At 35.7% G+C, this 72,089-nt stretch overlaps 2 protein-coding genes and 2 pseudogenes across 2 annotated transcripts in view; 3 read left to right on the forward strand and 1 right to left on the reverse strand.

Moving 5' to 3' along the window:
• The first annotated feature begins 5,317 nt into the window (after positions 1-5,317).
• Positions 5,318-24,398, forward strand: LOC102419145 (transmembrane protease serine 11B-like protein). Its single transcript, XM_006103574.3, has 10 exons — positions 5,318-5,407; positions 12,668-12,783; positions 16,849-16,967; positions 17,060-17,127; positions 19,393-19,553; positions 20,221-20,259; positions 20,769-20,943; positions 21,675-21,934; positions 22,411-22,553; positions 24,170-24,398. The coding sequence occupies exons 1-10, from the start codon at positions 5,400-5,402 to the stop codon at positions 24,329-24,331; spliced, it is 1,251 nt and encodes a 416-aa protein (XP_006103636.2). The 5' UTR covers positions 5,318-5,399; the 3' UTR covers positions 24,332-24,398.
• Positions 9,493-10,115, forward strand: LOC102416927 (annotated as a pseudogene).
• Positions 24,399-25,295: 897 nt separating the features above from the next.
• LOC102419450 lies at positions 25,296-28,802 on the reverse strand (annotated as a pseudogene).
• Positions 28,803-49,422: 20,620 nt separating this feature from the next.
• LOC102419762 (transmembrane protease serine 11F) overlaps positions 49,423-72,089 on the forward strand; it is a 63,116-nt gene continuing 40,449 nt past the window's right edge. The window contains exons 1-2 of the mRNA XM_023744851.1: positions 49,423-49,485; positions 69,768-69,922. Coding sequence (XP_023600619.1) covers positions 49,475-49,485; positions 69,768-69,922 — 166 coding nt within the window. The 5' untranslated portion in view covers positions 49,423-49,474. The remainder of the gene's footprint in view (positions 49,486-69,767; positions 69,923-72,089) is intronic.

A 72,089-nucleotide genomic window follows, 5' to 3' on the forward strand; every position in this document is an offset into this window, starting at 1 on the left:
AAATCAAGAATACTAAATATCCCAAACTCATCATATTTTACTAATTTTACTACATATTACTAGTGTTTATGGTCTTGAGATTATTTACATCTATTATATCTTTATAGTAAAGATACATATAATAGAGCGCTACTGCTCACGTCTTCCCAAATCCATGCTTGGCAATATCATGTGGGTATCTTGAATTGGTTCTTGTGTATTTACACCATGGAAATTTAGTGAATGCTACTACTTCCTCTGGGAGCAGGATGTCAAATACTTACAGCATACCACTGAATTTAAGTATTTCCCATTAATCTTCATCAAATGACGCACTGGAGCACAATTTTTATTCCATGACATTACAAACTAGCTTTTGGTCATCATCATCATGCCAGATTCTTTTTGTTAAATGCCTGCTAGTGACTGAGGTAAGAAGATTTTTACTTGTTTTCATAATTTCAATGCAAGCAAAAGTTTCAGAAGAAGCTCTTTTGGAAACATTTTTCATGATGTGTCAAGTGCATTTCTAATTTGCAGTTTACAGTAGTTAATTAAAGGATTCTAGAAAAGGCGATTATGTTATTTTAATATGTTGTATTCTATATTTTGTTTAATTCTGAAAATAAAATAATTATATCATGCTTCTTTTTGTTGTTTCCTAAAAAATTAAATTATCTTCATTTAAAATTTGTTACAGTTGCAAGAGCTCTTCTTTTGCCTGTGACTTTATAAACTTTCTCTTATAATTAATCAATCAGTCAATCAATCAATCAAGATGTAGTTTGTCACAATTGACATTCATGGTTGAATAAATAAAATTTTATTTTTACTAAGTATAGGGGTACAAATTACACAAGAATTCCATTAAATAACTCTCTATAGTCTTATGAGCTTACATTAATACTTTTTAAAGTCAGGTTTTCTCACTTACAAAAAATAAATCAACAATGCAAAAATCACTAGCCAGGGTAATGAGAGATTGTCTCCACATTTTCCTTCCAGTCATTTGATAAAAGATAAAGGATTAGAGTACTTTATCTAAGCCATTATCAGAGCAGGGATGAGGGAGTAATAATCAGGGAGACTTAGTCTATCAGCACCTCTATCTTTTGCTTAAAATCCTATTCCATTCCTGGTCTCAACACTCATTGAGGACAAAACCAAAATTCTTTATTATGACTTGCTGGTGCTCCAGATTGTACCAGGCCTACACCTGTCATTTCACTGCCCACAAGATATAAAAATGATCTGTTTATGCATCTGAATATCTTACTAGACACTGATCTTCTCAAGGTCCCCTTTCCATCTATGAGTTCCTGGACCTGTGGCTACTTCAAAAGAGGTTATCATTGTGTTCGATTGAATAAAACTGAAATGTACTATCAAGATCTTGCTGCTACACATACGTCTCTTTTATCTTCCATGATGCCCTTGCATCTAACCTGTGACCCAATCACACTATTGAGATTTCTGAAACATGCTATATTGGGCCTTTCCAAATAGTGTACTCCTTGTCTAGAATGTCCTTCAATGACTTTTTTTTCCTCGTATACTCTTATCATTTTTTAAAAATTAGCTCACAGCTTTGTGAAACTTTATCTAATGTGTTCTCATGGATATTATGCTTATTGTCATTAAGCCATCATCTCATCATGAAAGGTTATATAAAGCCAACAAATACAATTTATTTTTAGTCAACATTAACTTGGCCCTAACTCCCTGAGAAACTGTATTTTATTGCCAATTCCAACTTATTTTTTATTCAGATCCACATCAAGGATAAGCTTATATGTCATAAGTATATCTAAATTTTTAAAATTATGTAACTAATATCAATACATTATCTTTGTAAAAAAATTAACCCATGATAAATCAAACTAAACTTATTTTTAATCATCATTTTCACTTCTGGTCTCTTTCCTTCCCCTCCAGGATAATCACTGTTTTGTGAATTCTTCCATATCTTTTCATATATTTATTTATCTTTTCATTTACAGCACATTAATTTTAGTACATATATCAGTACCCATTAAAGATGTAAAGTATTATTTACTATTTTTTAAGTATTAATGGTATATTGAATTACCATTCTGCATCCCATATTTTTACATAGTTTTTCTTGAAATCTTTCTATATAGGTCAACAACATATCAGTCAGGGTTTAGAGGAGGAAGATATTTTTAAACAGAAAAGAATTTGAAATAGGATATCAGGTACTTCAAAAACTGTTGGAAGAGCTGGAGGACCAGGCTCTAGCTTCAAGAATGATCTACAGAGCACTAGAGAACTGATACCCACAGGTATCATTAAATTAAATACCTAAGATCTAGGGATCAGAAAGACACCAGCACCAATGATATTACCACTTCAATCTCCTTACACCCACAAGTTTCTCAGGTCTCTGCTTACTCAAAAATTGTTTCTTGGCCCCCAGGAAGCTGGACAATGGACAGTAGAATGTTGCTGTAGGAAATATCCTATATCAATGACCTTTCACTAACATAAATCCATAAGGCCTCATTTATGCCTTAGAAGGCCTCTAATTTGCTTCTCCCTTCCAAGTTTCATGTAAGTGCATCTAGCTGGCAGGATCTAATTTGCATACAGAATCCTAGCTGCAGGGAAATCTGGGAAATGTCATTTTTAGCTTTCTAATATCTGTGCCATTAAAAGAAAATGTAGAATGGAGGATGAATGAGTCAACCACTCTATTAATAATCTCATTCCTTTTTAACATTTTATTTATTATTATTTTTTGTTAATCCTCACCTGAGGATATTTTTCCATTGATCTTTAGAGAGTGTAGAAGGGAGGAGGAGAGACACACAGAGAGAAACATCAATGTGGGAGGGACACATCTATTGGTTGCCTCCTGTACGTGCCCCAACAAGGGTCAGGGATTGAGCCTGCAACCAAGGTACCAGTCGTTGACCAGAATTGAACCCGGGACCCTTCAGGTCTAACCTAATTCCTTTTAACATCGAATTAACATTCCATAATATTGAAACACCATAGTTTATTTAACCATTACTTTATCAATTAATAATTTGTTTCCAATTTTTTTGCTTCTGCAAACATTGTAATAAAACATTTTCCTATATTTTTATCTGATTACTTGTGCCAAGATAGATATCTAGATAGATACCTAGATGTGAAACTAATTGGTAATGGGAAATGTGGTTTTAAAATTAAATAGATGCTGCCAATTGCTCTTTAAAAGTTCTTACCTCACTTTAATTCCTACTATCAACATATGAGAGCCCATTTCTCCACATGCTTACCAAATATTGAAATAATATTTTTAATTTTAGTGTGATTTATTATTGCTTTAATGTACACTTCTATAATTATTAATGGATGATATTGAGTATCATTTTATATGCCAATTGAACACCCATATTTCTTCTGTGAATACTGCAAATCCTATTTACATTTAATATTGAGTTATTAAATGTTTTATTAACTTTTAGAATGTCTACATATAGTTTGGTTGTTCATCATTTATTTCAAAGATATAATTTTTTTACTAAACATATATTGGATACTAAGCACTCTGATGATTATGAAGAAAGACAGATATGTAAGATACAGTCCATGCCTTCAAAGTTCAAGCAGCTTACACTTTCATATGGGTGATAGAACCACCCCAAGGACAAATTTAAATAGGAAACAGTATAACATAGCAGATGATTAAATCCAAAATGAGTACTGACAATGGTACTTAGAGGCCAGAAAAAGGAAGTGGCAATTAGGTTGGACTGTGAAGCAGGAATAAACATTGGGTGGGTAGAAATGGCAATCCTGAGAGTACTAAACAGCACAAATAAGAGGATGGAGGGTGGAAAGCACTTCTTTTTAAGAAATGGAACTGTAAGAAATGGCTCAAGTAAAGTCAATCTGTAGGTAAAATCATTGTTAAGATAATACAATGTCCTGGGCATTGTGCCAAGCACTTGGTATATTAGTAAATGGTGTCTATCGATGCAACAACTTTACAGGTATGCTACTGTTAGATGTCAGTTTTACCCATGAGCAAGCTGAAGCTCAGAGATACACATATCCGACACAGCTAGTTACTAGAGGAACTGGAATTGGAATAGAGATCAAGCCCTTTCTGTTACACCTAACTACTATGGAACAACATGGATAAAAAAGATGCCGTTCTAAAGAGACTTGAACATCAACTGAAGAAGTTTATATTTAATCCTAAAAGCAATTTAGAGTTTTGAAGATAGAGAAATGTCATGACAATTAGTATCATCATTCAGGTGTCTGTTCAAAAGCTTCCTCTTCAGAGAGGCCTTTCTAGACCTCACCCCCGTGTCTCCCCCCCCCCCCCCATACACACATACATGACTTTCAAACCAATTACTCTGCTTTGTTTTCTTTATAGCATGTATAAATATCTTGTACTAAATTATATATTTTCTCTTTTCTTGAGTGTTTGTACTTCCCATTCAAGTGTTAGCTTCATGAAGCCAGGAACTTTATTATATCCAGCGTTGTATTTCCATTACTAGGAACAATGTGCAGCCTCAGGAAGTACATGACAAATAGTTGTTAAATTGTCAAATAAATGAATGGAGCGAGTGAATGGTTAATATGAAAGATGGTGCTAAGAATCTAGATATTTGTATCCAAAATATCTAAATTACCTCCTAATGTTTTGTTTTTATAAAAATTTTGTTACTCGAAAACTTACTCCATATTTACTTAATAACATAACTCTTGACTAGGTCAATTAGTTCCATTTCTTATAAAGAATTAAAAAAAGGAGACATATGTAATACTCTTTGTAATACTTTAAGCAATAAAAAAAAGAATTACCAAAATAGAACTGATGTTTCTTACACCAAAAACTACTTCTATCTGTAAATCTATTTCTATATAGTTATGTGCAGAGTCCCAGAGAGAGTTTTTAGATTAAGCATGTTATAAATGAGTAATGCTTGCTGAATTATTGTATTAAAAACACACAAAAACAACAACAACAATGCATATTTAAGTCATTTGTCAAAGACTGCTCTGGTGAGTAGAGTTGGTTTCACTGAGGAAGAGCTCTGCATCATAAAAGGAATGGATGGAATCTGAGTCAGAGCACTGATTCACCAATATGTGGTGGCATTTCTTGGGCGGACCTCTCAGGCAACCAATCCAAATGATGTCTACTGTCTTTTTCTAAGTATACAACTCAAAGAGTGATTTTCAGTTCTTCCTTTAACCACAGATACACAGCTGTCACCAACACTTGTTAAACAAGTTTCTTTTTAATTACCCTCTGCTATTTCACCCAACCCTTAAAATCCCAGGTATCATTGTGGTTAGCACATTTACCTGAGAACCACTGATCAGGACAAAAGAAGTGCAGAAGTTTCCTTTATTGCTATTGACATCAACAGCTAATATATCGGCACATTATGTATAGGTAAGTGGAGATTTGCTCACCTAAAATTCCGACAAAAATAAAACTAAACTATTTCCTCAATATGACCCCCACCCAAGGACTGTATTAAAATAACTGAGTTTAGGAGGAGTTTGTAATTTTTCCACAGATTTTTAAAGTTCCTGCCTGGAGACAACCCTATCACACACACATATTTGTTTTAGAATCTGTAGTTTTGTGCAGTGATTCAGGGAGTGCTTCAGAAAGGTGACATGCAGCTTAACAGATGTGTGACTTGTTGTAAAATGGAAAAGAGGAAACAAAGAGAATTTTTTTCTCATAAATCAAATGTTAAATTGTTATTGGTGGTGATCATGATTATGAGTTAATTGTTTTTTAACATTTTGTGCTTTCTAAAGTGCTATCATAAATATTGTCTTGAATCTTATTGCTTCATAGCTGGTTTTTTTTTGTAGAATCATATATAAAACCTGAAAAGTCTGTCACTTTTAAGCAGCTATTTAATCATGTATTTTTATCTGTAAAATGATCATGAATTAGAATGGTTTAATTATGTATAAATATGTGCTTTTTATTTTTATCGCGTATCTAACTAGATAATTATTATGTGAAGTAAACAATGATAATTAATGTCATTTTAAAAGTTTACTTTTAATTCACAAAACATTTTCATAAAAATGCAGGCAAAATAGCAAAATTAAGTAAAACTAATTATAAAATATTTAATGTTCAGGTAACTGTAATATGAATGCATACCTTATACAAATATTTCTCTAAAAATGTTCATCTTGAGCCAATAGTTGAGCCCTTTAAGACACACACACACACACACACACACATTTATTTATTTTTACAACATCAGTATTCACATAAAATGTTATTAGAAAGATTATACTCACTGTAATAAGATATAGTAAGAATATTTTTTCTTGAACTAAAGTAAATATTTTTAATTAAAGATGTTATATTACTCCTACCCTGATGTTTTCTTATTAATCTCAGCTCTGATATATCAGAAAAAAAAAGTAATCATACACATTTAGCAGTAGAGAGGAAACACAATTGCTTTGTTTTGTTTTGCCTATAATACAGTCATCACTTTTATGCTGGGTGGGTGATTTTCTTTTTACTCATAGGCCACCTCCTTCATCTCCTTCAACATTTTGATACTTGTGTGAACTCCCAACCTAAAAGATTTCAAAGGATTAACCCATTGTTCCTAAGCATTCCTAGTTACCTAGGAAAGCTTTAAACCCCAATTCAGTGGTTAGCTACTCAGAGTGAGCCATTAATCTGATTATCAGGAAGAGCTTGAGTGGATTTGGCAACATGGTTGATTCTGCAGGTGCATTTGAAGAGACCTTAGTCAAGCCTGTGGTTGCACTTGGCTGCCAGAATGATGAACAACAAGAGAAGAAAAGGAACACTGGGAGTAGAAATCAAGACTTCAAAACCACATTTTATCAATTCCATTTTTTAAAATTACAGTTAGTCTTACAGGATAAAATGGGAAAAATCTCAAAAGAAAGCTGTGTTCTAGATGCTTGCCAAGGTAGCTTGCCAAAGTAGTTCATGGTCAGAAGTTTTTAATAACAAGATATAATTAATATTCTGTATGCTCTTTCAGTAAGTTCTCTTATGTGATTTTTTTCCAGAAGAATTTGTAGTATGAACTAACAGAAAGATTGGCTAAGTAGCTGAGAGATTTTTCTGCCTGGGAAGTCTGTCACTTTTAAGCAGCTATTTAATCTGTGTAATAGTTTGTAATATCTTTAGGTTAAGAGCTAAAGATTGCTACAACCCAGAGGAGCATCTGAGCTAGTAACAAGCAATAATCAAAGTGGACAAAGAGGAGAGGAAGTGTAAATATATAATTCTAGACTGTTTTCAATGAAGGACAGTTGAAAATGAGGATGTTATTTTAGTTCTTTTTCAAACGATTGTGTCTAAATGAATTCTAAGACATTTTATTTGATTAAATTTTAATAGATTTAAATTTACTTATGTTCTTATATGATACAAGTTCTTAAACTGTAGAAATAAGAGAAAAAATTTCACAAATCTATATGAAGGTAAATATTTAAAGATAAAACTAGTCAATATAAGAAATGTATAAATATAATCCCCAGTTAAGACACTATTAAGGAAAAAAAAAAGAGTAAGAGTTCATGGGAGAAAGAAAAGTAAAGAAAGGGTGTGGACTAAGGGTGTAGAGAACCAAGCAGTGAGCAAAGCAGTTTTGGTGGAGCTGAATGCTTATGTTATGAAGTAAGTGCTAACGTATCAATGAAGGGTGAACAATATTTTGAATTTGACACTTAAGAAACAAGCTGACAATTTAAAGTCTTTTGAGAGACATCAAACAATATGCAATTCAAGAAATGTCTGAAAAATCAAGAAATTAGTTGTAGTTAGAATGGAAACAAATTTTTGTCTTAAAAAGAGAAATATCAGTTTTGCATAATATTTCATACAGCATGCACTAAAACACACTAATCTAGCTTCACAGCTTTGTTTCTTTCCTATTTTTGGATGACTCCTCAGTTGATATCCACAACTATGTTAACTATCGATCTGATATCTCTAGTTGTATACTGGAAATTTAAATGTCTCTCAAACTCAAGATATAAAATACTTATCATTTTTATCCTCAAGTTACCTCTTCTAGGCTTCATTTACTCTCCTTTAATTCTTGAGATAAAGACTTATGTCATCTTTAACATATTCTCATCCTTTACCAATATAGCGAACTAATTACAAAGTTCTGACAAATATTATATTGTAATCTTTCTCAAATTAATCACTTTCTTTCCTTGCTACCATCATCCAGGACTCCATCGCTTCGTTCCCATAGATTACAGTAGTCTCTTTACTCATTGGTCCTCTCATTTTTCTCTCTCCTTTAAACTATCATCATGCAGACTACTTGCAGATTCGTCTTCTTAAGCACCACATGTCTTCATGATAGTTATGGCTCTTCTGATTAGTACTGAAGGCTTTCCACAAACTGTATTCTGCTGATCTATCTATCTATCCTTTATGATCTAGTTGTCCTTAATATCCCTTGCCTTCATGCATTCACTTCTTCAAAAGTATTATCTATAATGTGCTAGACACCACCCTATTCCCTAAGTATAAAACAACAAATAATGACATGGCCCCAGACAACAACATGGTCACAACTATAAGTAAAATGATTTCCATATAAAAATAAAACTACTTTCAATGTAGACACATAATAGGCTGGGCCATGGAAGGTGTCAGTGAAGAGGGGATGACAGAGTTGAGTAATAAAGTTTGAGTGTAATCTCACTAGGTAGACTTGAGGTGGACATTTTAGGTAGAAGATCAGAATGTGCAAGGATATGGAAACGTGAAAGAGTTGGGTTGTCCATGGAACTCGGAGTAGTTTGAAATGACTGGCACATAGATTAGAAACAGGTGGAAACACAGGTTTAAAAGTGAAATGAGATGGTGGAGAGGTTGGCATATGACAGGGGCATAGTTATTTATAGAACTATGAAGAAAAAGCAGAGTGTAGGGTACAGATAAAGAGTTCAAAAATATAACAATGGAGTTGTAAATATTCTCCTCTGATGCCCGGTCTTTTCTCAGTAGCCTAGGAAATAAGGCTAGCAGCTAACACTGAGGATGGACCAGATAGTGCTGGAGGTTTGAGGAAAAATAAATGTGAAATAGTTTCAAAGAGAGTAAAAAAAAATTGTGAGGATTAAAATTTTTTTCTCTTGAAAACATCAACCCAATTAATTTTGATCTGAAATCCAATATATCATAAACACTGCCCCTGATGTTTACATGGTTAAGTGAGAATCTGCAGCACCAGGAGTATTAAAGTGCAAATTCTCAGGCCCTTTTAAGAATCTGAATTCATTAGATCTGAGGTAGGATATGCTAATCTGCATAGTTAATAAACACTCCCAGGTTGTCTGGCTAAGGTCATCCTCCAATCACACTTGGAGGAGACCCACCATATAAGACAAAATATCAATACCTTTGTTTGACATCAAAGGTGGTTCTTGTTGTTGCCTCTTTGTTGATGTCAGGATTCTCTAAAGAAACACAACCTAGTTTTGCAGCTAGGAATTATGAGCAGCAAAGACTCCTGAAACACCGAGGTGGCGTGGGAAGTCCTGTACAGGAACCAGCACAAGCGTTGGAAGTTTTTGGAGACTGCAGATCAGTTTGAAGAACTATGACCCTCAGAAGGACAAACACTTCTTGGGCACTGTTAGTCATAAGTCCACTCCCCACCCCAAATTCTCTGTATGTGTTCCAGGGGAGCAGCAGCACTGTAATGAGGCCAAGGCATTGGATATCCCCCACATGGACATCAAGGTGCTGAAGAAACTCAATGAGAATAAGAAACTGGTCAAGTTGTACCATGACTTTTTGGCTTCAGTCTCTGATCAAGCAGATCCAACGAATCTGGGGCCCAGGACTGAATAAGGTTGGCAAGTTCCCTTCCTTGTTGACCCACAATAAGAACATGGTGGCCAAAGTCGATGAGGTGAAATTCACAATCAAGTTCCAGATGAAGAAGATGCTGTGTCTGGTAGTGGCTATTGGCCACATGAAGATGACAGATGAGCTTGTGTACAACATCCATTTAGTTGTCAATTTCCTGGTGTCATTGCTCAAAAAGAACTGGCAGAATGTCCCGGCTTTGTATATTAATAGCACCATGGGCTAGCCCCAGCGCCTGTACTAAGGCCCAGCTTAACAAACCATATTGCTATTGTTAAAAAAAAATTTAAAAAGAAACAGAACCTATAGGACAGGGGTGGGCAACCTTTTTGTGAGTGCGTGCCAAAACCAGCAAAATTTCTGACTCACAGTTCTTCTGTGTGCCAACCCTAATTTTTTGAGAACATGTTACGCTTACTTGATATCTCTTAAGGTGTACATATGTGAAGAACCTTGAAGAAATGATAAAATTCATTCGAGCGACAAAAACACAGTATATGATACTGAAAAATACATTTATTTTTTTAATGTATACATGTACACTGATAGTCCGACAGAAAACTTTATGACTCCGTTTGATATTATCAGTGGGACTTTTGCTGCTGCATCACTGATGACAGATTTTAATCAGGTTTATATTTCGTGACCTTCAGAGATATGCACAAGCTACTACTTTCATCCGTCAGGCTACTCCTATTACGAGACTTAACAAAATTCATCACTGAGAACAAAGATTCACAAGCGTATGTCGATGAAGCCAAAACACTGGTCGGATCTAGGAAGGCAGGGAGAGTTAAGGCAGAGGCATAGAAATTGCTCTTCCCCTCTCTCGTCAATCCATGTCTATGGTCTTTAAGATAACTTGTTATGTAAAATTATTTATTTATCTAAGATGCACCTACACTGAATTTATCTGAAAAATAAAAAAGTAGATGTTAAGAAAAAAATTTTAAATGGAAGATTATAAGAGAGGGTTTCGCGTGCCAGCAAAAGTTACTGGCATGCCATGTTTGGCATGCGTGCCAGGGGTTGCCCACCCCTGCTATAGGCTATCTCTTTTTCTAGATAGATAGATAGATAGATAGATAGATAGATAGATAGATAGATTATAGATAGGTAGATCCTATTGGATATAATATATTATATATATCTATATGCCCATAAATTTATATTTATCTATCTATATAGCACTCATCATATCTATCTAATCTATCATCTATCTAGCTAGCTAACTATCATCTGGAGAGTGAGAGATTTTATTTTAAGGAATTACTTAACAAAGTTGTGAAATTGGAAAATATGAAATTCATAGGACAAGTTGGCAGGCTGCAAACTCAAGTAGGATTTCCACGTTACACTCCCAGGGCAGAATTCCTTCTTCTTCCAGAAACCTCAGCTTTAGCTGGGCCATGGTAAACTTTATCTGATTGGATGAGGCTGAATTATCTCCTTTATTATTGAGAGTAATATTTTTGTAAAGTCAACTGATCATAAAAGTTTATCACAGACTATCTTCACAGCAAAATGTAGACTAGTGATTGACCAAACAACTTGGGACCAAGCCTAGCCAAAGTTGACATAAAATTGATCATCATGCCTCACAGTTTGCTGCAAGAAAATTGAATTGCTGGCTATTCTTTGAGCACTACATGTTGTTTCCTCTTCTTAGGCATGTTTCCATGCCTCTTTGGAAAGTTCTACACCTATTTCTATTTAAGCAGTGGCTCTCAACACATACCAGTATTTATCCAATATAATAAAATCCTAATATTGACCGAATGGCGGAATGACCGGTCGCTTTGATATGCACAGACCAGCAGGAGGCAGACACTCAACGCAGGAGCTGCCCCCTGGTGGTCAGTGTGCTCCTACAGGGGGTGCACCACTCAGCCAGAAGCTGGGCGCATGGCTGGCGAGCACAGAGGCAGTGGTGGGAGCCTCTCCCGCCTCCACTGCAGGCGGGCAGTAAGGAGTGAGGGGTCCCGGACTGTGAGAGCCCCAGACTGGGAGAAGGATGTCCACCTGCTGGGGATCAGGCCCAAGCAGGTAGGTGGACATTCCCCCGATGGGTCAGGGACTGTGATAAGACACAGGTCGGGCTGAGGGACACCCGCCAGTGCACAAATATCATGCACCAGGTCTCTGGTTGTATAAATGAAACAGTGAAAATATAAAATATCTTATTTGTTGTAGGTTGATTATACCATGCTTGTCTATAAAAAATCATTTTTTGAATTATATTCATAAACAAACTAATAAGAGAGATGAACACTGCTTTGACCCAATATAGCACTTCACATTTGTGTGTGTTTTATATATAATAAGGACATAATAAATAAGATAGGCTTATGATCATACTTGAAGAATTAGGATAGGCTTAGGCATTAAGAACTTCTAAGACATTTCAATTCTCCACCCCTCTTCCCCTGCAACCTGGCAAGCTGGTCACTTACTGATACCAACTTTATTACTATCCACTGATCATGGGAAGGAACTAGATGCTAAGTATAGATAATTTGGCACACCAATCATCAAACTCCTGAGAAATAATTTCATAGCACAGATCCAGAGAGGTTTGATTATAAAGGTAAGCTCATGGACTTTCTTTCTTCCCTCCCTTCCCTCCCCTCTTTATATTCTCTCTCTCTCTCTCTCTCTCTCTCACATCTTAAAATTTTTTTTTGCTATTACTGTGCCTAAATTGTGGAGCTTCTAGATATGAGCAAAAGGAAAAAAAATATTTAGAATGACTGATTTTTTAAATATGTCCTTCATATGTATGTCCTTTTCTTTCAGACCAGTCACAACTTCCCGTACATCTTTGCCATTATGGATAATTGCCCTTATTGTGTTTGGAGTGTTGGCAATCCTGGGAATAACTATTGGTCTCCTGGTTCATTTTCTGGTAGTAGGTTGGTAAAATATACATTTTTACTTATTACAGTTTGTTGTAAACTTTATTTCCATTTCTACAAAAAAAGAGAGACAATTGCAAGCAATGAACTATCTCTATTTAAAATGTTTCTTTCTGGGATCACGGATAGAAGAATATCCTAGATATGAATGCATAGCTACATATTTGATAGGCAGAAAAAGTACTCTACCAAGATGGTATTATATATGTTATTTATAATTAAAGTATTACTTATTTTATGTGAAGAAGATAAAACAAATAATATTGCATTTGACTAATTTTTATTCCTACTAAAATATTAATATAAAAACCCCTTTAACATAGATAAAAGACTTTGAAAACATGAGGATAGTTGGAGTTACTATTAGAAATAATGTTTTGTCTGTAGACAATATTGTATTTATATCCCGCTATGAAAGACAAAAAAAAATCATCATACTTCTCATTTTTCTCCCACACTTCCCTGCAATTTATAAGCAATATTATTATTATTTTACATTTTCATTGTTTATAACACTTTTTTCTGGTCTGTAATCATAATCACTACAGTTTTTTTAGTTTTGAATATGCTTACCATTAACCTTTTTTCCATGACCTTGGCATGATTGGATTTTCCCCCTACAAAGTTATATATACTCATAATTTAGAGTCTAACTGGCAGAACTTTTTATAAAAAATGCAGCTCCTCCTCCCCTATTTCCAGTTTCTCAGAGGCAACCACTTTCAACTCTTTAAGTTGATTCATAATATTGTTATGTCCTAATTTTTCAATTACTGGTTTTATCTATTCACATATGGAATATGAGGATTCTGTACTCATTCACATCCTGGCTACAGAGCAATTCACTTGGGATTTTCCTTCAGTAACATCTTGGGGATTACTTTCAATTGTCTGTTGGACTTAATTTTCTAATGCCTGTATTTCATATTTTCTTTTTATTTACTCAGTTATGGTAGAGTGTATACTATACTCTAGGAGCTTTCTGAGAAGTATATGTTTTTGACAACTTGCATGTCTGAAAATGTCTTAATTCTATTCTGAACCTTAATGAATAGTATAGAAATTTTGTATAAAAATCCTCACCCGAGGATATGTTTATTCATTTTAGAGAGAGGAAGGGAGAGAGAGAAAAACATTGATGTGAGAGAAACATTGATCACCTACCATACCCACTCCCACCAGGGATCAAACCTGCAACCTAGTACATGCCCTGACTGGGAATTGAACTCACAACCTTTTGGTGTACGGGATGATGTTCCAACAAATTTAGCCACCCAGCCAGGGCTCCTCTTCCATTTCTTTACTGAATCCTCCAGATTTTCTTCTTCACTAAATTGTATATTTTGAGCTCTTTATTCTATAATATCTTTAAGACAATGGGAAGTACTAGTAAAAACTTTTCCTTTGTTTCATGATAATTATAAAAAGCTTCTTACTGGATCCTTTTTGTAATTATTATTTACTCTTTTTGATTTGGACAAGACTGTTTTCAAAGGATTATTGTGGGAAGTGAGTCTAGGGGTGGCTCATAGGCTAAGGGAGTTTGAAGCTTATATTTTGGTTTGTCCCCGCAAATGTTCTCTTATTCAGTCTGTTATTTTCCTTTAACACTGGGGCACATTTACCTTCAGTTTTTAACGCTTAAGAAGCCAGGGTTGCCCTGAGGATAGTTCCTTAATTTACACTCTCTGAATTATGGCAGAGTGATTCTGACTTCTCTTCACCCCAGGTTAGCTCCAGCTAGTTGCCTCAGCTGGGAGATTAGACCACATATAATAAAAATGTCACAGTAGTATGGTTTCACTTTTGTTTTCACTGCCGTCATTCTGCAGTGTCAAAATAAGTCTCTACAGAAATATTCCTTATCTCTTTCTAGAATCTGAAGTCTTATTACTAGAATCATAGAATCATTGAGAACTTTTAGAAAAATCTTTATTCATCCCAACTTGTGAGGAGATGAATCTCTGCTCTGTATCCTTTCTCATCTTAGTGTATATTTCAGTTTTTGTCATATTTGCTTCATAGTTTTTATTTGGAGTCATGGCTGTTTTCTTTTTTTCCCTTCAACTTAAGCCCTCCATCTTTTTTTCTTCTCCCCGCCCCACCCTGGAATTTAAAGCAGGAGAATATAGAAGTGTTTATACTCTGACAGCTTCAAATATATATGTTCTCATAATTGATGCTTAAACTATGTTATTAAATAGAGAACTCCTAGTATAAACGAATCCCCCAAAATGACAACATCATGTGTTTGTGTAAGTTTTCCTTATAGAAATAAGTTATAAGCAACCAAGACCTGCAAAAGTTATAAAACATGTTCCTTCTTTCTGCCCCTTTTCCATCTTTCTCAATTCCTATTGGTATTTGAACCAATAGAGATGGGAATGTTAATCATAAAGTCCAAGTAAGCCTTATCAATACCTCATCCCTAAGGGGTTATTTTCATCTCATCAGGTACCAACAGACCACAATGGCTATATGCACAGTGACCCATTAAGGTTGCTGCATAAAATTAAATTAAAAATATGATATTCAAGGGTTGATTTCCTTGTTCCAGAGTATGGTTTCTTAGTCTTAAATGTCTTAGATAATAATATATTCAGTTTATCCACTACACTTGGGGAAAAATGCTCTATGCAGTTGAAATAAAAATTTGCCAACTTATTGTTTTTTACACTGAAAAATATTCATGGCTGCCTAATTGCTGTAACAGGTAATGGATATTTAGGAATCTAATAAAAGAACTGAAGCATTTATTGTGAATAGTAAATTATAAAAAATGAATTTGAATACTTTCAAGGTCTACTTTTGATATTTATGGTAAAACCTAATAAACTACCATTGCAAAAACTTGGTCTCCGTATTAAAGGATCCATGACTTATAGACAAGCTAACTACAATTAATAATTTTCATTCATATATCATTATTTATAACCAACCCATTTTCAGCATTTTATTTAGCACTTTCTGGCTTTTTTTTCTCATTACCTTTCTCACTGTAAAATATTTTCACATTTATGACAGCAAAATAGCTCATATTTTATTTTAAGTATAGTATCTCCCTTCTCTGAATTCATATATAACAATTAACTTTATCACTTAATTATCCTTATGGGTATCTCATTAGTAATGATTTAATCCTCATTGAGCCTGTGTCTTCCACAAAATAGTCTTTAAAGGCAATACTTATATTGCAAAATAAAATTAACATTTGTTTAGAGCTTATTATATGCTAGATACAGTTATACAGTATCTAACATATTCTTAGATGCTTAATATCTATTAAGATTAGAGGTAAGATACATCAGATACCAAACAGCTTAGTGTCTATGAAAATTTAGGAAGGAAATGTAATGGATTAAGTGTGGGCTTTGGACAGACCAAGTTTTGATCCTTGGCTTTCTTACTAGCTATGTGATAAGTTACTGCATATCTCTAAGACTACATTTCTCTGAAAAAATGGGTATACTTCATCTGGCTTTTGTAAAGTATCTTTACATAGTAAGTACTTCATAAATGGTAACTATTTTTTAAAAATATATTTTATTGATTTTTTACAGAGAGGAAGGGAGAGGGATAGAGAGTTAGAAACATCGATGAGAGAGAAACATCGATCAGCTGCCACCTGCACACTCCCTACTGGGGATGTGCCTGCAACCAAGGTACATGCCCTTGACCGGAATCGAACCTGGGACCCTTCAGTCCGCAGGCCGATGCTCTATCCACTGAGCCAAACTGGTTAGGGCAATGGTAACTATTTTTATTGTCTGACAATTGATTATTCTAGACAGAAATTTTATTTATATATGGTCCTACCTGTCGCATCAAGATGTGGCAACTCTTTATGATTTTTGTCTAATATATATCTACTTCATTCTTGGTCTTATAACTAGTTATCACAATGCCCAGGTTATCTAATCAACCATGCCAGAAAGATTCACAGCATTTATCAATATCTAATATGAGCACAGTTCTTACTAGTTGGTATTACTATGTCATCTATATCTGGATTGTAAACCCATTTCACTTAACTAATTCTTGCATCATTTCTTTATCTCACAGAAAACACAGTCTACTACTACCAAGGTAACTTTAAGGTTCTGGATATCCCATATAATAGAAATTATGAAAGAGAGACATCATCAGAAAATAACTATCTTAGCACAATTCTTGAGACTAAGGTAAATTAGTATTTTCCTATATTCGTTAATTCTCTGAAATATAAATATATTATTGGAATTTGATGTTTGACTCTATGTGTTCTCTTTAACAGATGGCTGATGCATTTCAGAGTTCTAGCATTTACAAACAATATCTCAATTCTCAAGTTATCACACTGGTGTAAGTAACTAACAGTAACATAAAAGAGATCAACCCACCATAATATTATTATGCTTATAATTCTCCTATAACAGTCTACTATAAATATGTTACAGTAATTAGCCAATGAGTTACTAATATTCAATATTGTCCTAAGCTAAGTGTCAGATTAATTGTTCAGTATAAAACCAAAGGAAATATCAGGCAATATAACTGAGTTCATTAGACCTATTGAAAATGTTACCAATCCTTAAATTAAAGAAAATATATCCTTCTGGTTTCCTAACTTTTTATGTTCAGACAACATTATTAGATGGTCCCTTAGACTGATGTTTGATGCTCTGGCATTTTTATTTAGCAGTAGCATAAACACAGATCTTGTTTTCTCCTGTCTTCCTCCTCGCAAGTCAGCTAAACACTTAATAGAACTGTTCTAGAGTTCTTAGGGAAAAGAACATATCTATACCATGCTTTGATATTCAGGCATCAAAGCATGGTATGGTCACCACAGCAAGAAGTGAAATACCTGTTCTGTGTTCCCTGCATGTGGGTTTGGAGTAGCATGAAAAAGGAGAGGGAATCCTAGAATAGGAAATAGACAACCTGAGCTCAGCCTTTGCCAATTAGGAGCCCTAGAACCTTGGGAAAGTCACCATACCACTTTGAATCTGCTCCCCTGCATGTGAAATGTTGATAATGACACCTACACTGCATCACCCATAAAACTGTGCTCAGGATCAAAGAAGGTAATATGCATGCAACAATTTGCAAATAAACACATTTCAAATGAAGGGAATCATGCTGCTACCTTCATCAATGCCACCAGACTGCCTACATTTCCCCTACTCCTGGAACTTCCAGAATTGCAAAATAAATCAAGATTTCAACTAGCGTTAACAATGGGGGTCAAGTTTAGTACTGGAAAGAAATAGGAGACTAAAATTAAAGGGCCATGTACCTCTAAGACAAAACTGCAATGACAGAAAGACTTCCTTTTTTGATACCAAGGCAATCTTTCTAGTAACTTCAGCTATCTATACGAAGCGATGGAGAGGTAGTGTCTCATTTGGGCACACCCTGTGACAATAATCAAACTCTCACTCCCATGAGCTGAGTGCTTCCTGGGAATGATTATTGATTTATACGCCAAAAGACGGTAGCTCATTAGGGAGATCCAAAGCATAACAGTGTCACTTCAGACACTACCCTCAAGGATGCTTGACAATTCCATTAGCCAGCCTCTTGGGCTTCCCCTCCTTTTCCCAGTTTCAAACAGATCTGCCCTGAGCACCACAGTCAGGTGATCTTCCTCAAGTATGATTTTACTCAACTTCTCTTCACTGCTGGCCTTTGGCTAGCATTAAAGGCCTTCCTAAGTCCAGTCTTTTAGACACCATTGTCACTAGCTGACTGGGCAGAGGGACACAGAGTCCACATGTAAAGAGCCGGGGTGCAGAGTCAAACGTACTGAATCTGGATCCTAGTTGAGTAGCTGTGCAATCTCGAGCACTTTAGGTAACATCTCAGAACCTCAAGTTTTCCTTTTCTATCAAGTGAAGATAATGACACCTGTGCTGCAAGGTCACTGTGGAGACTAAGTGTGATAATAAATGTGATAAGCAAGTATTCAGAACATAGCACATGGCCAATAAACACCAATTAATGTCATTGCTCTCTAGTTATTCTGGAGTACTATTCCTCCTCTTCTTCGCCTGATGACATTTTCTGCTTGAATGAAGCAGCAATAAAAATGCTTAAGGACCAGTGTGTATGTCACCTCTTCCATGAAAAGTTCTATGATCTTTTAAGTAAAAAAGGACTTATCTTTTTTTATTATTATCAGCAGATAAGATAAATATCTTACCACTTCTGACACATTTATTATAGTCATTTGTATACATATTTTATCTCTCTTAGAAATCTGGACATTTCTTGAAGGTGGGAAATGTGTCCTAGTCACCCTTGCATGGCTCAGTTGTTTGTCTAGCAGTTGCTCAATAAATGATTAATGAATGTTTGAATAAATGATCCCAGTTCTTCTACCCTGTGCCTCAGGCCTTTCCTATTTTTCAGATTTGTAAAACTATTTATCTTCTAAACTGAATAATATAGCTGCATATATACTGTTACCAAGTAAAATGTAGTTAGAAGCATAATCCTGTGATTAAAGTGAAGGTATTGCACAGACCCCTAAAAATCAGAAGAAATCAAGATATGAAAGATCAGGCAAAAAAGAAGGAAATGTAATTTTTTTAGCAACATATGACACCTTTATGTTGTTTCCAGTCCAGATAGCAACAGCGTGACAGCACATATATTGCTGATGTTCAAGGTTCCCAGATCAATGAAGGCAAACACAAGAAGAAGAATTGAAAGCATCTTACAGGAGATGCTCAGTAACAACTCAGGATCCTTGACTACAGATCCTAATTCTCTTAGGCTTGTGGGTAAGCTCATGTATTAGATGACAGCAGTATTGCTTTCTTCTTTTTATCTGGACACATATCACAAGCACCAGAAACAAAGCTGATCCTCAATATTTTTTTAAAATGAATGTCATTGTTTTACATCAGAGCATTCTTCATTACTAAAAACACTCAAATCATAATGTCACACCTTAAAAGTGGTTCTGGTGGGAAAAAAGCTACTTCTTATTCAAAAATGGATAGTAAGCCTTTGAACAGTTCCTAGAAGTAATGGTGTGTCTTGCTATTCTTTTCATGATCTCCTGTAGCTTTCAAAAACTGCATAGGATCTGCTCTTATGACAGCTCACTTTTTAAAAGTTATTTTTGTATGCTAACAGGAATCAGATTCACTTGTGGGGTCTTCCTGTTCTTACAAAGGAAGACACTGGTAGTTTTCCACTCTAGGTGATACACAATACAATTTTAATTAAGTAGAAGGAAATCTCTCACATGGAACTATGAAGATGATACTCATATCACATTCACATACAGTAAAAGAACAATTCAAATAAACCCATGTTCTCTTTTTCCTATCGACATTTTATCCTGAGAGTGTTACTGTACCTACCATCTCACTCCATGGGTTCCAGGGCCAATGGACTAATGCCAGGTATTTCATTTACCATGTCCTTTTTGTTCTATTTCAGAAACCAATAAGGTCGATACTGAAAGGATTATCAACAACCGTAAGTTCAGATACCTTTTACTTTAAATATATGACAATCTAAAACATAAGTCAAGATTTGTTACTTTTGGCCAGGCACAGGTCTAAGTGCTTTACATACAACTTACTTAATCCATTCTAAATCATTCTAAATTAGTTATTATCACCCCATTTTAGAGATGGAGAAACTGAAGCACAAAGAAGTGGTATAATTTGCCTAAGTTCAACCAGCTCATAAAAGGTGGGAACAGAACTCAAACCAGGGAGTATGGTTGCAGAGGCCATGGACTTAACCATGACTTTACATGCCTCCTACAGCTTTTACACTCTTCAAGTGATGAGATGTCTTGGAGGTCCTATGGAGGTGATTCTGAGGTTGCTAGTGATTCCTATAGAGATGATTCTGTTCCTACCAGTGTAAGATACTGTCAGACAGACCATACAAGAATATCTCACTTCACTCTCAGTTTTGTCATCAAATCAACATTATTTTCCTACTCTCAATGGAACAAAACTGACTCCCTCTGACAGGCTGTGGGAGACGAGCAAGGATATCAGCTACATATGATAGAGTCAAGGGAGGTTCCAACGTTCGGGAAGGAGAATGGCCCTGGCAAGCAAGTCTCAAAATAAATGGCCGACACTACTGTGGGGCATCTTTGATCAGTGACAGATACCTGGTGACTGCAGCTCACTGCTTTCAAAAGTAAGTTCATCATGTTGCCCAGGCTAGGGGGACCAAAAGCCCTGGAACATTCCCAGTTGACCTTCGTTATCCCAGTTTAATTATCAGTAGCACACCCTTTCATTCTCAAAAGTGTCTTGGAAGGTTTGGAAGATAAATGATATGGTAAAACAATCTAAGGCTTTCCTACCTTACCAATAAGAATGGGAAGAGTCATTCATTCATAATATGACATATTTATCTCACATGATGCTTATCTCATGTCACTTTATTCTGCAACTACTTGTAGTTGCTAAAACACATCATCCTATTTCATAACTCCCTCCCCCTCTTCATGGGCCTGTCCCCTTGTCATTTTGTAGTCACATGTGACTCAGCTCTATAGTTTCACCCAAAATGCTACTTTCCCCAAGAAATGGTCCATTTCCTAGTGCATGTATATAACTGTGGTCCCACTAATTATATACACAATCATTTAAGCAATCATAACTGCCTGTGTTTATGCCATCTTTCATTAGACTTAAATTTCTTGAAGGCATGGGTTTATTTTTATATATGTATCCTCATAGCCTTACATAGTGTATATTGAAAGGAGTCAAAGAAGGCTTTTAAAATTAATTTAAAAGTCAGGTTCTATCACTATTAATGGATTATCAAGGAAGGAAAAATTAATGTCATGAAAGGAGTATAATAGATGCAGATCGTATTTCTATCACTTTGAAGTAAATACAAAATGATTTTTGTTTCTTTAGGACACTAAATCCAAAAAACTATACTGTCAGCTTTGGCACCAAAGTAACTCCCCCCTATATGCAACATTATGTTCAACAAATTATTATTCATGAAAACTACATCCCAGGCGAACATCATGATGATATTGCAGTTGTACTGCTCACTGAAAAAGTATTATTTAAGAATGATGTCCATCGAGTTTGTCTTCCCGAAGCCACACAGATTTTTCTACCAGGTGAAGGCGTTGTTGTTACAGGATGGGGAGCACTTTCGTATAATGGTAAGTCCAGGGAAATCTTAACATAGTGAGTAAGGTACAAAAGCAACAAGAGAAATTAGTGATTTAGGTACAGAGTCAAAGGCATTGTTTACCTCTGGATGCCCAGTACTCCCAGGCAACTTCTCAGAAAATGCTGCATTTGGAGCCGTGGCTTTGCAAATTGCCTTGCTTTAGAACATTCTAAGGAGACCAACTTGTGAAAACTCTCTAAGCTGGAGAACCTAAGTGAGAAAGTTCTGGTCCAAAGATGTAAAAAGAGAGACAAAGGCATAGGAAGGCAGCACTAGGAGGATGGTTCAAATTGTTCTCTGAACATTTCTTTTTCATTGGTTTTACTGCGAGGGGGCTAAGGGGGCTTTCTCATCCTAAGAATAGCAAGAGTCAAATATAGGTCTTATGCACAAAGGAAAAACCAAATTTTTCATCTTGCTCTGTTTCAGAGCAGCTCTTTTGCTGAGAATATTTACTTCTTTTAGGTAAATACCCAACGATACTTCAGAAAGCACCTGTGAAGATTATCGATACAAACACTTGTAATTCTAGGGAAGCATACAATGGTATGGTGCAGGACACGATGCTATGTGCTGGGTACATGGAAGGACATATTGATGCCTGCCAGGTAAATCTGAACATTATTCACATTGGACATACAAATATAAGTAACTGCTATTATTTTATGAAAATTTTCAACATGAAGAGAATTCTATACTTAAGTTTATCTGTACTTTGACAATCTGTCAAACTCCCTCAGCTGTGGCACTAAAGTGATTCTTCCCTACATGCAACATCTATAATAATAAAAGCATAATATGTTAATTAGACTGGACAGCCTAACGACCTTCCGGACATCATTCCAGATGACCTTCTGGGTGAAGCTGCAGGGGCAGGGGCTGAGGCAGAGGCAGTTAGGGGTGATGAGGCAGGCAGGCAGAATGGTTAAGGGTGATGAGGCAGGCAGGCAGAGTGGTTAGGGGCAATGTGGCAGGTAGGCAGAATGTTTAGGGGCAATGAGGCAGGCAGGCAAGCAGTTAGGGGTGATCAGGCAGCAGGTGAGTGGTTAGGGGTGATGAGGCAGGCAGACAGAGTGGTTAGAGGCAATTAGGCAGGCATGTAGGCGAGTGGTTAGGAGCCAGCAGTCCCAGATTGTGAGAGGGATGTCCAACTGCCAGTTGCGGGATTGGGCCTAAACTGGCAGTTGGATATCTCCCGAGGGGTCCTGGATTGCGAGAGGGTGCAGGCTGGGCTGAGAGACTACCCTCCCCACCCCACCCCCATGCACAAATTTCATGCACCGGGCCTCTAGTGTGTTTATAAGTGTTTAACAAACATTTATGTTGGACTTACTCTGAGCCAAGCACAAACTGAAGTCCTTTACAAATATTAATCCTTTTAATCATGACTTTGTCATGTAGCTACTATCATTATTATAATTTTATAGATACTGAAACAGTGGCAGAAGAAGGTAATGTAATTTGCACAAGGTCACACAGCTATTAAGTGAGAAAGCTGGCATCCAAAACAAGTAGTCTAGCATCACAGTCCATAATCTTGATCATATTTCAATAAAGAATCAGTCTCAGGTCCTAGCCAGTTTGGCTAAGTGAATAGAGTGTCTGCCCATGGACAGAAGAGTCCCAGGTTTGACTCTGGTCAAGTGCACATATCTCGGTTGCAGGCTTCATCCCATACACTGTCAGGGTGCATGTGGAAGGCAATCAATCTCTCTCTCTCTCTCTATCTCTCTTCCCCTCCCTTCCATTCTCTCTAAAAAAATCAATGGAAAAATATCCTCAGGTGAGGATTACCAACAAGAAAAAAGAAAATCCGCCTCAGAAAGTTTTCAATTGTTTTTAGCTCATTTTTTCTTATATTTTTAGCCTCCTCATGGTTAGGGGTCTGGCTACTTTTCTCAGATAGGAAGCCTTCTATTGCAAGTTTATTAATAATATGTCTCCCAAAGCTTTCTCATGGAATTAGACCTTATAACCTATCAGTTCATGCCTTCAAGGTTCAGGTCAACTCCAAAGAGCCCCAGAGAATATATTCTGGATGATTACAGTTACATTCTGGCCAGTCACAGTTACGATTAAGGATGAAGAATGGATTTACACCATGTACCTCCCTATGATCTTTATGAAGCATGAATCACAAACATCATCTTGGCTTTTCATACAGGGTAATTTCAGTATCTGGGAGTAAATTCTCACAATGATAAATATTTTTTGTTTTTTTTAGGGTGACTCTGGAGGACCACTGGTTTATCCCAATTCTCGACATATTTGGTACCTTGTTGGAATAGTGAGCTGGGGTGTAGAATGTGGAAAAATCAACAAGCCAGGTGTCTATATGCGAGTGACTGCCTATCGCAACTGGATTGCCTCCAAGACTGGTATTTAAGAGAAAAGTATCTTGTAGAAACTATCTTAGGTCATTTTAACCTATTACTCCTAAGCCTTATGTAACGTGGATTTCCAATTAGCGTATACAATGATTGTTTAGAAAAAATTGTGGTCCTGAGGGAATATTTATGAACTTTAATTTTAAGCAGACGCCACAAAAGAAGAAATCTCGTGTTTAGTCAAGAAAGGCCTAAGAAAGCACTCTTATCAAAAACTGACAATTACTATTTGTTTTCTATTTCATGCACCCACATCATGAAATACAGCTCTTGGTTTTAGGCATTCAGACTTTGCAGAATTATGAAAGTATGCTTTTGTCTATTGCAAGTTACCAGGCAACACTGTGAGAGTCTGGAACCAACACCTTCTGAGAAGTGGGTTGGAATGTTCTGCATCTGCCCTCAGATCATAGTTTTTGTGGAAGGGGTGTGATTGTGAACTAAATCTTGTCAGAATTTAGGCACTAACTTAGAGTCTCTTAATTGGGTGTAATCAACTCTTTCAGTCAAAGAATTTCACCACCAGCAAAACTGGGTGAAACAACTCACCTTAGATTTACAGATACCAGGTGCACTCATTCTTCAATGTTGATACAGGCTTCTGTAGAAATTCTTTATTTGTAACATATATAAAAAGAAGTAGCTATGAGCCATGGAGATGTCTAATGTATTTTATATTCAACAATAAAGATAAATTTAAAAAAATAAAGGAAAAAAATAAAAGTAGATCATCCTTGTTCAATATGACATTTTTCTTTTCTTTTCGTTTGTTTTCTTATTAGTGTTTTGCAGGTGACTTCCTTCTTTTATTTTTCTGTTATTGCTTCCACTTGGTCAAATACTTGGGAAAGGGCAACAGGGTAGTTAAACAGCTACCAGGAGGCAGGAAGGAGAGGCTGGGCCAGATCAGGAGCATGCAGTGAGCAAGGGAGGCTCCTAGTTACATTTGAGGATGAGGCTGCGTCAGCCAGGGATGGGGCCAGACAGCTTGCGGAGTTTGGTCAGGTGATTGTCTATCCTCTCATGAGTGTCAGCTCTGGGTTTAGGAAGTGTTTCTCCAGGAAGCAAAAGAGTTGGGGGGCATGCAGATAGAGGTCAGGATGTGCCTCGCCTTCCTGGCCAAGGAGGTTTTCATGGCGTGCAGGTTGCCACCTCACTCTTCTCAGGATGGCTTCTGAATTTCATAGAAAAGGGCTCTGTTGCTGCACTGGTTTTACAACTTCAAGAGATGAGGGTGCGCTCTGCTTCTCCTCCTCTAACTCACAGAAGTGGCACAAGTGGACCAGGGTCACGTGATCCCGTGGTTATGGAGACCCAGAGAGAGGCAGGTAAGAGAGGCCCACAGATGCAGGTTGACCAGGCTGTGACGGCAGCCTCCACCTCAGAGGAATTAATTCTGGCTGATTTGAGGGCTCATGGTTCATTGGCGACTCAGAGCCAACCATACACACAAAAATGACATTTGTGGGTCTCAGAAGTGGATGTTTAAATTTTATTTAAGCTTCCACTACTGAGTTTGGATATATAAAAAGAAATGTTTTACCTATTGAATTTTCTCCTCCCAGAAAATATAGATTTTACTCTCTACCTATAACCATTTTCTATATAAGACCTGGAGTAAATATATATTATATACAACCATATAAGTTAGTTATTCCAGAGTTTCATAAATTTGTTTTTAATGGCAGTTATAAGTTATTTTCCATCATCTATAACCCTAGTTTTTTTAAGTGTTCAAAGACCAAAGACTCTTAAAGAAGTCTTGGCATATTAAATTCAGTTATTATTGCCGAAACCGGTTTGGCTCAGTGGATAGAGCGTCGGCCTGCGGACTGAAAGGTCCCAGGTTCGATTCCGGTCAAGGGCATGTACCTGGGTTGTGGGCACATCCCCAGTGGGAGATGTGCAGGAGGCAGCTGATCGATGTTTCTCTCTCATCGATGTTTCTAACTCTCTATCTCTCTCCCTTCCTCTCTGTAAAAAATCAATAAAATATATTTAAAAAAAAAATAAAAAAAAAATAAAAAAAAATAAAAAAAATAAATTCAGTTATTATTTACCTTGTTATTTAACCCATTTGGGTTATTATAACTTTACACTCCAAATATTTTTTTTTATTCATTCCAATTAAAGGAATTCCTTAATAAATTAAATATAATAAAGAGGAATATGTAAATTGACCCTCACTCTGCCACGCTGTCACAAGATGGCTGCACCCACAGTGGAGGCAGGGTTCCCGTAACAAACCATAAAGAATTATCAGCAGGGACCTGAGGCTGTGTGGTGCCGGGCCAGGGCAAGGGACCAGAGGCTGCGCCCCCTGCCTGGTGGGGCTTGATTGGGGACCTCAGGCTGCACCCCCTTCCTGGTGGGGCTTGACAGGGGACCTCAGGTTACACCTCTACCCCAGTGCCGGGCTGGGGACCTCAAGCCACGTCCCCTGCCCTGGCGCCGGGCCAGGAAACCTGACGCCACGCCCCCGGCCCAGCGGGGCTTGACGGGAGACCTGAGGCTGCACCCCTTGCCTGGTGGGGATTGATGGGAGTGGGGCCAACTGGGTCTGGGTCTCACGTGATTTTGAGGTGCACACGAGTGGGAAGGGACTTGAATCTGGATCCCGTGGCATGCCCAAGACTCTGACAGGAGGAAGATTTTCATATACATTTTATTAATTTTCTTTCATCTCTGACACATCTATTATAGAGAAAGGGCAAATAGCAATATTAAAATATTTCCTCTAATTAATTCCCTTTTGATGTGCATGAATTTCATGCACTGGGCCACTAGTTAAACAGTAAAACTTAACATTTAATGAGTTCTTATTATGTGTCAGGAACAATTCTAATAGCTTTACAAGTCTTATCCCAGTTAATCTTTATGTTCTATGAACTATACCACTATTATAGTTCGTATGAAGACATTGAGACATAGATTTTAACAACCTTGGCCAAGGATGCAAAATAACATTTATCCTACATCATTCTTCCTCTTAGTCCATCACAGAAGTCCATGATAAGGAAGGAACTTTGACCTGAAGTGTTAACAGTTCACATTTTTTTCTTTGTTGGGGTTGTTTTGTTTGTTTGCATATTCTGAAAAGAGTAAAACCCTTTATAGCATTGGTTAGTGCCTAACACTAGTACGAAGTTCACAATGGGAAATGATACCAGTAGCACTTTCACAAAACCATTTATATTTGTGGAGTATTTTATATATCTCACTTGATCCTATATAAAAATGCCTTCTGAATCTTGACCTGGTGAATTTGGTTCCCACTGCCGGCCTGAGCCTGGGCCCTTGGCAGCTGCTGCGGCTTTGTCTGGAAGGGTGTTCGAAAGGTCTTCCGGAAGATGTCTGCCCTAATTAGCATATTACCCTTTTATTGGTATAGATTTGGCTTTTGACAATGTCCTCAGTTGATGGCAGGTTCTGTAAATGATTTTTTCTATAAAACCAATATCTAGATCCATTTATGTTTTTTACTGGGCTTTTTTTGGAATCTTATCTTTTTAGTTTATAGTTGCTCATTTTTTTTTCTGTAATCACTCTCAGCTACAAGACTTTCCATATGCCTCTCTAGAACTGCTCATATATTGCTGACTTTGTTACAATTTTTGGCTTACTCATTTTATCAAAAAGTGTTTAAGAAACAAAAACAAAAGCAACAACAACAAAAATACCCTTGAATTTGTGGCATGCTTTCTTTTTAAAAAAAGCTACTCTTCTGGGAAAGAAGATGACCTGAGCCCTCAGCATCCTCTGAAGAAAGTCTTGTGAAGGGTGAGATGGATATTTTTATTGTTGCCCATATTCAGCTGGGCTTTCATTTATTTTTCCCCCTTGATTTTATTTTCCCAACTCTCCTATTTCATGTGGCTATGTAATTTCTTTTACAAATGAGCCTGCTCAGACAGTTTCAAAATAATAGTTGACTTTTTACAGCACTAAGTTAGCCTCTTAGTAATTTGCTTCAACTAAAAATCTACATGCTTTTCTCATGGATTGATGAAACAGGTTGACAGGGTCCTTCCATCACTCTCTATAGTTTCTGGGGTGGGTATCAGGGTGGGAGGCAGTTCCCTTTATACTCGATCACAGCCATCTTAGCCCGATCCTGCTTATTCTGATTTGGGATCTGCAGCATTCTCGTGTAGCCCCCATTCTGACCTTGGTACCGAGGGACCAGCACTTGAAATAGCTTTGGGATCAAGTCCTTCTCTGTGAGCCAGAAGTCAGCCATGTGCAGGGCTCTTTCATTGGCGTCTGCCAGCTTCCCATAGTCGATGAGGTTCTCAGTATAACCCTTCAAGATATCTCGTCCATGCGTGCTCAGGATGCCTTGATGTTTGGATCGCACCAGTCCTGTAAGCAAGCTCCACAACTGGTAGATGAGGGACTCTGGACCAAGGCGCAGGCGCAGGCGCAGAATACGTGGCCATGGGAGATGGTGGCAGGGACCGACAGCTGCATGTTCCCTGCTACTCCCCAAACACCTGGAGCTGGAACTGGAAACCCAGAATTTATTCTTGTATTATATTTATATTTATGATTACTATTATTATTATTAATCTACTTTTACCCACCCCTGTACAGGAAATACTAGTAGACAAAGCAAAACAGGACCAAGTTGGGAAGTGTGCTTTCTGTAAGCTTTCTCAGAAGGTAAGGTCACATAAAGATGGACTAATTGCCCAAGAATGGTCTTGGAAGGCACACTAGAGTAGTAGTGTAAAGCGTGGACATTGGAGTCATCAGACCTGTGCTGGAATCCCTGCCATTGCCCAGGTATATAAACTTAGGCAAGTTTCTTAACTCCCAAGTCCTTGTCTGCAAAGTAGGAATGATAACAGTATCAAGGCTATGTAACGTAATGAATATAAAGCATTTAATACAGTGCCTAGCACATAGTAACCCTCCTCTCCCCTCACCCTACCCAGATGATCTGTTGTTACAAGAGCTAGGTCTTCATGAGAAGGGATAATTTGGGCAGGTAGAGAGTGTGGAAAAAGGCTGGCATTTCAGGTGAGGGGAATAATGAACTTGAACAAAGCAATGAACATGGTACATGTGAACTCACTGAGAGAAGTGCACATGAAGGAGTGGAGGGACAGGACTGGGCATATGGGGTTGATCTGGGGGAGTGGTTCCCAGCTTTGGAGCCCTAAGAGAAGGAGTGGGATGTGTAGTTATCAGAAGGAATCTTCACATCTATTAGTGCTCCAAGCAATACTTTAAACTGAATATATATTACCTACCGCTTTTAAATACATATAGTTGTAGTTGAAATTAACACAACACAATTTAATTTAATGAACCATTAAATTAATAAATACTTGTCAATATATCAAATAATTCTGTTCTTCCTGTCTCAACTTAAATCTCACATCCTCAGAGAGATACTTCCTCCTTTCACTACTTAACATAGTCCCCATGCCCACTTTACTCTCTAGTCCTTAATCTGCTTTAACTTGTTTCATAGCACCAAACACAACCTGGAGTTATGTTATCTATTTGTTTACTCTCTCTCCTCTCTTTGATTATAAACTATCGTGATGGAAAGGACTTTGTGGTATTCAACTACCATCACTCCAGCATCTAGACCAGTATCTCTACATGATGGGCATTCAGTAAATATTTGCTTGAATAAGTAAACACATCTACAAAGTAGTAGTGTCATGTGCAAACAACAGAGCGAATGAATTGATTATGCTACATACAGCCATTTCCATTTTCTCAATGAATAATTTAAATTATAATAGAATCAGAGGACCCTTCACATCCTCTTCATAGTCATCATTAGCTCTTTGCCGAAAAGAGAATTTCTTATTAATAAAAGAGGTGCCACAGAAGAATTGTCCAATTATGAGACACATAAGAGAAAAATGAGTCATTGTTCTAAAAGGCTGTAGCTTAAACCTGTGGGAGAACATTGCTGTTGAGATATAAGTACATGACATAGCTATTCATTTCAGTGCACAAATGATAAAGTCATTAATTAGAGCTTCCCCTAAACCCAGACAGGTTAAACCGCTAACATATTATCCAAAATTAGGTAATGTGTGTCATCACTTGGATACCTAGTCATCCAAGTGACAATACATTTTGAACTCCCACAACCTCGGCCACCATAAGACAAAGAACACGTGTCCTGAGATTGCCCAAAGGTGTAACAAGATTGCTTTAAAAAGCAGGATCTGGCAACAGCATGGATGGAACTGGAGAGCATTATGCTAAGCGAAAGATAAATATCACATAATCTCACTCATTTGTGGAACATAATGAACAACATAAACTGATGAACAAAAATAGATCCAGAGACAGAAAAGCATCAATCAGATGCTCAAACCTCAGAGGGAGGGTAGGGAAGGGTGGGGTTAATGGGGAGAGATCAACCAAAGGATTTGTATGCATACAAATAAGCCTAACCAATGGAAACAGACACCAGGGGGGTGAGGGCATGATTGGGGAGTGGGGGGTAATGGGGGTATATGGACACATATGTAACACCTTAATCAATAAAGGAAAAACATTTAAAAAAAGAGACAAGTTCTGTGATTATATATTAAGCAAGCAGGTCATCAATGGGTAAACTGAACATTTGTTGAGAAATTTGATGTGATCCAAAGTACTTAATATATAGCATGTCAAGAGACATCTGAATTTTTAATATCAATGTCACATTATTTGATCCCCTGTCTTTATCTTTGATTTTTATTCTGACATTTGCAGACAAATACCAATTAAATGATTACTAATTATAGGACAAAAGTTAATAGCTCCACTAAAGTATTTTATGTGTCTGAATTTCTGTCTCCCAAGAGTTGTCTTCGCTTCATTTTCTTCATATGAGAGAAATGGAAATAGTGGTCATGCTGTGCCCTCTTCTTCTCTCAAGTCAAGCTGTTATTTTTTTAAACACAATACATTTGCTCTGGATATTTGTCCACAAATACTATGCATTAATATAAATCATGATAGTAAACAATTACACATGGGATAACCTGTTTATCCATGTACTCACCTATTACTACATCAGAATTATTTCTGATATGTCTGCACCTAAAAAAATCCTAAACTCCACCTCTTGCAAATCAAGCAAGATATTTTCAGAGCTATGACTTGAATAGTTGCATGTATAACTCCCTTCCACCCACCATATCACCTGTTCCCTAAGAAGCACAGGAGTTAGGCAGGAAATATGTCATGGTTCTCCTACTGGGACAACCTCATCTACATTCTTGGAGCCAGGAAATATGATTCTTCTGTTTATCTTTTGTCTCTCAATCAAGTAACTATAAGCAGGTCCACAGAGACTCTGTTTCTACAATTTAAAGCTGTTGCTGATCTTTTTAAATGAGGTGAATAGGTTTTGACTTTAGGAAGGGAGGCTAATGGTAGGGGATTTTAGGATCACCAACTATCTTAGTCTGGATTTTTGAGAAAACAGAGCCTGAAGCACAACCTCACTTTTGAGGGTACGCTATTCTGGAGGAGTTAGGTCCAATAGAGCAGGAAAGGATGGAGAGCAAAGGCAAGGGGTAGATTACAAAACTGGCTGGAGCTTTATAGCAAGCTAGTGGGATATTTCCAGATGTCTGTATGAGGTATTGTGTTTCTGAATAGTCAGATCAAGAAGAGAAAGGAAGACTATCCTACCCTCTCCTATCTGTCAGTGAACAAAATTCAACCTATGGTGAATCAACAGTAACATGCTTTTAGGTTTTATCACCTGGCCTTTCTAGTAGCCCTGGTGATGACTAGATCCAAAGGCAGCAGTGACAGCATCCACAGCAGCAGCAGTCACACTGCTTGGGATGAGCTAGTGAACAGAAGCAAGTCAGTGATACTTCCCATTTGCGCACATATAGACTTCAGTATTGCAGAACCAGCTGGGCAGGTTGGTGCACCTCTAGTGTGTCTCAGAGGCAAATGAAGAGCTCAGGTGGGGAGCAAGAGGGGCAGAATAAAGAGTGAGACAATATATTGTCAGGTCTTGCTTAAGGTCCCATAAGGGACTGGGAGCGGCCACCTCAGTGGGATGGGCTGGCCAAGCAGGTGGAGTACCATGAAAACATGGCCCCCACCGTGAAGATGTCAGCAAGCTTTCCTCCAATGAAGCCTGAAATTCCTACTCTATGGTCTATGCTTAAATGGTAGGTGCCAGAAAAATCTTCTGGAGGATTATCAGGAGCATCCTGCAGAAAATTACAGTCCGAAATCCAAGGGATGAACAACAACAAAAAAACTGGGACCAGTCATGAATCAACAAAGCTGGAAGGGAGTGAGATCCTAATAGAATGCAATCATTGTTAAAGACGAACACCTATTTATGAAAATTCAGCTCGTAAAAGAAGTAGGGAAATAAGCCATTCTTAATTAGCACCTGTTCAAACTAGGTTCACTAAAGATATCCAACCATTCTGCATTCACCAAAGTGAGGAAATGTTAACCAAAGCTAATAGTGCCTGCACCATGGGAATGTGAGACACTATGAGGTAATGAAAAGAAAACTACTTGGAAATAAGAAAATCTGGATTCCAATTCAAATTCTGCTACTTATATTGTGACTTGAGAAGTTTATTCAACCTACCTGATATCTCAGTTTGCTTTCCAGTTTAATGGGAATTATAGTGTACACTTTACAGCATTGTGAGGATTATAGGAAACAGCTGAAAATGCTCAGGACAGAAAATCAGCAATTCTTGGTTAAATTAGAAAATACTTCTGAACTATATTTTGTTATGCCTTTTTTTCTTCTCAAATATTTAATTTCACTTGAAAATATGTGTGCCATTATCTTTCTGCACAACTAGCACATAACACCATTGGTTGGATTCTAACCTAATTTTACTAGGCACTAACAATAACTTTAAAAAAAAATCCTCACTGAGACTGTTTTTATTGATTTTTGAGAGAGAGAGAGAGAGAGAGAGAGAGAGAGAGAGAGAGAGAGAGAGAAAGGGGAAGAGGGAGAGAAAGAGAGAGACAAACAGAGAGAGAGAAGAGAAACAGAGAAAGAGAGACAGAGACAGAGAGAAACATTGATCAGTTGACCACCTTACCACATGCCCTGAAGGGGATAGAACCAGCAACCTAGGTGGTTTTATTCCCTGCATGGGAATAAAACCTGAAACCTTTGCGTGTATGGGATGACATTCCAATTAACAGCCACCTGGCCAGGGCTACTCTTGCATTTATTTATTTATTTATTTATTATGTATTTATTTTTATTCTTGCCATTTTTAGATAAGCAATCTTGGCATCCAGAATTTTAACTGCCATTGTTAAATGAGTTTATTTGTTTTAGATATTTATCAACAGCAATACCTGGAGGTGTGCTTTAACTACAGAATTTTAAAAGACGACAAAAACACTAAATGAGACTATTTAAGAATATTATTATAATAAAATAATTTGTAAAATATACAGTGAATTATATGTAGTGTATTAAAAGTTACCTAGTACAAATAAGCAATGGCCAGACCACATATAAAAATGGAACTTTGACCCATTACCTTTAGCGACCAGTCCAGAAAGGCTACTCTGTCTGCAACAATCAGTTCAAGAGGCCAAACAAAAAGCAATCGGCCCCAATTGACTATGACTTGATTAATAACTTGATTGATGACTGATACTTCTCTATTAGTTTCCCCTGATTCCAATTTAGGACCAGAGAAAGCTAAATATGCACCCTCCAAATCAAGTAGTATGCCATAGTTTTAGCTAGCCCTCCTACAGTTTTCCCATGTGGATAGCTTCCAATCAGGGCATACCTGAAGCCCCCCTCCCTTTTTTTTACTATATAGCTTTCTCCCTACTCTGCCAACCACCTTGCTAAAGCAAACTGTGAATAAATAGCCTTTACTTATTCTCATTTTGTTTGTGTTTATTTATTACTATAATACATATGGAAATTTTATAAACATCTTGTAGTTTAGTTCCAGCATTAAATTCCAGTGGTTTATTATTAAGGAATTGTGTAAACTTTGGTCACCAGATATAGCTAGTAAAACTGTCTCAAAAATTAGACTTTATGTATAATGTTTATGTCAAAGTCCTTATGAATAATTGATTAATTCATTACTTAAAAAAATATTTACAACTGTTGTACATACTAGAGATGCAACAATCCATTGCTATAAATGCTAAAAAGAAGCTATATGTAATTATTAAGAAAAGGAAATAAGCAGAGGTTGAGGATAGAGAGTGATGGGATCAGTACTTTAGACAACATGGTCAGAGAGGCCTCTTTGATGAGGTAACATCTGAGAAGAAATGTGAAAGAAATGAAGGAGCAAAGCTTGAAAGTATCCGCAGAAAACTTTAAAGGAGAGAGCACAGAAGTTACAAAGACTGAGGACAACACTGCTGTAACTGAGAAGAGGTGAGGTTGGAAAGAGCAGAGAAGTAATAGGGCAAGGTTATATATGATCTTGTATGCCACAATAAGACTGAATTTTATTCTGTGTTGAAAGGCACTGAGGATTTTATCCAAGACAGCAACATTATCTGACTAATCTATACTAATAAAAGGATAATATGCTAATTAGACTGGGTTGACCAGACATCTTCCAGACATCTGACTTCCTTCCAGACAAAGCCATGGTGGTGGGGGCCGAGGCAGAGGCAGTTAGGGGCAATCAGGCTGGCAGGGCACCAGTTAGGGCACGACCAGGCCGGCAAGCAGAGGCAGTTAAGGGCAATCAGGCTGGTAGGCAGAGTGGTTAGGGGTGATCAGGCAGGCAGGCAGGCAGACCAGCGGTTAGGAGCCAGAGGTCCTGGATTGCGAGAGGGATGTCCGACTGCCAATTTGGGCCCATCCTGCAGGTATCAGGCCACAACTGGCAGTTGGACATCCCCCAAGGGGTCCCAGATTGGAGAGGGTGCAGGCCCGGCTGAGGGAACCCCCCATCCCCATGCACAAATTCCATCACCAGGCTTCTAGTATTTCAATAAGATCTTTCTGATTTGTATAAAGAATAGACTGAATGGGGTCAATCACAGAAGCGGTGATGCCATTTAGGAGGCAATACAGTATTTCAAATGCTTGATGATCAGATCATTGATTAGGATGGTATTGGTGAAGATGACAATAAGTGGTCAGATCTGAATATACATTTTAAAGATAGAAACTCTAGAATTTCCTAATGGAGTGAATGTAGAGGGGAGTCTAGGATTACTGCAGGATTTTCATCATGGCCAACTTGGTGAAAAATGGTGCCACTTACTGAGTTTGAAGAACAGAAAGAAGCAGTTACAAGGAGTAGGAAGAAAGAATTAAGTTTGGCCTATCTTGAATACAAGTGAGTATGTTGGATAGAGAGTTAGATATGCATGTCTGGAGAGAAGAGCTCAGGACTGGAAGTATAAGTTTAAGAATCATGAACATATAAGTAGTATATTTGAAAAAAGGAAGTGGGTGAGAGCGAATAAATGTGATAGAGAAGATATCCGAAGGCTGAGTCCTGATAATTTGCAAGTTTTAGTGGTTGGAAAGAGGTTGAGAATTCAGCAAACAGTTTCTGAGTTGTTCTGTAATGAGCAGTTTTTAGGGAGTCATGTAATTTTTTCTTGATTCATATTTTAAGTATTAGACACAGTACTGCCAGAGGCACACTAAGAGCATAGTGTAAACTAGCCTGAACATATCTCCTTGGTTAATTTGCAATAAATTAAAGGCAAAAATGTAGCTACAAATTACTGTCTTGGGGTATTTGCTCAATAATCTTCAAAACCTTTGATTAAATCTGTTTAGTCAAACACTAAAGGTACTGTGAATAATTTAATTTATATAATAAAAATGTCTGTTCAATCCTTCAAAAGCTTAGTGCCTGAAAGTGTTTCTTGTAGCAGTCAGAACTGCATAAATAGTAATTCCATGCTGTAATGTTTCATTGGGAAGGTACTTAATAATCACAAAGCAATTTTATGTAGCAAAGAGCACTCTAAAAATTATTACTTTAGGGGATATTTCCCATTCATTTTCTTTAGCAACATAAAGAAACATCAATGAGAAAAAAAGGTATTTCTTGAAATCAAGAACCCATATTCAAGTTCTTTCATCAATATTTTTCACTTCTGACTTACTCTGAGGCTTTAGTCAAAGTGCATAACCTTTGTATAGAGTGAGTATAATGTGTGCTGCCCTCAGAGCTCTCTGGAAGACAGCCAGGGATAATGATAATGGAGATTATAGGTGTGTTAGAAAATGCCTCTTTGACCAGCTGTTGTTTTTAGAATGGCCCTATGATTGGCTAAAGAAAGATGGCATGTGACTAACTTCATATTAGCAAGAACACTTGTGAAACCACGTCCCATGCCTGACACAAATTTAAAGGGTTAAGTCCCCGGAGAAGGAGGTTAACACTCATTGTCTTTCATATGTTTTGGATCTCAGAAAAAAGAGTCCAAAATTTCATTCTAGGACCATTTCCAACGGCTGCCAGCTAAAGAGGTAGATGCTATCTAATGACAGAACCACTTCCAGACTATAAACTACAAGGTATGGAAAACAGTGGTTAAAGGGATTCATGCATATTTTAAAATCCTTTTGTTTTCTTTCTTATGCCCTTTTATAATTTCCTATGATGTGATTTTTTTAGTTTACTTCTTATGCTTACATGTTAAATCTGTCCTGTTCAAATTCTATTCTCTCTCCTGAATCTTCAGTGAATGATTAGGCATTTCAATTTATTGCTTAGAAATGTATCAATTTAAAAACATATTGGGATGTTTATAAAGACATTTGTTTAGTTTGAAAAATTTAACTCAGTTATTTTCAAAGTGTGTAGTATAGTCTCCTATGGAGCCCTGAGTTGTCATGGGCTGCTGACATTCAAACTAAGGTCTCATTTGCAGTTTCACTGCGTTGACATGTGTACTGATGGAGCAAAAGCAATATGGTCAAAACTGCTGGCGCCTTAGTGCGAATCAAGACAGTGGCATCAAACTGTACTAGAGTCATTATGTGTGTGCTTTCAAATACTCCAGAAAAAAAAGAATTCCAGTTTCACTTAAGAATATTCTTGATGAAGCAGTAAAAAATTATTAATTAGATTAAATCTTGATTGTTAGGTACAGATCTTCTTAAATGTGCTAGCCAACAAAATGAAAAGAATGCATAACCACTGCTGCATGCTAAGTACAATGATTGCCTTGAGGAAAGTTCTCAGACATTTGAGTTGAAAGCTGTAATAGCTACTCCTTAACATATATCACCATTTTTACTTGAAAGAGCAACTGATAGACCAATCATGATTATTTAGACTTGGTTCTTTGGCAGATAGTTGTGTTTTTTTTAAATATATCTTTATTGATTTCAGAGAGGAAGGAAGAGGGGAGACAGATAGAAACATCAGTGATGAGAGAGAATCATTGATTGGCTGCCTCCTGCACACCCCACACGGGACTGAGCCCGAAACCCAGGCATGTGCCCTTGACTGGAATCGAACCCGGGACTCTTCAGTCCACAGGCTGACGCTCTATCCACTGAGCCAAACCAGCTAGGGCTGGCAGATAATTTATTTAAAATTAATGAAATGAGCCTGTCACTTTAAAGAAAACAATTAATAATTTGTTGTTTGTGATAAAATTCAAACTCACAAGTGAAAATTACAATTTTGAAAACTTGCATAATTTCCTGTAAATTTGTCAACTTTGCAATACTTAAAGACTTTTTATAATGAGATTGGTGTTGATACTATGGAATATTAAATTTTGATACTGTATAATGAAATGTGTAACTTAATTTTTACACTATCCTGTTATACATAATTATTAATAATGAACTACAACGTTCTCTAATGACTGATTACTATAATCGTGTTGCATTCATTTCCCTTACGCACCTTATGCGCAGGTGCACCATTTCTCTCCACTAATACTAGCAGTGAATATTTTAGCAGCCCATTGGCATGTCATTTGTCTTGGACTGACTCGTTTGGTGTGCACAACAGGAAATATTTTACTTTCAGAGAACAAGAAAAATAGATTCATTTGTGTTATACTTATTAATTTGTGCAGTTATTCAGTGTCTGGTAAGTTAATGTTCAAGAAAAAATATTAATTTTTATTAAAATGATCTATTATTTTACGTTAACGATTACTCATTTATTTCAGCCCTTTGTATTCAGCATGTCTATCGAAATAAACCTACATTTCTGTGAAAATTGAAGCTTTTATTTTTCTTGCGGCCCATAAACCTTGTTTATTTAGCCCGTGTTAGCCTTTGAGTTTGACATGCTTGGTGTAGAGTCAAAGAATATACCCAATTATTTGAAGAGGCTATCAAAATACTCATTCTTTTCAACTATATCTCTCTGTGAGACACAATTTTCCTAAAATATTTTCATTAAACAGCACAATGCAATATAGCGAGTTCCAAAAGCAGATAGACATAAAATGAGTTTCATAATTTTTTAAAAATATAGTTCTTAAAAATAAAAATGTTATTTTAAATGGTTTGTTATTGTTATTTTAAATAAATAAATATTAAAATGTTTATTTTAAATTTCTAATAAAGTAAATATCAGTATATAACTTATATAAACCATAGCTGTTTAGGCTCCTCAACAATTTTTAAGGGTATGAAGTGGTCCTGAAACCAAAATGTCCCCTCTGATTTAATTTTTTATAAGGGAGAAATCAGTCATAACAGAACTATAAATTTATAGGGTATTAATTTATTAGCCTTGAAACTGTATTTTAAAAGTATATAAGCCCACAAAAGGTTATTTGTTTTTTTATCATTCAGTGACTCAGCCCATCACATATTTAACGAAGTGCTAATGCATCTAATGACTGTGCAGATCAGAAGCTTAAAACAGTATAATGTCAGTGCTTCAAATGTTTTTGTGTGTGTTTTAAAGCTTATCTCCTAACCCCAGGCATTTAACACAATTATTTCCACAATCATACTGAGGATCTCTAACAATATATATATTTTGATGATCAGAACTTTATTTTACCCTACTTCAAATAGTCTTAGGTTGGTCATAGTCATGTTATTAAAATCCTGGAAGCATAATTATTTTAGAGGAGAAAAAGAAATGATGTACCTTAGAAATGATGTAGTTCAAGCTTTCTTTTGTCGGAGACAGAAATAGAAGCCCAGAGAGGAGTAGATAACATACACAATTAGAATGTGACTAATTCTAGAATTAAATCTGGTTTCTTAGTCAAATACTCTTTTCAGTATACTGCTATTTATTCTCTACTGATCTCTACCTTCTGACAACGTGAAATCTTTGTTTTTAGTGCAAAATATTGAATTACAATGTTATAGCAATTCCATAGACCTAAGCCAGCGCTTTTTGAAACTTTCACCTAGTCCTTCACTCCACTAGGAGGGCTCGATTTTATCAAGTCAGTGTTTTGAGGTATTAAATTAGAGGCGAAAAGATTGAATACTGTGAATTAAATTTGGAACTTTAACTTAATTTTCTAGTTAGTACTATCCTAGTTGCTGTTTTATACCATATCTGTTTTATACAAAATAATTTTTTATTGTGATTATTCAATAAGATTGCTAAACTGGAGCCTCTGGGTGATATAGATGTTAACATAAGAAGCATTTAAGTCTGTGAAAAATTTTTGTGAGTTTATTTGAGCCAAAACTTTCGACAATTGCCAAGAAGCAAAATCTCAACAGATGTGTCTCTTTTGTAATATTTTATGCATATTTTTACAGTATTTTCCTCTTTTTAAAATATATATAGCTTTCTCTACATGGGTTTTAAAGCTGTCTCTAGTTATAATGTACATTTTTTGCTCTTGAGAAACAAATAATTATATTATTTGCAGTTGGATAATACTAATAAAGTTTGGTATATTAATACTATTGTTTGGCATACTTACTTTTGAAACAAGTCACTTTGAAATCTTTTATTAGTTTAGCAGTTTTCCCCTTAATTAGGTTGGATTTTCTATGTAAAAATAGTATTTTTACCTACCAGTCTTTCAAAAGTTAAATGTCCTCTTACAGTTTCCTGCCATATCAGGAGCATACAAAAAACTGTTAAGTAATATTTAAATCTCTCATTTCAACAATGAGAAAAACCACAGCTCAGAGGAAATAACTTATATTAATACTAGCTAGTTTAAAAAGTATACATATTAATCTGTAACCGATATCTTCTATCCCTATTTAAAGAAGATTACAGTCATCTTCTCATTTGATATAAAGTAACTGAATGATTATTAATGTAGAACAAGAATAAATCATCCTTTTAAATCTTTAAGAGAATTTGATGAGATTTTAGTTCTATATAATAAATTTCTGGAAATTGTATAGTAATGATTAAATCTCTGTTTACAACTGATCTCTATTCTATACCAAAAAGTAGATAGGGGAGAATAACTTGTAATATTTGAGATGTGTCATTAAACTTAAATTTCTCATCTTACTGCTAATTAGGCATCTAACTATAGCTTTCACGAGGAAATCCTGACCAGCCAACATTGCATCATGGCTGATATCATTCATGAATTATAGGAATAAAGAACTCCTCCAGTGAGAATTACTTGAATTATGCATAGATAATGAGAGAGATAAATGCAAAATTAGTACACTCATTCTAGATAAACAAAACAAAACATGAGGTTTAAAAAGGGATGGAGATTGATAAACTTCAGTGTTAAGTAAATTTGGAATGGAATAAGAAATCAAGCTGTATTACAAAGCCCCTCTTCTCAAACCGGCCTGGTACTGGCAAAAGAACAGACATATAGACCAATGGAATAGAATAGAGAACCCAGAAATCGACCCAAACCACTATGCTCAATTAATATTCGACAAAGGAGGCACGAATATACAATGGAGTAAGACAGTCTCTTCAATAAATGGTGTTGGGAAAATTGGACAGATACATGCAAAAAACTGAAACTAGACCACCAACTTACACCATACACAAAAATAAGCTCAAAATGGATAAAGGACTTAAACATAAGATGGGAAACCATAAAAATATTAGAGGAATCTACAGGCAGCGAAATCTCAGACATATACCAAAGCAGTTTCTTCACTGATACTGCTCCTAGGTCAATGGAAACTAAAGAGAAAATAAACAAATGGGACTATATCAAAATAAAAAGCTTTTGCACAGCAAAGGAAACCATCAACAAAACAATAAGAAAGCCCACTGCATGGGAGAACATATTTGCCAATCTTATCACCAATAAGGGTTTAATCTCCAACATTTACAGGGAACTCATACAACTTAACAAAAGGAAGATAAACAATCCAATCAAAATATGGGCAATGAACCTAAATAGATATTTTTTGAAGGAGGACATAAAGAAGGCCAAGAGACATATGAAAACATGCTCAAAGTCACTAATCATCTGAGAGATGCAAATCAAAATGACCATGCGGTACCATCTCACACCTGTCAGAATGGCTATCATCAACAACTCAACAAAAGACAAGTTTTTGCAAGGATGCCGAGAAAAAGGAACCCTCGTGCACTGCTGGTGGGAATGCAGACTGCTGCAGCCACTGTGGAGTTTCCTCAAAAAACTAAAATTGGAACTCTCATTTGACACAGTGATCCCACTTCTAGGAATATATCCCAGGAAATTAGAAACACCAATCAGAAAGGATATATGCACCCCTATGTTCATAGCAGCACAATTTACCATAGCTAAGATTTGGAAACCGCGTAAGTGCCCATCAGCAGATGAGTGGATTAAAAAACTGTGGTACATCTACACAATGGAATACTATGGTGCTGTAAAAAGGAAGGAACTCCTACCATTTGCGACAGCATGGTTGGACCTGGAGAACATTATGCTAAGCGAAATAAGTCAGTCAGAGAAAGATAAATATCACTCATTTATGGACTATAATGAACAACATAAACTGATGAACAAAAACAGATCCAGAGACAGAGAAGCATTGATCAGACTGTCAAACCTCAGAGGGAAGGTAGGGGAGGGTGAAGGGAAGGGGGAGAGATCAACCAAAGGACTTGTATGCATGCATATAAGCATAACCAATGGACACAGACACCAGGGGGGTGAGGGCATGAGTGGGGCGGCAAGGGGAGATAAGGATACATATGTAATACCTTAATCAATAAAGAGAATAAAAAAAAGAGATTTGTCAGAATTCAATGAGAATAATAAGTACATTTAGATGAGGCATATGGTTGGGAGAGAAGAGAGATGGAGCTCAGATCAGGGCCAGACTTGAGAAGAGAAATTCCAAAAAGTAAATGTGGGGCGTCTTTGGGTGACACCTACCCCTCAGCCTGGGTATTGGCTTTGAGATACTTTTTCTATCTCGGTTGTCTATACCTACTAGTGGAAAGGCCAAAGAAAGTAAGTCAGCTCCTCAATTTCTATTTCCCCCCTTCAATATCAGAAGTCCAGTTTAGTTCCTCTTTTTAAATTGTTGTTAATTCATAGGATCCCAGGGGAACTACTTAATATATTTGAGAACAGTTTCTTGGTAGTTCTAATTTGGGTGGCTAAGGATCAAATTAGAGAGATATTTTTCAAAATTAGTGCCATTACCTCTTGGTATTAAAGATGGCTGTTATCCCTAGTATTGACCAGGAAAAATGTAATGCCTGCAAGGATAACTTTAGAGCATGATCTAAGTAGGAGGGTGTGAGTGGGGCATTGATGGGAATAGTCCACCCTCAACAGGGAGGAATATTTTACCACTGATGTTGTTTAGAATTGCTGGTGCATGGTGACAATAATAACTACACTAACTTTAATTAGATTCCTTTTGCTTTGAAAATCTTTACAATGTGCCCCCCTTATTTCTTGCATGCAGAATAGACTACTTATACAATCCCTGATTCCAATCTTAGTGTTCCATTGCTTTGGAATAGTAGTAGTGGTACCAAGTTATTACATATCAAAGTCTCTTTTGTCATTATCAGTAAAGAGAATAAGCCAGTATGAATAAAATATAAGCTGCTGCAAAACTTAGAACAGTCACAAATAAAGAAAGAAAAGTGTTTAGAGGAAATGGCTATCCTGATTTTTTTTCTTAAGTGTAATTCATTAGAAGGTTCCTTTTTCATAGCAACTAAAGCAGACAAAGAGTCCTGGAAAGCTAACAATATAATTGTTATGCATAGAAAAAAATTACTTCTAAAGTGAAAGTAAAAGGAGTGAAAAATCACAGTTTTCACTTTTAGAAGTTACGTATAGGGTAAAAATGAATTATAGTTTGGAATCTAAAAAATATCAATCAATAAATGTTAATTAGCCAGCTGTAGCAGACACTAAAAGACATTTCAGTGGCAAAAGATCCAGTTTTTGGTTTTAAAATTTAAATAAAGTTGAAGAGATGAAACTAGAATACATAAGGCAATAGCAATGAATGTAAATTGCATATCAGTAAGGGATAAATTATGTGTCATAGATTCTAAGTGTTAGTGAGGTCTATCAGAACAGAAGCTAGAGTTCTGGAGTGAATTGCCATTACTGCTACACCATTGATAAGGATATGGGGATGATGTAATGTTTATTGAAATGTTTATTGAGTGATTACTCTTGTTAGATACTTTCCCAGGTCATCTACATTCATTTTTTTCCATTTGCTACTCACAACTACTATGAATGATAGATGTGATTTTCATCTCTCTTTTTTTTAAAAAAAAAACAGATGAATAAATTGAGGCACAGAGATTAAGTGACTTATTTAAAGTCACAAAGTTAGTGGCAGAACAAAAATTTGAATCAAAGCAGTCAGTACCTAGCTACTGCATTTTAAACTGCTATCTTAAACAGTCAGAGGTTTCATTAAGGAAGTGGTAATTGAGTTGGGCTTTTACCAAGTGTCATATTTAAATGAGAGAATGGGGACAACAACCCACTGGGAAGGAGGCTATGATAATAGGAGAGAAATTACAAAGGCAGAATGAATATTAGATGTTTTAGGGATGAGAAGCTGATTAGACTTAAAGTTCATGATGTGATGTATCATGGGAAATAAAGTTGGAATACATATTCTTAGAGTGTTTTGAATTTCATTGAACACATTTTTGATGAAGTATAAAATAGAAAGCCATTCAAAAATTTTTAACAATAGTCACATAATGAAGGCCATGCTTTTGGGCTATTAGTCTTTAATGAAGATGATGATGAATTTGAAGAAAAAGAAAACAAGTCAGTGAGTTCAGATGAAAAGCTGTTATAATAGTCTAAGCTAGGTTAGGAAGAGAAAGGAATATATGAACCAAAAAGACAATATGAAGAAATAATTATTAAGGAATGAAATTGAGGACTGAGTCAAGGATACCTTTCAAATTTTGAGTGTAGGTGTTTGGGACATTGGGTGGTGCTACTGATAAAGGCAGAGAAGGTTGGAGGCACAAAGAGTTGTTGGTTGTGAGATACCTAGCTAGAATGTAAAATTCTTTGAGAGCAGGGTAGTGTCATATTTACCATTTTAGACTTAGCAATGTGATAGGCATAGTGACTGGCAAATAGATGGTCAATAAGACACTTTTAAAAATATATGATTGCATGTGGTCATGAAACAAAAAGTTAGTAGGCATCTATAGGACTACAACTTCAGTGAGGAGTAAAGTGACAATACAGATTTAGGAGTTGTCTGGATAGAAGAGAGTTCTATAAAGTCATGAGAATGGATTAATTCATGAAAGAAAAATTTGTTTTGGAAAAAAAAACCCAGAGTGAACCTAGTATAGGAACCATTTATTTGAGGTCTTAAAGGACTTCCTTCAATTTAAAAATTATGAAAAAAGAAATAAAATATTATTTAGTGTTTGTGTCACAAAAAATCTTTTTGGATTAAATCCTGCCCGAGGAGCTTGTGGTGAGTTGATCAGTTTTGGCACATTTTTTTTTCTTTCAGTCAAAGCCAATGAGATATAGCTAATATACAATAATGTAAAGTGTGTTACTCAGATACAATATCATTTGATAAAGATGACAGCATCTTAATCCACTTGACTCTAAATGAGAATAACCTAATGATTTTTTGAAAGTGTACACTGAAAAATGTTAGATCATATTCATAGTGCGTGCTTTCTCATTTAGAAATGGTGTACACAAAAATGGTGGCAGTGGTTAATTCTGAGTCATATGGAGAGATAGAAGAGACTAGAAGAGTGGGTATTAATCTAAGTAGTAATTAAAATTTAATTATATTTTAAAAGGTGGCTGAATGTATTATAATATTTAAAGGTAGAGAAAGAAAAGTTTATACTTTTTCTCATGCTCCTCTGAAAGAGGTAATGCTTCCCAATAGGTCAAACTTCTGTTTATTTATTACTTATACTCAATCCTTTCTATTTTGTGAAGAGAGTATAACTAAAACCAGATAATTTTATTCATAAATAATGCACCAAAACAAGTGAACATAAATTGCAATGCAACTAGATAGGATGAAAGCAAACCAACAAATATGAGTGTCATTGTCTATTGAATTCTTAGTCTTTCCTTAGGGTATCTGGGATGCCATATGTAACATACAATCTGAGTTCCAAGACTGAATGAAGATTCCAATGTTAATCAAGGTATTAAACATTAGTAATGCTTTGCTTCTTTATTAATATTCTTTACATTAAAAAATACATGTACAGTAAGTTCTAGTATTTTCCTCCCATACCTCTGCTGATGACCTTCTGCCTCACCCCCTCATGGAGTGTAAGCCCTTCTCTTTGAAGACTATGTCAAACTAGTCTAGATTCACTCTAAAGGTTAACAATAGAAGCTAAATTGGCAAAAATAAAAATTTGCTTTTGGGAGTGGTTCTTTAAAATTGTGGCAGCAGAAAATACCCTGGCTGGTATGGCTTAGTTGGTTGGTTTATTCCTGGTCAGGGCACACACCCAGATTGCTGGTTTGATCCCTGGTAAGGGGCATGCAAGAGGAGCCAAACAATGTTACATTCTCACATCGATCTGTCTCTCTTCTCCCTTCCTCTCTCTCTCTCTAAAAATCAATAAACTATTCTTTGAAAACAATCCTTAAAAACACACACACAACTCTAGGATCTATGAATTGAAAATTTAAAAAAAATGCATGTATATTATTTGTTGATTATTTCAATTCTATAACTTAATGAGCACATGTAAATGACCCATGGAAATGAGTTAATCTTACAGGGAATGTCCCAGTTTTTGTTACTTTTATTTTCTGGGCAAATAATATCTGTTAATTCTTATAATATATTAGGGAAAGACCACCTAATTTGGTCTCCTTTTCTTTAGGCCAATGATACATCCATTTTAATCCACAGGACTCATTTTCTCCCTCAAGAGCTGCCACTTTTCTGTGTTATCACCCTTTTAGCAGTGCTCACATGAGTGAAGATGTGATCCGTCATTAAACCCTCTTAGGCTCTTTCTTCAATGGAAAAGATAGTACACTAATTGCCCGAGTAAGTGCAAAGCAGAACATAAGGTCAACCCTCAAAACTTAGGCTATTAGTAAGTATGAGATTAAATTATTTTTTTGCTGATGACTATTTAATTAAGTTCATAAACTTAATTAATTATTATCGTCTGCAATTACAGGGAAATGTACGCAATCCCTTTATAAACTCTGGTTATCTTTTTCTATTCCTTTCTTTTATTTTGGATGCTGAAGAAATGCAATCAATTTGGGAGCATCTTAACTTTCTCCTTAATGTCCTGGTATAATGTCATCTTATCGCTGACTTTTCCTCATTGACATTTTGCATCATCCACTCATTGTCTTTGACTGATAATCAATCACTCAACAATGCAGCAGTAGAAACCACTATGGTGCCTGCCCACATCCGACTGAGGATGCTGAGAACCAATGCAATAAAATTCACATGTAGTAATTTCATTACCATAGTACAAATTACTAATGCCTGCTAACCCTCAGAATTAGCTGATCATTTTTCAGCCTTATAAAGAACATTAATTTAAAAATCTTCATACGTTACATTAATTAGAACATAATACATCAATGTCTTTATCACAAGTAAAGCAAAGGACTAGAGACAATGTGTTGTGGAAAAGAGAGAGAAGAGTTAGAAAAATATCACCTTTGAAGTCTACTGAAAGCAATTAGCAATACAGTGAATCCTGGAAGGAGGGAGGGAGTGAGAGTAGGGAGAGAATAAAATACCTAAGTTTTTGAGGGCTTTATTATTTATTATGGACCAGGAACTATTTTAAGTCTCATTTAAACTAGACACAAGTATTATCCTCATTTTGCAGTGGGAGAAACTGAAATGTAAATAGTTAAGAACATTCTCAGTTCACAGTTAACGGTAACACCTGGAACTGAGCCCAGGAGCAGGTGTATTCCGCCATCCCACTCCACCACAGAGAATAAAAGTAAGTTATCCCACATATTCACTGAAAGTAAAAGTAGGGGAGAAAGCTAAAAACAAACATAGAAATAGAACCTTTAAAACCAAATTGAAGATAATTTGAAAGAATGGTGTAGCAGGAAAGGTTCCTGTGGGAGGCAGTTGAACCTCTATTTTTGAGGTTTTTAAAAATAAAATAGCTTCTACTGTGATATTTCACTAGTTAAATATTACTGTACCTCTGGATGCCTCCACCCCAGTCTTCTGATGTAACATGAAAATGCTGACTTTCTTAACTAGGAGAAGAAATTGTACATACTACATCTCATTCCAGAAGCCTCAAATCTGGTTCTTGTTCTTACTTTGGACATGTTTAGCATAATTTTATTCACTTAAGCCACGGAGCATATTTTCTACTGTATTATTATTTACTAATATAAAGAACTGAGAATATTTTTATGAATTTTAACAAATAAAATGAGAATATTTGTTTATGAATGAGAAACATTTTAATGTAACTACTCAAACCATGTTAAAAGCATATTTGCACAATACTAATTTAAAGTTAGCACAAGTACTACTATATAAAAATCAAAATAATAATGGGTCATAATCATAAACTAATAACTTTTTCATACTTTTTTGTTAGATTTTTATAAGTTTTTACTCTTGAGAAAAATCAAACACCCAAAGAACAAAGTTGCTTTTGCTAAAGTAAGTTATAATTTTCAATTTAATTAAGTGATCTGTTAAGTTTTGTGAAATATTTATTCAGAAATTTATTTTTCGTCTCAAAATGTATGAACAACACAATGTGCGTTTATAGCTTTATTCCCCTTTAACATGTCCTGGCTCAGAGACTTTAAAAGTAGCTCTTAAAATGATCTATTCTGCATGGTTGGCTTGGCTCAGTGGTTGAGCATCAACCTATGAAGTAGGAGGTCACAGTTTGATTCCCGGTCAGGGCATATACCCAGGTTGGGGCTCCATTCCCAGGGCAGGCCATGCAGAAGGCAGCCGATCAATAATTCTCTCTCATCGCTGATGTTTCTATCTCTCTCCCCATCTCCCTTCCTCTCTGAAGTCAATAAAAATATATTTTTAAAAAAATTATCTGTCCTACAACTTTACTGATCTTCATTGGACGTTCTTGTATTGAGACTAAAAGTCTGTGGATGAATATAATTATCTAAAGTGAATATGCATAAATAATGGGAAATTCACATACACTAAGACTACACTATTTATTATTGTGGGAAAGAAAAAAATATTTTTTTGCCTTTTTGGGGGTATATTCTTACAATAAAATCTATTCTATTTAGAGCTGAAATGGACAGTGCTAGAAAAAGCTTATACGGCCCTGCCATTCTACTTTGTGAGGAAAATAAGTCCCAAGGAGCTAAGCAGCTCTCCCATGGTCACACCAGCAAGGTGGCAAAAACAAGCATCCTGGCTTGTAGCCCAGGTCTTTCCTGCACCACCATCACTCATGGTTCCCTCAAAGGAAAGAGGCATACAATTTTAATGAAGAAGTGTCACCAATATACTCTAATATTTTGTTGTTGTTTTCTTGAAAACAAACTGGGGCCACACCTCAGTGCCGATCATACCTCCCCAACTGGAAGAGTGTGGCCTTCATGAATCACCCGCAGTTGCACCTTGTGGCCTTCACTGCTTGGAGCTTCTCTGTGGAACCGGCTGTCACAACATCGATCATGTTCTTATCAGATTCTGTTTTGGTCGCTGAACCTGTCAGACTTGTTTCTTTTCTTGTTACCAATGACTGTCATTATTTTCCAGCCTCCCAGCCCTGACCTGGCTGATATAGATCAGATGGTGTCTGGATAGAAGCTGCCCCAGTTCTGGGTCCATGATGTATGCGTAAGTACACATGAAGCTTGCTTTTCTCAGTCGGGTTATCAACAGGGAGAGAGGTTTCCACCTCCTGGGTCAGAAAGGACAGGTGATGGCTGGTGGAGAGAGCTTTAGAAATAAGAGTTTTTCTTGTGTTATTGTTTTTTTGTGTTAAAGTTTTATTCTGTTGTTTTTAAATGTAGGAGTTGTTTGTTTGTTTTAAAAAAACAAAGGAACCAATGTAGTCCTTTCTAAATAATAGAAATAGAAATATATGCAGTAATAAATTAACTATGTTATATTTAAACATTTAGAAGAAACTATGCTTCAAAGAGTAAAGTTTTTAATATAGTTCATGTAACTTAGTATGATCAAATAGCTTTGTATAAATTTTTGTCTTATGTTGCCTATAGAAGTATACTCTGGGAAAACTAAAAATAAATGTAAGAGGGGAGTCTATTAGAATTTTTATTTCTCTAACTAAACAACAGGAAGTATGGTAGTAACATATGAGTGAAATGATGAAAATTAAAATATTGGTATTTAAAAATTATTGAGTTAACAAAATCTAGACTCTATGTGACATTTGTCATAATTGAACTCCAAAATAATTGATTAATTAATGAATTTAAGGCAAATAATTTGTATATGTTTATATTTAGGCAATTTCAGGCTATTGCTTTACAGATTGAATAACTGATATTTGATCAGAGTGATTTCATTTAAACTCCTGCTTAGTCTAACTTGACTTCTCACAGAGCTTCTTGATTTCTCTACCAACACCAGTTTCCTACATATTCTGCACTGACTGTGTCAAGTGTTTTCATGATTTTGTGATAATTATAAGTGTTCAGTTATTTGATTTTCTCTTTAATGAAATATAATGATTTAGGCTTGTAGGATCTGACATTATCTGATGACTGTTCTTGCGCTCTCAAATAACAGCATGAGTCATGCACATGGGTCCCCACGGACCCTTTCATGTTAGCATGACGTAGCATATTCTCTGAAGTTCTTATTAAAGACAAGGAAGTGTATTTCTTATTTACTAAGATAAGAACAGAGTAAGAAAAAATGTGCAGTGGAAAAAGCTTACAATTATGTTTAACAAATATTCCTACAAATATGAAAAGCTAATGATTTTAGTTTTAAAAAATTAATGAGCAGAGAACTTGAAGTTCTGTTCTTACTTTTTCCAGAATTGTGTGTATGGCTTTTCTATTAACCTGGTTTTCCTCTTCCCAATTTATTATGTCATCTCTACTCACTCATTTTTCCACTCTGAAAAATGACATGAAATTTCATTGCAGACATGAAATTTCTATATTGAGCCTTATCAGTTTTAATTCAGAGTTTATAGTTCTGAGGATTTTAAGTATTCTTTCTAATTGCATTCCAGGATGAGTATCATTTTTAACATCCATATTGTCAAAATCTATGGATTGTGCCATTGATATAAGACAAGATTATTACTAATGGAATTCATTAGTAAAGGTATTTTTCCCAAGATATAGGGTGTCAAAGAACAGATGAGCTAGATATGCAAAGCTTCTTAGCAGAAGTTACCTCTTTTTCATTGTGGCATAGTGGGAGGAGTAGTGGCATGAGATTTAGATGTATCTAGATTCAGTTTTGCACTTATTTGCCTGGACAAGTCATCTCTCAAGACTTCACTTTTTTAGTTATAAACTGTGGAGAAAGTTTACAGTAAAATAAATAGGGAGGAGGTTGTCACTATTAATGGGACTTGAAATCATTGTTGTGAATAAGAACAAAACTATTTTTGTTTTATTGGTTTATTACTTGTTTTATTTTGGTACTATTTATTTAATTTAATTTGTGTGTTTTTTGTATTAAATAATGATGAACTACTATCCAATATTAATTTTATTATATTTTAATATATCCTAAGTAGTAAATTAGTAAGTCTAAGTATTATATTGTGAAACTGTTGTTTATGTGTGTGCCCCATACTGTGATGTAGAACATTTCTTATTGTGGGTCATGGTAAAAAATATGTTTAAAAACATTGCATTAGATAGCATTAAAGTTCTTTGGAATACTTAAGTTTTATGATTTCTAAAGAGTTAATAGTTAGTTAATAATGAGATCATTAACTTTCTTAAGGTACTAGAGAATCATTTAAATTACCCCAGGGTTTACTTTTTTTTTTTTACTAGTCCCCATATCTGGTACTCTCCACAGTGAGGTAGAGATTAGAGATATGGTTACCAGTAGTAGAGACCTCAGAGGCAAGAAGCAAATCAGTAAGCCACATGATGGCACACTCTGATAAGTATAAAAATAAAGTAGTATAAACAAGGTGCTAGAAGAATGCCCACTCAATCTTATAAAAGCTTCTCTGAATATACAATGATTGAGTTTAGTCTCATAAAGCAAGTAGGAATTATTAGAACATAGCCCTTGCAAAGGTCGAGAGACTTGAGATATATTTACAAATAGCTATTGGACATTATCAGATAAAAATGAAGTGAACAGTCAGACTACAAAAGGCCTTTTGTACCAGATTAAAGTCTCTGAACTACATTAGGAGAGTTGAGTGAAAATTAAACAAGAGGAAGGAATGATGAAATTTGCAATTTAAAACTGTTAGGGTAGAACAAAGCAGTTTGATGGTTCATTTGTCTTCTGGGTAGAGTTGCAGAGCTAAATAAAGAGAGTGGCAGGGAGACCACCTATGTACACTTTTCTTCTGTCTTCAAGAGTTGTCATATTCTTGAATTATATAATCACTATATGCCTCCAATTAATGTTCCTTCCCACCTTTGGTGAGACACTATAGTCTTCCTTCAAGATTCTAATCAAAGTTACTGTAAAATATTTCTCCTACCCTCACATCACGCATCTTAATTATTCCTGAAGCACAGCCTTCCTATCAAACTTGCACAAGACACTGTTTATATTTCTGTTGGCACTTCTCTGTGTGATTATTTGTTTTCAATTATATCTCCTCAGTTAAGCAGAGAGCTTTTTGCATTCCCAGTGCCAAACACATTGCCTGGTCCATCATAGACTGTCAACATTCATGGGTTGACTTACAATAAAATATGCCTAGAGCCAAAGAACAGATGCTTAGAAAGAGGAAAGGTTAGGAATAAATGAAAATTTCAAAGTTACCTTTTTTTTTACATACCTATTCAAAAAGGTGTATGCGATATTTGAGTTACAGTAATTCAGAAGGTAAATAAAAAGCTGAGCAGTGGAGAGAATTCATCTCAAGTAAACATATGTTGTTTACTTGAGAATTTATTACAGAAGAGATAAAAGCATCAGATAAATGCTTATGGACTAGATTTTAAAGTTTCATTAGTTCATTAATTCAATGAATGCTTATTACCAGTAGCACACAATATACACATAATATATGTATATACCTACATACATTATACATGCACAGGGTGTGTTATGTGTATATAGTACATGTGTACACATATCACATACACATAAACAAATACACATACAGACACACATAAATAAAACATATTCTCTATTTTTATGGTTACAATATAAAGGAGGAGACATAATAAACAACTAAACAAGCAAATGGATGTGAATTATAAATATAACTATAAGGTAAGGATTTGTACTTTTCCCAAAAACATTTTTCTAATTCACTTCATTTATTTTATAATATCTGGATTTGATGATAATTCTGGTAGTGATAACTGATGTTTTTTCTTTACAAGAAATTTTTAGTTTACATGATAACATGCTACAGTCTACTTTTGTTTATCTACACGATAAATTTGTGAAATATATTTTTGAAACATTAAGTACTGAAAAAGTTTTCTACTGTGCTTAATGAAGCTTTGTGAAGATCTAAATGGGACCTCTTAACACTATTCAACAAATGTAGGAAGACTGCATGGAAACCAGTATTTGACTAAGACGATAAGTCTGTGTTGCTTTAAGCAAGTATTTGTAGTAGTCTTTTTAAAAAGGATATTGTGTATTGGAGTACTGTGTACTGGTGAATAGCAAGAAAGTTTCATTAGTTCATTAATTCAATGAATGCTTATTACCAGTAGCACACAATACACACATAATATATGTATATACCTACATACATTATACATGCACAGGGTGTTATGTGTATATAGTACATGTGTACACATACACATATCACATACACATAAACAAATACACATAATGAAACTTTCTTGCTATTTTTCCCTATTGTGTGCCCAACTGCCCTCCCCTGTCAGCCATCTTGTGGTGGCCATCTTTGACCACATGGGGTGGCCATCTTGTGCAAGGGTGTGATAGTCAATTTGCATATTACTTCTTTATTATATAGGATATGGCTTCCTTATTTATTATGAAGCATTTGAACCCTTAGCATTTTCAAGAACATTTATACTTAAACTACAGAAATTTATTACAGAAGAGATAAAAGCATCAGTTAAGTGCTTATAGACTAGACAAATTAAAAGGCAAATCAGAAATTGGATTGGATTCTGTACATTATATTTTCTTCCAATAATGTGTATGAGTAAATTTTAACTCTTACTTGATTCTTTTTAGTTGCCAGTATTTATAATATATTGAATTGTTTTTAAATAATTTTGCAAAGTTGTTTTTATAATTGCTTGCTTATTTCTGCTCAAAATTTGAAAGCAGGCTACTTTGAGGCATGGGACAATTTAAATAACATTATCATTAGGGGAAGAGAGCAACCCATACATTGGGTATTTTATATAAAACAAAAATGAATTAATTTAAAACATAACTATAGAAAATATACAGTAGCATGATATACTAGTGGAGACCATATGAAATTGATGCTTATTGGGTTAAAAATAACTGAATATCAGAAATTTTATATGGTTCAAACTTATCAAGTCTCCTTCAGATCTTGTTTTATTTACTCTAGAATATAATATATGGAATGACTAATGCAACTTTAAAATTACATAATTTAAAAAACTATCAAGGTAACATTTGAAAAATTTTTTGTACTATCTAAAATATACTGGCTTAAACACTAGAATGTCAACCAATCTTCAACACACATCCCAACAGGTGAAATATAATAAAGCAAGTTGGCAAGAATTAACTCCTAAAAATAGAATAAAAAAGTCCAGTGCAAAACAGAGTATAGGGTGTGTGTAGACACTACTGAAAGAAAAAATCCAGTTAATTGTTTGATCTACAAGGTATCAAACAACTGCCTTAAGTATTTTATCTGCTCCCTTAGGCCCATTGAGAGATTCTTGTATAAACAGACAAATAAACTTGAACAGGCACAAGACCTAAAATGAATGAGGCCTTTGGTGTGATATTGTAGTGTCAAATTTTAAGAGAAGTGATACAAAGTAAGAATCTACAGTTTCATCTTGATAACATTTTATAAAAATAGATTAAAAATCAGGTCAGTACTGTTACTCCCATCGTTCACATTGATATCATGATTTTGGTCATGCGTGTAGACCTGAACAAGTTGTAGAGACCTGTTAGAGACTGGATTTGACAATTAGCATGAACACTGCCTCGAAACTGCATCAATGGTATCATCTCAGCTCTCTGCTCTACTAAGTCTGTGAGGCATTTCCTGTCCCATTAATTCCCTACTACTTACCCTCCCCTCCCACTTATCATTCATCCTTTCATAATCATCTTTCCCCTTGATGGTTACTAGTGTCTGATTATGGCTTCATTTCCAATCTCAAACTTTGGTTGCTTTAGGTGGTACTGGCCACTACTTTGCTATTGATAAGATCAATTCATTTTTTTCATTGCTTATACTAGTGTATCATGTCACTTTTAAGAATATATTAACTCATAGATATTATGATTGGGTACTTGGGATATTATCAGATAAGATGGTTGAGACAAGTACCTTTACTTTTTTACATTTTTTTAAAAAAAACATGTTTTTATTTATTTCAGAGAGGAATGGAGAGAGATAGAAACATCAATAATGAGAGAGAATCATTGATCAGCTGCCTCCTGGGGATTGAGCCCACATGTGCCCTTGACCATAATCGAACCTGTGACCCTTCAGTCCACAGGAAGACACTCTATCCATTGAGCCAAACCAGCTAGGGCCACCTTTTCACATTTTGTATGATATTTTTATTCACTAGTCAATGATAAGGCAACTCAGACTCTAAGGGGAAAAATTCCAAGAATGAGGAACTCTTAAACTTCTTTGCATGCAGCACTCTAACCTACTCATTACTTCTTTCACACAGGGCCTATCAGAAATGTGACAAAGATTCTAGGACATGTTAATTTTGCTTATTTAATATGCAGATTATATCAGTTGTAAATGAGAATATTGTTAATCTCTTTCATCTAGGGCATTTATATCTTAATCATAGCTCCTCCCTTTTAACTGGATTGCAAAATACCACTCAAATATAAAACTTTAATATCAATCAATCGTACAGGAAGCTAAGAGCAAAATATTGGCTGCTTATTGAAAGAAACGTTGTTTTAAAATACATATTTATGCATTTCACTATTTAGTTTGCCAGAAATTGTATAGTAATAGCACATTCCTTTTGGCATCTGTCATACACAGAGTGGGGCAAAAGTAGGTTTACAGTTTTGAGTATGTGAAACAGTTTATTCTTGTATTATTATTTATTAATTTGTATTATTTTTCCATACAAACAATTGTAAACCTACTTTTGCCCCACCTTGTATATATAAAATAGAGCTGTTATTTATGGCAAATTCAAATTTATTGTAATTAACAGCACTTTGTATCACTATTTGGTCTTTAAATCGTAGACAAAATATTAAATATTTTTTTGTGGCTGTCATACTAAAAATGTTCAACAAAAATACAAAATATTTGTCAGGAGAATATGTGCTTAACAGTTTATGAATTCTTTTTTCAGGCACTAAGTCTATTTCAAATCTGCTTTTGCCCCCTAAGATATTCTCTCAAACTCAGTCTGGAGTAGCAAAATGGGTTTCTCAAGAAACATTTATGCTGTGCTGGATGAGATGGTTAAAATTATTTTAGTTGTCAGAAATGGACTTGAGTTAAAAAGAGAATTTAGTCAGAAGCCATTGGGCTATCTCATAACACTAAAAACAAACAAACAAAACAGAAGGAAAGAATTGACATAGGAGGCATGGATCCAGTCTGGATCCAGTCAGCTAGGTGTATTAAACAGAAAAGGAATAATTTACCATTTTTCTTTTTAATTTACCTTAAGCCAATATTTGAAAAGAGAATTCCTGGCTCATTTTTTTTGAGGAAAAAAGTAAATGTCCTGCCTGTTACCTAGTCTGAAGTACTAATACCTCGTGGAAAATCTCATTTTTTGATTTACTGTTAGATGGGATATGCTACTATTTGTCTATAAAATAATAACCTCAGATCAGAGATTCTTGATTTGATTCTGGAAAGGTATGTTTTTTTAAATTATTTTGCAAACATTGGTTTATGTCCTCTTTGTCTTGGGAAATGCTGGCAAGTTGTGAATCTTGGGTACATTGTGATTCACTTTTATAGTTGAAATTTTCCATGTCAACAAGGTTTTCTAACTGCTATGCAAGGGCTCTTTGGAAATATAAAAATAAGCAGAAGACAAACCTCTGCTCTTTGGGAGCTTACAATCTTGGAGAAGTAAACTTTTATCTTTAGGGACATTCTGGCTCTCTGGGTAGTCAGCTAAACCTGAGGCTACAGTCACAGAGAATTAAACCGAGAGCCCAACTTTTCCCAGATGCCTTTACTGCTGGAGCCATATTAAATTTCTAAAGTGAGTTCCCCTACAGGTGCGCACATTTCATTTTGGTGATATCTTTCTCTTTTTTATTATTGCAAAACCTGTGCAAAATTTCAAGTTTCCTTGATTCACTACCATGTTAGGTGATGAATATGAAAAGACGTTTGACTGTTCAGCCTGTGAACATGATCTGAATACTATGTACAGTAATTCTTTTCCCTTGAGAGAGTAACTTCTTCCCATTTGATACTCAAGAAAAATAAAGATTCCTAATCACAAACTTCTAGTCTTCATTTGGGAAAGTGATAGGTTTCCTCTACTCCCTAAAACAGACGTTTCAAAGGAATAGGCATTGAAAAGTTCTCATGCTATAGTACAAGATTTAAGTCATGGATATTTTCCTGAGTTTTCTCTCTCTTTGTCATAATTAAGTCTGTGGAAATGGAATGGCCTAAGCCTTGTTGAACTGTTCAGCTAGAGATAGTCTTACTATTGCCGAGATTCAAAGGTTCCTTTGGCCTCCAAAATTACATTTAAAATGAATGTTGTATTTGTTGTCTGTTGCTACTTGTCTCCCTTGGCATGTGTGCGTCACTACGTGTGTGGTTGTTTTTAGGAAAGTTGTTAACCTCAGTTAACCCATGTAATTAAGAAGATATGATTAATCACCAGCATTCCCAGAAATGAAGGCTTTTTGGCAAGAGTAGAGAGAACTATGCCCAAACTGAATAACTAAAGTGTACCTGTCCTTCAAGTTGAATACAAATATGTTAAGACATGTGTAAGACATAAAAAGAATTCCCTTCAGGCCTACTTCCTGGAGAACACCCGATTAGCACATAAATATTTATGCTATACATAGAGCTCATTTACCTTAAGCGTGGTTATTTACTTTTCTTTAGTAACAAGGATAATCAAGTATTTAAATTCTCATCTTGATGGATTCACTTCACCCATTTCAAATGAATTGTACAGGGTTTCCTTGTAACATTTTAATGACTTTGAGAATAAGCACAGAAATATCCCCCATGAGGAAGTCATGTGAGAGTAAACAAAAAGATTTGAATAATATTGGTCACAATTATTAAAAGATGTTTATAGAGTCCTCACAACATAACTTTTCTTTTTTACTATAAACTCTTGGCCAACTCATCCTCCTTTTCTTTGTGTTGCTGAGTCAAAATAATGAATAACTTTATTAAACATAAACTCTTGACTTTCTGCTTCTAATTTTGAGAGGCATCACTGTTGACTGATTTTAAAACAAAGCCATAACCTTACATCCTGAGTGGAAAAAAAAGCAGACTTAAAGCCATAGCTTTACATTCTGAGTGAAAAAAGTATTTCTTAGGGAGATGAGTTGTCATCATTTCTATTCACCTGCTATGTAATTCCTCTTAATATTATTCAATTCTTGGAAGATGTATAAGAAATGCTTTCTTAATATGTCCCTGACTGTATGGGGATTTTGCTAACTGGTGAAAGGATCTGGAAATGTTCACCTGATTCTAATTTATATGACAACAGGTACATAGGTTTGTTCATCAGGGAATATACAGTGCCTATAATGGTGCTGGGCACACAGTACATGCTCAATAAAACTTGCTGAATGAATTAAATGTTACAGAAGGGTTAGATTCATGTTGTATGATCCTAAAGAAATATAAGTAGTATAATGGATGTAAACTTTAGGAATGCATTCTTAAAAACTATTGACAGGTTATTACAAGATGAGAGAAGTTTTCCTCAGGAATTTAGGCAGGGGAGGTTTTAAGAATAGGATGGCCAACATTATAGTAGTGACATAATGAATAGGATTTTACCATTGGTGATTGAAGGGCATTAATTATGTTTAACTAGGAATTCTGAGATTCAATATGGGTTTCTGGGAAAAATCAAGAAAGGAGTCTTCAAATTTCTATCTTCATGCTTACAAATACATTTGTATCTGCAACCAATCTCAGAGAGAAAAGTTTCCTTTGTCAAAGACTATCTTCTCTAGATTTCAGTCTTTCTTACCTATCTGAGGATCTGGGAGAGAGAGAGGGAATAAATGGCTCATGCCTATATCCACCATCTGCCTGCTAGTTCCTTACTCACAGGTTGAAGTGTGCCAGGAGTTTCCTACGTAGATAAGACTTTATGGAGGTGATAGTTGAAAGATGAAAACGTGCTCTTTGGGTACATGGCAGGTAAAGGCTGGAGGATGCAATGCGAGGGCGAGCAGTGGAGGCTGTATGGCAGGCCAGGCTGCTGAGGGCCACACCGAGAATGATCTTGGGGGGGCGGGGGGAAGAAATATCTTGGGATTATGGTAAAATTCAGCGTTAATTCTTGCAAATGTGTCTCAGAGGAGTGATTACACGCTGGCAGATTTCCACACACCCTCTCACCCCAGATCAGCTCTGATTAAATTGGTGCCATACGGTAAAGTTCCATATAAGCACTAATTTGAGAAAAGGGTCTCACCACCTCAAAATGTTTCTTTCCCTTGATCTGACTAAACACCTTAGAATCCTCCTTCTTCTCTTTCTCACATCACATTCTGAAACCAATTCATCAGCAACATCTGTTAGTTCTGCTTTCAAAATATATTCTGAATTCAATTATATATTCTAATGTGGACTGTTACCTCCTAGTCCAAGCTACCATCTTATCTCACCTGTACTATTATCATAATGGTCCCCTAATCAGTTTCCCTGCCTCTACTACCCTTCATGTTACCCTCACCCCTCACCACCGTGTATTCTCCACAGAGTGAGCTTTTTAATAGGACCATATCATTCCACTAATCAGAACTCTATAATGGTTCCCCTTTTCACAGAGAATAACATAAAAGCCCTGGCCAGTGTGACTCAGTGGTTTGAGTGTCGGCCCATGCACCAAAGGGTCACGGGTTTGATTCCTTGTCAAGGGCATGTACCTGGGTTGCAGGTTTGATTCTGTCCACGGTCGGGACACATTTGGGAGGCAACCAATCGATGTGTCTCTCTCACATCGATGTTTCTCTCTCTCCCCCCTCCTTCTATCCCTTCCTCCCGTTCTCACTAATAATCAATGGAAGAAATATCTTCCAGTGAGGATTAACAAAACAAACAAAAAAAATAACATAAAAAGGTCCTTATTGTGACATGCTAGGTATGATCTGGTTCATGACTCTGACCTCATCTTCTTCCCATTTCTGCTTGCTCACTGCACACTGGCCACACTGCCCTTTTCACTCTTTCTGCAAACACCAAGTCTGCTCCCACTTCAGGTCACTGGTCTCTACTGTTCCCTTTGCTTGTAGTACTTTGTCCTCAGATATTTGCATGATTCCAGTCCTCACAGTGTTCACTTCTCTGCTTAGATGTCACCTTTGCAGAGAGGCCTCCCCTGATTACGTTAACCTGACTACACCCCCACCTGTTCTCTGCCCCCTTACTTGATACTTTACATTTATGTATAGATTTAGTGCTCAGTGTTTTCCCAATCAGAAGATGTAATGTCAGAAAATATATAATCAGTCCTGCTATATTTCTACCACCTAAAATAGTGCTTGAAACAAGTAGATGTTCAATGAACATATATTAAATGAATAAAATTAAAGGTGCCATGCTTGGAAGTTATGGTAACAACATGACTTGAGGCAGAAGATTTTGAAGAGCCTGGTACATTGTGTGTGTGTGTTTTACTATTTTACATTTTACTAGTAGCCCTGTGCACAAATCTGTGCACCAGTAGCTCGCCAGTAGCTCGCTGCCACCCTCCTGTAGCTCTCTGCTGCCCGCTTGTAGCTCGCTGCCCCACCCTCCTGCTGATTCGTGATCTGGTCGTTACAAGGTCAGTTGTTACGCTTCATGGCGTAACGGCCATTTGCATATTACATCTTTATTATATAGGATAATTTATTTATTAAAAATGTTTTTCAATTAGAGTTTATATTCAATATTATTTTGTATTAGTTTCAGGTGTACAGCATAGTGGTTAGAAAATACTTTACAAAGTGTTCCCCCTGATATTTCTAGTACCCAACTGGCACCATACATAGTTACAATGTTATTGACCATATTCCCTATGCTGTACTTTACAACCACATAGCTATTTTGTAACTATGAATCTGTGCTTTTGAATCCCTTCACCTTTTTCACCTAGTCCCCCAACCTCCTCTGGCAACCATCAGTGTGTTCTTTGTATCTATGAATCTGTTTCTATTTTGTCCTTTAGATTCCACATATAAGTGAAATCATATGGTATTTGTCTTTCTCTGACCGACTTACTTCACTTAGCATAATACCTACTAGGTCCATCCATGCTGTTGCAAATGGTAAGATTTCGTTCTTTCTTATGACTCAATGATATTCTATTGTTTATTGTACCACTGCTTTTCTATCCACTCATCTATTGATGGGCACTTGGGTTGCTCTCATAACTTGTCTATTATAAATGACTAGAGACCTGGTGAATGAAGTGCAAGGGGGGAGGGGGAGGTCCCTCACCTCAGCCCGGCCTGCACCCTCTATTTGGGACCCCTTGGAGGATGTCCGACTGCCGGGGACATCCCTCTCACAATCCAGGACCACTGGCTCCTAACCGCTCAACTGCCTGCCTGCCTGATCGCCCCTAACCACTTGCCTGCCTGCCTGATTGCCCCTAACCCCTCTGCCTGCCTGCCTGATTGCCCCTAACCACTCTGCCTGCCTGCCTGATCACCCCTAACCACTCTTTCTCCTGCCTGATCGCCCCTAACTGCTTGCTTGCCTGCCTGATCTCCCCTAACCGCCTCTGCCTTGGCCCCCATCTCTGTGGCTTTGTCTGGAAGGATGTCTGGAATGATGTCCGGAAGGTTGTTTGACTGTCTGGTGTAATTAGCATATTATGCTTTTATTATTATAGATGCTACAATGAACATAGGGGTGCATATATTCTTTTGAATTAGTATTTCCAGCTTCTTTGGGTATCCATCCAGAAGTGGAATTTCTGGGTTGTAATGAAGTTCCATTTTTAATTTTGGGGGGAAACTCCATACTGTTTTCCCTAGTGGTTGTACCAATCTGAGGGCATAATACCCTGTAGGTCCATCTATTCCCACCAATAATGCATGAGAGTTACCTTTTCTCCACATCCTGGATAACACTTAATGTTTATTGATTTAGTGAGGATAGCCATTCTGACAGATGAATGAATTCTGAGATATCTGAAGTGATATCTCATTGTGGTTTTAATTTAAATTTCTCTAGTGATTAGTGATGTTGAGCATCTTATCATAATCATATGTTTATTGGCCATCTGTATGTCCTCTTTGGAGAAGTGTCTATTCAAGTCTTTTGCCTATTTTTTAATTGGATTGTGTTTTTGTTTTTTGGTGTTGAGTTGTATGAGTTCTTTATAAATTTTGAATATTAACTCTTTATCAGATGTATCACTGGTGAATATGTTCACCCTTTCAGTGGACTGTCTTTTCATTTTGTTGGTGGTTTCCTTAGCTGTGCAAAACCTTTTTAGTTTGAGGTAGTCCCGTTTATTTCTTATTGTTTCCCTTGACCTAGGAGATATATAAGAAAAAAATATTGCTAAGAGAAATGTCTGAGATCTTACTATGTTTAATTCTAGGATTTTTATGGTTCCAAGCTTTACATTAAACTCTTTATTTTATTTTGAGTTTATTCTTGTGTATGGTGTGAGAAAGTGGTTGAATTTTATTTTTTTGCATGTATCTGTCCAATTTTTCTAGCACATTTATTGAATAGACTGTCTTTAACCTAGTGTATGTTCTTGACTCTTTTGTAAAATATTAATTGACTTTATAGGTGTGAGTTTATTACTAGGCTCTCTTTTCTGTTCCATTGATCTACATGTTTGTTCTTATGTCAATAACATGATGTTTTGATTACTATGGCCTTGTAGTATTGTTTGATATCAGGTAGCATGATTCCTCCAACTTTGTTCTTCTTTCTCAAGATTGCTGTGACTAATTGGGGTCTTTTGTGGTTCCATATAAATTTTTGGATTATTTGTTCAAGTTTGTGAAATACATCATTGGGATTTTAATAGTAATTGCATTGAATCTAGATTGCTTTGGGCAGTATGGATATTTTAATGATGCTAATTCTTCCTATTCATGAACATGATACATGCTGCCACTTATTGTATCTTCTTCAATTTCTTTTTTTCAGTCTCTTATAATTTTCTAAGTATAGTCTTTTACAACCTTGGTTAAATTTATTCCTAGTTTTGTTTGTTTGTTTGTTTTTTATACCATTGTACGAGTCTGGTGCATTTTTAAGAAAATGGGGAAATGGTAGAAATATTACTCCTATTTGTAAGAATTAAATTAAATTACTAAATATTGTTGGTTGTGTAGCTGTTTTCAGAGGTGGAGCTTACCTTGCTGATATTATAGCGTGAGAGGAGGTTGCTTCTGGATGCCTACAAGATGGCAATCATGATTTTAAAGGTCAGCTCTAGAGAGAGATAGATCTAGTGCTGGATATAGAACTCATAGGTATAAAAATATTTTTTAAAGGAATTTTTGGAAAACATGAAAATTTTATCACCTGTATCCTGACATGTCCTATATGCCTTTTACTATTATAATGCACTACTTAAATAGGATTTAATAGGAATAACACCCCCCATTATATAAAGAGCTATTACACATTCCATTAAAGGAGCAGATGTTATGCAATTTCTGCCCACACTCTACAACTTTGCTCTTCTCCCTTGCCTGCCAATCCAGTAGTGTCTAGCTGGCAGGGAAGCTAATTTTGATGACTAACTCATATTTTAAATTCCCCTAGTTTCTCACCACTTTGAAAGTCCTTTATTCTTTTGTGGTCACATGTGGTCATTTTTAGACTATGCCCTGAGATATCTTTTGGACATAAACAAGGATATTTCTTGCCAGAGTCCTTTGATTTGTGTTCCTAGTTTTTAAAATTCTTATCAAGTCCTAAGCAAATTCACCCTATCATGAAAATACCAGTGTCATTACTACTTAGATAGCTGTATCATTTTAAATGTTGCAACAACACACTCAGTTCCTCTCTATTACTACTCATCATTTGCCAATGTTTCTGATTCATGTGTTCAAGAATTGCCAAAGTCTTCCCACAGAAATAGATCTCTCAGAAAGAATTGTACTGCTATCAGCTGAACTAAATTAGACTATGTAAACTACTAACATGGTTTCCAAAATTCTCTTAAACTCTTATTCTCATTTTCATCTAAAATATGTGAATTGTATTTTTTGTCAATCTTATAAATTTTTTCTATTGAGTGCTACTGAAAAATGCTATTAACCAATACGTTTTATTTGACCTCCAAATAAACTCATGAGAAGTTGTTGTGCTTGTGAGCAACGAGCCATAGGTACAGGATGTACTTCGTCAGTATCACATGCTTGGGAACTCCCTTTATCCTTTGGGGGCTAGCTCAGCTGTCACATTGTCTCAAGTCTTTCCTGAAGTCTTTCTGTCCCTTTAGCAAACAACTTTATTCCTCAGTCCTCCATGTTTTCTTATGACAGTACTTGGTAAATCTATTATTTTCCCTATGACAGTATATTGATTTTATTATTTTATGCCTTTTTATTCTACCATAAGCCCCTTGAATATAAGCTCTATGTCATTTTTTGTTTCTTTTTAAATTTTTATAACACTAGTGTTTAGAATGCATTTGACACATACTAAAAGGTCCTTAAATAGAATTGGACATGTAATAATACTGCTGACTAGATCACACATCATATGGCTCTGGGTATGTTCCAAGTTCAGTGCTACCTGAGCTTTGTCTAGAGGTGACACATTTACTTGAATAAACCAATTGTCATACTGTTAATATGTAGATTTGGGACCTTTTACCATGAACTCAGTAGTCACATAGTAAGATTGTGATAGAGAAAAATTACTGGAAAAACTCCTAATCTTTTGGAGTTTAGAGAAAGTAGATGATACCCAAATTTACAGGGTTTAGATCAAGCTTTGCCTTTGCAACTGCAAATAAAATACTATAGTTTTAATAATATTTATTATTATATAGTTCTATTATATATACACTAGAGGCCTGATGCACGAAATTCGTGCAAGAATAAGCCTTCCTTCCCCTGGCTGCTGGCACCAGCTTCCCTCCGGCATCCAGGACTGGGTTTTCCTCACAGCCCCAGCTTTGTCTGGAAGGCCATCCGGAAGGATGTCCGGTCTAATTAGCATGTTATGCTTTTATTATTATAGATATACATATATATGCATATATAATATATATGAACAGCTTTGTTCTATGGATTCTCACATGAATATTAACAACATAAAAGATATACCTAAATTGAGGCCTGAGGGACTGGGACATGTTTAAATGATATTATATTATATTTTATATATGTTTATGTACTATATAAATATATTTTACTTTTACTCGTTAAAAGGGTACAAACAGATTAACTTTGAAAATTCTGGAATAAGACTCATTTACATGTGAAAAAGCTATCTTCATCATCATGACTTATTTGTAATTATTTTTCTTTAATCTGGTCAAAAATACTATGATTTTTTCCATGTATTTTTATATTTTATTGGATTCTTGAATAGGTTTTTCCCATGGTTCTTATATTAAGATTAATAATCTAAAACATATATATAGGTTGAGGTTTGAGAGACCTCAAATGGGAAATGTCTTAATCACATAACAATCTCTCCATTGTGCCTAACATAAAAGACACTCCTACCATTTAATGCACAAATATATGATGAAGGTAGCCTACTTCTGCACACTTCTACTTAAACTACACTAGTTAGAATCCCAATTAATTTGTCATAAAAACCTCCATTCTAAGAAAAAGTTTATAAGACAAAGTAGAAAAACAACTCTATTCCAATTGGCAATTGCTCAAATAAACTTAAAAGTTCAAGACTGAACTATTAGCTGTAACTTCTCTCTAATAATAAGCAACTGTCATGTGTTCAATGATTAGCCATCTCTGATATGTTAATATACTAATATACTAATCATAGCTCATTACAACTGGTGATATAGTTATTGGGAGGGGCCAGGCTTTCTCGCCTGTTTATTTAGGTATCATTACAGTGCTTGTCATCAAAGATGCCGCCTCTAAAAGATGAAATAACTCTCAGGCTTAATTGATAATCTACACAGGTGGCACTTTGGAGGGGCAATATTATAGGTTATGTTTGCTCTATTGAGCAGAATATTGGAGGCTGTGTAGAGAGAAAGATATTAGACTGAGATTTATTTTTATATAGTACATCTTTTTGGTCTTTGATAATGTAGTTAGTCTTCTATATTGAGCTGAGTTAAGCTGTAAGAATGAAATTGCAGCTTAGACCCAAGAAGAATGCAAGCAGGGGATAACTCTGTAGGAATAGAGAAAGGATTTTTTTTATTCTAAAGAAACTGAAATGCTTCTCCTATTAAGTCATGAAATATTCTCTGGTTTACAGCTGCTTCTCCATACTTTTTTTAATGGCCAGTTCATCCAACAGGTCAAGTTATTTTTCAATGCAAATACTTCACACACTTTCCTGACTTGCCATCATTCTATGCATGGCAGATTTCTTCTTATCCTTCATGTCTCAGCAAAAATGATACTTTCACAGAGAGGACTTTCTCACTCACTCTTTCTAAGTAGTCTCCTCTCCTAACCCAATCCATACCTTCTTATTTTTGATCATGGACATCTGATTCATCTTCCTCCTAGCTCTTATCACCACTGTAAGAGTCTCTGTTTACTGGTTTTATCTGTCTCCCCTTATATACTGTAAGCACTATGAAAACAAAGACCATGTATTTGTGTTGTATTCACTATGTACTCCGTAACTACTAGTATCTAAAACATGGTAGGTGTTTATGAAATAAATATTTGTTGAGTATTTAATATAATACTTATGTTTTAGAATTCTTCAGCTTTCGTATGCAAATTACTTTTCTAGATCAAGGATCTAAACTGCATTTCTTTTATTTATCATTCATTCATTTATTTGAAGAACAGCAAAATTCATGTAAGAAATTATTCTAGATATTAGGGTTATATAAAAAGTAGTATAATCATCTGCTATTTTTCTCAATGGTATATTTTATGACAGTTCCTATTCCTATAGTTTTTCAGAAATTATGAATTATCTCTACATGATTTAAAAAATCCTCACAACAACCTTCAGAAGTGAGGGATATTATCACCTTAATTTAACACACAAGGGATTCTTAGGATTAGAGACAGCAAGATAACAGGGTCAATATGTGACTAAACAAGGTTTGAACCCTTGAATTTATGATGCTGAATTTCATGCTTTTTCTAATACTCGTTTCATGTGTACTTCATTACTCTAACTATTGTTTCATTTATATTCAAAATACCAAAAGGTTTTAGTTCCTGTATTTTAATGAGTTTTTTTAGAATGACATGAACTTCTGACATTGACAGTTATTTTGTCATCACTACATTAATGTGATCTCCTAGCAATGCCATTTTTATTTGATGTCCACATCCAAACATTAAAAGATAAGGCATTATCCAAGAGGTTGTTAGAAAAAAGGTGTGGATTTTATTTGAAATATTCTGGGTTTGTTGCCTTCAGACTAAGAATTGTGCTTACATGCAATATTATTTTTTTTAAATATATTATATTGATTTTTTCCAGAGAGGAAGGGAGAGGGATAGAGAGTTAGAAACATCGATGAGAGAGAAACATCAATCAGCTGCCTCCTGCACACCCCTTACTGGGGATGTGCCCGCAACCAAGGTACATGCCCTTAACCGAAATCGAACCTGGGACCCTTCAGTCCTCAGGCAACGCTCTATCCACTGAGCCAAACCAGTTAGGGCTACATGCAATATTATTAACTATATTCCCTATGTTGTACTTTACCTCCCTGTGACTATTTTGTAACTACCAATTTGTTGTGAATAATTCTATTTAAAGGCAAGACCCAAAACCAAACAGAATAGAGCAAAACAAAGCCATAGCTTCAGTGAAGAAAATGAACAGACTATCTTCTGATTATTTACTTGTGTTATTTATTTGTACTATTTGAATCCTAACAAAGCCATAAAAGGTTTCTATTCCTCATTTTACAGAAGAGAGGCATTTTCAGAATTTGAACCAGTTGCACATTTAAAATATATATTATTATAATCAAGTTATAAAAGTTTATTGCATGCTTAGGACTGCTTTGAATTTTTATTTATTTAAGGTAAACTACACTTCCTTTGCAGTTGGCTGCTATCTGCATACTGCTCCCGCCAACTCTACTTTAAAACACTGAAATTAATACTTGGTAAAACTTATTTCAACTTCCACATGAAATGATAGTCAACATTTCAGTATATCAAACTGAGAATAGCTGATCAGCAGATAAAACTCATTTTAAAATCAAATATGACCATGATAAAATCTTTTTTACTCTGATGCAGAGTTATCATGAGGTAATATATGATTATCACCCATATATTTGACAGAATTTTATTGTTGTCATTTTTTGCTTCTTGAAGGCTCACAGTAAAGCAATCAAATTAATAAAACTTAGGAAAAAAGAAATGATAATTTAAAATATTGCAGCAATCAAAATATTTACATACTAAATATATTTTGGAAATGGTAACATACACCACTTAGGTGAGAAGGAAGGTATTGTACATGGGGACATAAGAAACTTTTTTATTTTTTCTGGGTGTGTGGTAGTAGCCTTAATAGTTACTTTATTATTAGAGTCATGCAAACAGTTGTCAGAGACACAACTAGAGTAGAGTCAGGGACAAAGGACATAAAATGGATACTTTGCATTTGGCTCAGACTCAAGGGTAAGGACACCACATTGCTCATTAATAACAACATTATGCTACATTGGAAACCTTTTGTTCATTGAATCTTCCTCATCTTGCTTAGAGGCACAATCATTTACCTGGACATTGGAACACTGGAGCCATTAACCCTTTTCTTATCACATAGCTAGTCAATCAGTCAACAAATCTCAAGAATTGGAACTAAATCTCTCTTCCCCACCCTACTGTCTCAGCCTTAGTTCAGGCCCTCACCATCTCTCTCCTGGACCTTCTAAATGACCTCTAAACCTGTCTTCCTATCTGCCCTTTGGCTCTAATTCCCATCCTCATTCATATCTCTGTGATTTTTCTAAATTCTCAGTCTGATTAAAACCTTTATTGACTCCCATCTCCTGCAGAATCAATTTCAAGCTCTTCATTCTAGGTTATGATATTGCCCAGGATCTGGCCCAGCCCACCTCTTTACCATATCCTCTTTCAAGCACAGCAGTGCTGGGAAAGACTTGCAATTGTGGACATACTTTAGGAGACCATAAAATATTTGAGGGCAAAAGACTTATTTTATGTATTTTTGTTTCTAGCCAAAATGTCAGATAGAATGCAGTGGAAATATATTACCAGTTGAGCGTTAAGTAAAACTTACATTGTGAATAGGATGTTGGGGGAGGGTATACAAATTAAAACCTTGTGTTCTTTTCAATATCTAAGCATCCTATTGTTATTTAGCAGTATAAATTATTTTTGTAGAGTAATAAAGTAAGTGAACATAGAGTAAAGCCATAATGATTATTTTTTGTCTTACTGTTTATTCCTTTCCATTATCACAGACCAGCTCAATTTTCAAAAGCTGATGATTACCCTCCAGTTGAATTTCAAAGAAGACAGGAATTTTGGGACCCTATTCGTCTAGCTCTTTTCACATTGGTAATTGTAGCAATCATAGGAATTACGATTGGCATTGTTAGTCATTACGTTGTGGAGGGTAAGTATCCAGGTCACATTTCTATTGCTTAAGTGCTCCATGACTGAATATCTTAAAATTCTCTGTTGTATAAAAAATGTCATTTGCATGACATTAACATTTTAATTACTAATGTTTTACTGATGTTAAATTATAGTTTGCTCCAGTATTGAGTTCAGTCTTACATATTTCCAACCAGTGAAGCTTGCAATATAGATAGACACATGTCAAAGAAATACATATTTAAAAAGAGAAAGAATGAAAGATTATCCTCAGAATAAAGATAAATCACATCATGTGCTGAGTTTAATATACTGTTCTCAAAATCAATACATTGAGTTGCCCCAAGAAGAGCTGATGATATGAGGAAAGTTACCTAAAAAATATTTGTAAAGCCTTAAAGATCAAACATTATTTTTGAAGGAAAAGGAGATTGTTTCATGATTGGGGAAAGGAGAGAAAATTTAGGAATAATTTCACAGTATGTGCAAAAATGGATAGTTAATAACACAGTAAGCCAAATGACAATTGACTAAGATTGATTTGATATGTGTATTTGTAATCACATGTGACTGAGACTTTGTCTAAAATTTTACAGAAGTATATGACTTACAACAATAAAACCATACTTAAAAAACCTCCTAGAAAGAGACGAATATTATTCAACATGTCCAGCTTAATTTCTTACCCACTTTATTGGGGGATTGATAATATCCATTTCTTAGACTCTCATAAAATAAAAGGAGAAACCAAGTTACCCCATCAATTGTGTCTTTGTTGTTAATATCTTCTTTGAGTTAAAATATAGTGAACTAGTTTTGTTTTTAATATGCCCTTCATCCCTAATATGGCAGGTCTTCAAAAAAGAAAAATTGAGGAGATAATAAAAATAATAACAAAAAAAGCATTTACAAAATATCAAAGAGGTTGTGGGAGGCTGAACAATGCCCCTCTCATAAGGCATCCATGTCTTAATCCTTACAACATGCGGATCTACCTTATATAGCAAAAGGGACTTTGCAGATATGATTACATTGAGGATTCTGAGAGAGAGCGGTTATTCCGGATTTTCCAGATGAGCCATAAATGTAACCAAAATATTTGATAAGAAAGAGTCAAGAAGGTCAAAGAAAGAAGAAGGCCATGTGACCAAAAAAAAAAAAAAGCTGGGGGAGAAGGAGACAATATGATATGTGATCACAAGCCAAGGAATGAGGATAACCTCTAAAAGTGGACAAAAGGGGGGAAAAAAAGATTCTCCTCCCCTTAGAAGGCTCAGAAGGAACCAGCTCTGCCAGCATGTTGATCTTAGCCCTGTAAAACTCATTGCAGACTTTTGACTTCCAAAACTGTAAGAGAATAAATTTGTGTTCTTTTAAGCCACTGAATTTGTGCAAACTTGTTATAGCAGCAATAGGAAACCATTACAGAGGTTAATACTTAAGATTTTGAGAAATCCATGACATGGACCTTCTATGCAGTTCATTGTGAGTTGCCTGATTATAGATAGAAATTTTGTAAAACAAAGAAGAAAGTCTATGACAAAGGATAAGCAAGTGGAAGGGGATAAAATAGAGGTATCTAAAATGACACACACATTCAAAAAGTAATTTCCATGTTTTTATAGCATAAGGAAATCAAAACGAAGTCAGTGAAGAAAACCATATTGCAGTAACCAAGAAAACACTAAGAAGAAAAAAAATATTAAAATAGTAATTTTAAAGAGTGGAAATAAGGAAGAACAGTAAAAAAATAAAATATGTGAAATAATTGAAACAAAAGTAAGGATTTGGGCAGACTTAATAATAAAATTTACATCACCAGGATTGAAGTGTATTTGATGGAGTTATTTTTATCCTAAGGATCTCAGCTTTCACTGTATATAATTCTAACCAATTATTTACTCTCTGATATATAATAATTTTAAAAATAAAGATTATTAAATAATACAGTGACTTTGAGAATATGGATGGTCTGTCAATGTCCACCAACCAGGGACCACCAGGAACACATCTGTAGTGGACTTATTGCATGTTCAGGGAAGGAAAGCACAGGCCATGGGAACCATGGGACGGGCCAGTCAGACACTGTTAGAGATGATAAGATTTTGATTTGTAACTAATTTTGAGGGGGGTTCTCTAGATTGGATGCTGTCAGGATGTTGGACTAATGCTGTGATTTCATAACT

This window comes from Myotis lucifugus, unplaced genomic scaffold (genome assembly GCF_000147115.1).
Source record: "Myotis lucifugus unplaced genomic scaffold, Myoluc2.0 scaffold_492, whole genome shotgun sequence".
NCBI lineage: Eukaryota > Metazoa > Chordata > Mammalia > Chiroptera > Vespertilionidae > Myotis > Myotis lucifugus.

What these genes read in the sequence shown, in the direction of transcription:
- LOC102419145 (XM_006103574.3), top strand. An exon ending in TGAAAGGATTATCAACAACC is followed by an intron (nt 20,260 to 20,768) that starts GTAAGTTCAGAT and finishes TCCCTCTGACAG; the next exon opens with GCTGTGGGAGACGAGCAAGG. An exon ending in GGGAGCACTTTCGTATAATG is followed by an intron (nt 21,935 to 22,410) that starts GTAAGTCCAGGG and finishes TACTTCTTTTAG; the next exon opens with GTAAATACCCAACGATACTT.